This window comes from Populus alba, chromosome 12 (genome assembly GCF_005239225.2).
Source record: "Populus alba chromosome 12, ASM523922v2, whole genome shotgun sequence".
NCBI classification, from domain to species: domain Eukaryota; kingdom Viridiplantae; phylum Streptophyta; class Magnoliopsida; order Malpighiales; family Salicaceae; genus Populus; species Populus alba.
The window spans coordinates 14,266,530-14,320,186 of NC_133295.1; the positions used below are offsets into that span (position 1 = coordinate 14,266,530).

A 53,657-nucleotide genomic window follows, 5' to 3' on the forward strand; every position below is an offset into this window, starting at 1 on the left:
TCCTTTCTTTTGTTTTTTTTTATCTAACTTGTTTTTTTATTTTTTTTGATTGTTATTTATTATATATTTTTTAATCTTTTGTAGATTATTTTTTTCTTCAATTCCATCTCTCATCATTTGATTTCATTTATTTTTATATCAAATTTGTTTTTTATTTTTTTAATTGCTATTTATTGTTTTTTTATCTCTTTTCTAATTGAATTTTATTTTTAATTTCATCATTTTTTAATCATTTTTTTAATTGAGTTTTTCTTTTTAATTTCATCATTTAATTAAGATTTGATTTTAATTTATTAATATGATAAATTTGATTTTTTTTTATTGTTATTTGTTTTTATTTTTTTAATGTTTTTGTTTTAATTTCATCCCCATCAATATCCAATGATAACCCTTAATCAAAGGGGCTTCTCTCATGCATGTCTTTTGTTCTCCGAAAAATGAATTGTAAATACAAGGTGCAATTTTGTATGTGAATCTTGAATATATAATTCTATAAAACATTATTTATTCAACGAATTACAAAATCAAGAATATTTATGGAAAATAAATAGTCTAAAATTATGCATATTCTACTATTATTATCCAAACCAAATAAGATAGTTAGACTATCTAACCATACAAATTAAACCAATTAAACCGGACTTATTTAAGTATTACTATAGTTTTTTAATAAAAATATCATAATTAGTGGAAATTTAATATTTTCATCTTCTAAATTGACTTGCATACTTTTTATTTTTTATCCAGTAATATACTAAAATCTATACACAACATCCTAATGTTATTGCAATTGAGTTATTAATTGAACCAATTACTCAATAATTTGATTGAATTGGGTTTAATAGCATTCATATATAATAATGTTGTGTTTATGTTAATTTGTGAAGGATATCATCACTCCTAATTCTAAATCACAACATAATTCATAAATGCCATAACTTGCAACAAGCAATGCCTTGCATTGCAAGTAACTATAAAACGTAGTTAAGAGCATTTCACAAGTATTTATTCGATGACTTTTAGCAAAACTTTGTTCGAGATTCTAACATTTGTGTTTTTGCAATATGGCTAAAATTGCATTCCAACATCAATCGCGATCGTGTTAGGAATTTTTCCGAGTCTTTATCCATTTTCTTGTTTAGTGTGGCATTGGGATTGGATATACCATGATAATGATATCTTGTCTATTTGTTTTAAATTATATTTTAATTCATTTTAAAAGAAAATATGTTTGACTTAAAAAATATTAAATTAAAATTTTTAAATATTTTTGATACAACTAAAGAGATATTATGTTAAAGAATCAATTCAATTCAATAGTTTAAATTATTAGATAAGATCTCAAGATATAATTTATATTATTTTTTAATATACTCCCTCAAGTAAAAGTCTTTTGAGCTCGAAGTTTGCATATGCTCACATTATCTTGTGCTAAATTTTTATCAAATAAATAAAAATAATAAGATTAAAACTTGTAACGACTTGATCATTAAATAACCAATTCAATCTAATAATTTAAATTATTATATAAAATTTTAAAATATAATTTATATTATTTTATTTCCTCATTTCAAGATATGAATAAAAAAAAATGTACTGTCTGTGTACATTGTTGACTGCTGCCTTCATCTCCATGAAATGCACATGTAATGAGATTGATTGATGCCTTTAATGCCATTGTCAGATTTATCAACGACCATCTTGCTTGATTCTCACTGCTATAATTTCTTTCCGACTGAACAACAAGGTTTCAGGTCTGGTTTGAGAGTCAAATGAAGGCATGCTCTCACATCTGCAGCTTCACTTCTAATTACTTAGTAATCATATTTTGACAAAAGACATGTTCATTAGTACCAACCATATATATCTGATAGTTTGACGTAGGAACTAGATGATCCGGACCTTGACTGGATTTTAAATTATAAAAACCCAGGTTTTATAATTAATCCGGTTAAATTTATATATCCTATTGAGTCAATTTGAATTTTAAATGACTTTGTGTAATTTAGATGAAACCTGTTTTTTATATTTTTTAATAAATTTTAAAAATATAAAATTAATTTATGAATATTTAGCCTTGTATTTATATGAATTGTTTCTTAATTTTCGATGTGAAATAATTATATATAACCTATATCTATATGTATTATTTTTTTAACTTTTTAATGTTAGATAACTATAATACACTTTGCTTTTATATATATTTGATTTTTTAATGTGAGATAATTATACTATACTTAACATATTTTTTTTATAGTTTATATCTATATATATTGTTTCAAAAATTTTCTATGTGATATATTAAAACTTTAAATATAATTTTTATTTTATTTTTTCAAGTTGATATAGTTTATCTCGTATGACCCTGGACTTAACGCCCTTGTTGGGTCAATCCGTGGACTGAGTATAATAATTATAGGACTAACTAGATGGGCACGTTAATTTCTATTCGAAAAAACTTAAAAATAATGTTACGTGAACATTGTTTCTATCCTTTTTTTAATAGGATAAAAAATTATTTTATATACTTATTTTTATTTTTATCCTTTCAACTAAATATATTTCTGTTTTTTTTTTTTTTTTCTAATGTTCTCTTCCATTCAAGGAAAATTCTATGACATTAACTAAATGCAAGAGAATTTTTATTTTTTTTTAATGAAAGGGAGATTGTTCTATTTTTTTTTTATTATTATTAGAACCGAATCTTCTTATTTGAAGTTTTGTGTTCAAAAAAGCGCCTCCCATATTATTTACAATTCAGTTTAGTTGGGTTATATAGAGGAAATGTGATGAAAAGAATGGGTAAAATTGATGAAAGTTTTTTCTATAGGGTCTCATTTGTCAAATTGGAAACAACTAGGGACCAATTTGGGAATTTCCATTGGGCTTGTAAAATGTTTTCTGTTGGGTCCTCTTACTCCAGGAATTGTGCCATTTTGGTTCAACAGAGATTGGGTTCTAGGCCCAAGTTTTACAAATTAAGGCAAACTAATTTATTTAATATTTCGGGAATCGTGCAAATTTGAAAAGAAAATCATCCCAAATCACAAAAAATAAATAAATAAATTCTAGTCTATTTGATTTGTGGAACCAGCACATCACCAAAGCTTGAGGTTTTTCCTTTAATCAATTCGATAAGCCTATTCCAAGCTATTAATCTCGAATTTTATTTCCTTAAAAATCTTCAACCATGGATTAGTGGGCACCACTGATGTTTCCCATATGATCGATCGCATACGAACCATTTGATCCTCCTCAGACCAGTGAGATCTTACCTCCAGATGGATTCAACTGATTTCTCAACTGAATGACTCGGTTCAAACTCACGAGATACCAACCAGAATTGCATAGGTCTCGTCTTTCAAGGCTCTTTCTCTCTTTACGAGTAAGAGCCCATTTGCAAGGAGAAAGCTTGGAATGCCGAGAGCAGTAAACATGATGGAGTCCTCCACAACTGCTGTGCTGTGTCGTTGTGCTTGTGGCTTCCTCTTGCTTCAATCAAGATGGTGTAATTTGATTCAATGGAGTTTCAATCTTGAAAGAATTTTATGGTAATCAAGAAATACTTGAAAAATAACTAGTGGCATCTTGCAAAAATGATATATGCTATAGTATTTATCATATACATATCTTCCACGTTAAAATAACAAAGAATCTTAATAAAATCTATTCTTGATGACAATTTGGGTGGCTAAGCTGAGTTAAAGCGACCTTAAACTTTTTCTTAAGTATGCACATGAAGAATTCTATTCTTAATGCTTCCACGCGCGCAAAATCTTAATAAAATCTCAGGCAATAATAAAACACAAAGTATTCTCGAGAATAAGTGGAAATCTGATAAATATGCTAACCTTTTTCCATGCGTCATCGAGGCCTTTAATCTCATGGAACTTTTCTCTCTATGCTAATAATAAATAACCCTATTTCTCTTTCAACAATTGTAATTTCAATGAAGTCCTTAATTCAGCGATCGTTACTAGTTTTTTTGGGTAGTTACTAACCTGACCGAGTTGCATTTCACTTTAAACTATTTTGATTATTTATTAGGTTAAACTCGATCGGCTTAACAGGTTGATTCATAACTTAGTTAATGATGAGTTATAATTTCTCAAATCAATCTCATTTTAAAAGATAACGCGTGAAAATCATAATCCAAAATAGAGTTGTATCTTTTGGGGTGTTCAATCCCAAGTTGGGTTAAGGTACATACACACCAACTCTACATTGAACGTAGACACGTCTATGCTCAGTCCTATGTCGGGACCGAACACGACCACGCCCGACTCTACGTTAGGCATGGACACAACCATGCCCAACTCTATGTTGGGCATGACTGCGTGCATGTCCAGCCTAACGTGGGACTCGAAAGCGACCACGTCTGACCCCACATTGAGCATGGATACGTCCATGCCCCATTTTCTCCTGGATTTTGGGCGTGAATTGAGCCCAACATTCTTATCGGGTATGAAACTGAAGGGTCATTCTGCCCTGAGTCTCCTATACCTTAAGCTTGAATTAATAATTATGATGCCCATCATAATCCTATTAAATACGAACAAGTTGTCCGTGCTTACATTAATTGGATGTAATGGTACAATTAGTAAGATAATATTATCTTATTCATACAATATTACTTTTATACCCCTCCCACGTTGCATGAAACAAGTCAAGTTAGGTAATATAAAAAAAAGCATGAATTTACAGGAAGGGATTCCAAAAACCTTATACTCTAAGACAAAAAAAAACACATTTTCTACTTTTTCTTCCTAAATTCTACATCTTCTTTCTTCTTCTCTTCTTTATCTTCATAAAAACTCATTAATACTTCTATTAATGTCTTTTATTACATAAAAAATATTTTTGGTACTGACTTGATTTTTGGAGGATCCCTCATTAACACTCCCGGAGAACTTTATGCAAGTATTTATTCCCGAAGAGTTGATATTTCCCTTGAGAAGGATTTGTTCAAGAAAAAGCCAATGTGATCTTAAAATGAAAGTCATTGAATACACCATAAAAGATACAGGGGAATTTCCAGGAATAATTCATCTTAGAACAGTATCTATGATTTTTATAATCTTATCAGTTAACTTGATTAAACTTAAATGTCTCTCGATCAGGTTAAAAAAATATTTTTAAAAAAATATAATAATATTCTAAATTAAATTCGAAGGTGGAGACAGACCGAACTGACATGAGTTGTTTTTTTTTTACTTTTGAATATAAATAGAAACGAAGACCAATAGGCCTCCAACAAATTCATCTTCTCATTTTCAGCCCATTGGTGTTTTCTCTTTATTATTCCCACTGGCTGTGGAGCAATGAAGTCAAATGGAGAATGAGGTGGTTGCCATGGAATGTGAGCTTGATTTGATATGAATGTAGGCGTCCTATTTATTTACACTTGCTTTAAGACACTCATGAACGCAACACGTCAATTGAAGTTCATTGGCCTGTTTTTCTCGGTTTTAGATTTATAATAAGAACTTTATCTTAGCCCATCATGAGTTTTATTCTTTTACTAGGAAAATAGGTTTGCAGATTTTTTTCATGATATTTATTTTCTCAAGTTAAAAAAAAGGTGTCATGACTGGTTATAATTTTTTTAAATATATTTAAAGATCTTCTTGGAATATATACTTGTTTAATTAAGTTTATTTAATGAAAAATAATTTTTATGATTTTATATAAAAATTTATAAAATTAATGATGTTAAACTTAATTATTTTCTGGATTTAGCCAATACTAGACCTAGTTTGTCTAGAACTTAACTCATTATCAAATTCAATGAATTTTTACTGAAGTGTACTTGTTTTTTAAAAAATTTATACTCATATATTTTTATTTCTAGTGTTTTTTGGTAAAAATATAAGGATGAAAACTTGGTTTATCAGTATCCATATTTATTAAATCCATTTAAATTTAGAAAATGTGTATTAATTGACAATTATGTTAAAATTGATAAAATTCAAATTATTTATTAAAAATAGAAACAATATATATATAAACATGATATGTCATATTCATATCTTCCACGTTAAAAGAAAAAAATAAAAAGAAATAGTAAAAATAGGCATGGCTAGATGAAAATACTTGATTGCTGTAATTATAGCTTCCTTCGAATAATTTTTGTGCATAGTTGAGCTGAGCATTCACATCGAGGCCTAACTTATCGAATCAGTCGGTGAGTCGGTGGAATAGCCATTGCAACCTGTCATGAATTAGGCGGTGATTGGTAATATAATTCTTGAAGTGTTTTTTTATTTAAAAATATATTAAAATAATTTTTTTAATTTTAAAAGTAATTTTTAATATTAGTAATTAAAATATCAAAAAATATTAATTTTAAAAAAAATAAATTTTAAAAATATTTTTAAAACACAAAAATAATTGTTTTTATGTCTCATATAATACTCTTTCTTTAGTATGCAATCGAAGAATTCTATTCTTAATGCTTCAAAGCAAAATCTTAATAAAATCTCAGGCAAATATCAAACACAAAGTATTATCTCAATGAGTGGAAATCTGATAAGTATCCTAACCTCTTTCCATGCCTCATCAAGACCTTTAATCTCATGGCACTTTTCTCTCTAGTTCTTTTGCAACAATTTCAAAGAAGTCCTTAATCCAGCAATCGTCACTGGTTTTTTGCGTAGTTACTAACTTGACCGAGTTGCATTTCATTCTAAATTATTTTGAATTTTTACTAGGTTATGTTAGAGTGATTTCATAACCTAGCCTAGTTAACTCGATTAAATTTAAATATGATTTGATTTAATTAGATTAATTTTAAAAAATTTTAAAAATAAATAAATTGTAGCAATATTATTTTTGATAAAACGATTGGCCTGAACTCATCATGAATTAATCCCGTGACACACTGATCCAAGCGGGACCTCAAACCAGTCAAGATAACCATGTTTTTTTTTTTTCCACAACACAGTTTGCTCAGGAATAATAATGTCTTGTCAAAAGGACTCCACGGCTTGAATAAATTAACAGCTGGGATTTTCGAAGCATATACAAGCAGAGCGGGGGCAGAAAAGATTCCAATCATTTCATGTATATATAGCCACTATTATCATTTGCAATGGGGAACACGTAATCAAGAAGCGTGGAAATATTTTACAGTGTAATAATTGATGTTTTTTAAATAATTTTTTATATTAAAATATATGTTAATAATATTTTTTTTATTTTTAAAAAATTATTTTTAATATCAATAAAGATTCAAAACATATAAATCATATTAAATTTTAACCCAAAAAAATTAAATTTTTTAAAAATTTCTTTTTGCAATACATGGCATCAAGCCTTCGAGCTCCATTGCCCCCACTTTTCAAAGCAATTCACATCAATTTCAGCAGTGAATTATCTTGGAGAAAGCAACAAAGACATGAGATTTAAAATGCCACGACCAAAAAGCATTGCGAATAGAAATAGAAGAACAACAAATCTGCTTTTAGGAGGCCTGAGCTGCGTTACTTTTAGCTTTTCAGTAGTGAAATGCGCCTAAAGCACATCTCAGGCATAGAGAAGAATATTTTTTGAACAAGGATCTTCTATGCCTTGAATATGAAGGAAAGTTGTTAATTTGTTTTATATTCATGAGGTGCTAACCTTTTCAACTCTCCACCACATGGGATTGCTACTTGCTTGTCTTTATACAAGAACTTCAAGAGGTGAAACAAGGCTATATATAGGTGAGTGGGATTTAGTAAGATTTGAAATTGGATGAATATATAAAAATATATAGTGGTTAAGATTGTTTCAAGATAAAGATTTTGATAACATTGAACCCTAATCCTATTCGACCTTTCCAAAAAGCTTTAGAAGATGATGATGATGATGAGTTTCCAAAATAAAGCAAGAAGAAATACTTGAGATTTTTGTACTAAATGGAAGGTGAGGACATGCTACCTGTGAGTGCAGGGACCATATATATGCTCAGATCATCGCCTATAGCATACCCCAGCAGTCCAGCCCCCATGGCATTCACAGTTCCATAGTCCCACTATTTAACTCGCTGAAATCTTGATTGTCTTTTACCATTGGTCCTTTTCCCCGTCAACAAAGAACCTCGGGATGGCTTCTACTACATAGGTTTTTTCTGTGAAAAAAATCAAGGCCTGAGGGTGGTAAGGAGCTCCATCAGTACCAGTAGAACTTTTGTTTTGAGCAAGTCACATGTGAGAAATGTCCAAGACAGTCAACAGGTGATTGCAGAGCTAAAACCATTGCACCGAGCCAGACTTGAGAAAAGAAAAAAATAAAGTGTTTCACGTTGGACCATAACCAAATTAACTCCAGCCACTAGCCAAGCCTACTAACTTTCTTCAACAGGCATTCATGAAACAACCATCTGCTTTAATTACCTGCACTACAGCAGGATGGTGTAAGTGCCCTTCCTTGGTCCTTGCGATTAGGTATTTCTAGCCTCCAAACACTACCTCCCTAACACTTCTCTTTCCGCTTTGCTCTCTCCTTCACTTCGTTCTCCAAGCGAAACCCTTCTTTCTTGACCTGAAAAATGTTTGAAATTCCAGTGAAATGGCTGGTTTTCATTCTAACAATTTATTTACCTTTCAACATTGTCGTTTCTGTGAACAATCCATTGACAAGAAATACTTACATTGTCCAAATGGATAGGTCTGCAAAGCCAGAATACTTCACCAGTCACCTTGAATGGTATTCATCGAAGGTACAGTCAGTATTGTCCAAGCCTGAAATTGAAGGCAATGCAGACGAGGAGGACAGGATAATTTATAGCTACGAGACTGCTTTTCATGGGGTTGCCGCCAAGTTGAATGAAGAAGAAGCTGAAAGACTAGAGGAAGCAGATGGTGTAGTGGCTATTTTCCCAGAGACTAAATATCAACTACACACAACAAGAAGCCCCATGTTTCTTGGGCTTGAACCTGAAGACAGCGCGAGTGTCTGGTCTGAAAAACTTGCAGACCATGATGTCATAGTGGGAGTGCTGGACACAGGGATTTGGCCAGAGAGTGAGAGCTTCAATGACACAGGCATGACTCCAGTGCCTGCTCACTGGAAAGGGATGTGTGAGACAGGCAGGGGTTTTCAGAAACATCATTGTAACAAAAAAATTGTCGGTGCTAGAGTCTTCTACAGAGGATATGAAGCTGTTGCTGGCAAAATCAACGGGAAAAATGAGTATAAATCGCCAAGAGATCAAGATGGTCATGGAACTCACACAGCAGCTACAGTTGCTGGCTCTCCAGTTCGTGGAGCAAATCTGTTGGGCTATGCTCATGGAACCGCAAGAGGGATGGCACCTGGGGCTAGAATTGCAGCTTACAAGGTTTGCTGGGCTGGTGGATGTTTCAGCTCTGATATTCTGTCCGCAGTTGATAGAGCAGTAGCTGATGGAGTGAATGTCTTATCAATATCTTTGGGTGGTGGGGTGTCGTCTTACTACCGCGACAGTTTGTCCATAGCTGCCTTTGGATCAATGGAGATGGGTGTTTTTGTTTCATGCTCAGCGGGAAACGCAGGACCTGAACCTGCCAGCCTCACCAATGTCTCACCATGGATCACCACAGTTGGTGCTAGTACTATGGACAGAGATTTTCCAGCCACTGCCAGGCTAGGAACTGGCAGAACTATATCTGGAGTTTCACTCTATAAAGGCCGAAGGACTTTGTTGACACGGAAGCAATATCCTCTAGTTTACATGGGAGGCAACTCTAGCAGCCTCGACCCGAGTTCGTTGTGCTTGGAAGGAACTTTAAATCCTCGCGTTGTTGCTGGAAAGATTGTGATATGTGAACGCGGTATTAGTCCTCGAGTTCAAAAGGGTCAGGTAGCAAAACAAGCAGGAGCAGTAGGCATGATTCTAGTAAATACAGCAGCAAATGGAGAGGAGCTGGTTGCAGACTGTCACCTGCTTCCAGCAGTTGCAGTGGGAGAGAAAGAAGGGAAATTGATCAAAAGTTATGCTTTAACTAGTCGAAATGCAACTGCAACTCTAGCTTTTCGTGGTACAAGTTTGGGAATTAGGCCTTCTCCAGTAGTGGCAGGATTTTCATCCAGAGGACCAAATTTACTGACTCTTGAGATTCTGAAACCTGATATCGTTGCACCCGGTGTGAACATACTCGCTGCTTGGACCGGTGATTTAGGTCCATCAAGTTTGCCAACAGATCACAGGAGAGTGAAGTTCAACATACTCTCAGGAACTTCCATGTCATGCCCACATGTTAGTGGAATTGCTGCCTTGCTCAAGGCTAGGCATCCAGAATGGAGTCCAGCAGCAATCAAATCTGCACTGATGACAACAGCTTATGTTCATGATAACACACACCATCCACTGAAAGATGCTTCAGTAGCTACTCCTTCAACCCCTTTTGATCATGGTGCAGGGCACATAAACCCGATGAAAGCTCAAGACCCGGGTCTGATTTATGACCTTGAACCTCAGGATTACTTCAATTTTCTCTGCACACAGAAGCTCACTCCAACACAGCTGAAAGTTTTCGGCAAGTACGCAAACAGGTCTTGTCGACATTCTCTTGCAAATCCAGGGGATTTGAACTATCCATCTATCTCAGCAATTTTCCCAGATGATACTTCGATTAAAGTGTTGACCCTCCACAGAACTGTTACCAATGTTGGCCTTCCAACTTCAACATACCATGTAGTGGTCTCACCTTTCAAAGGAGCAACAGTTAAAGTCCAACCAGAAATCTTGAACTTCACTAGGAAAAATCAGAAACTATCTTACAAGATCATCTTCACCACAAAGACTAGGCAAACAATGCCTGAGTTTGGAGGTTTGGTATGGAAGGATGGAGCACACAAAGTACGGAGCCCGATTGCTATCATTTGGTTGACACCACTTAAATAAATCATGCTATTGATTTTAACATTTGAGTTTCCATGTTCTTTGCAATAATTAGAATGTTTTGTAAAGAGTCCAGAGGCTCGCTCTTTTTTATCACATGGAATGGAATGCCTGCTCTTTGTTTTTCTTGCGGTCATCAATGAGATAGTTTGGATTGACCCTTCCAATTTGTAGTCATAAACCTATAGATGCAAACTAACAAAACAGAACATGAGGAGGGAGGGCTATTTGTTATGCCAGGGGCAGCTATCTATCTTCCCTACGACTCATAGTCGGTTCATCTCATATGTATACTTCATTTTCTTAATGCACTTCAAAAGGTGTCAAATTTAACTATATTTAGGGCAGAACATCAGTTGCTCTTCAGCTTCTGTACATCATACAAACAAAAACTAGAATAATGAAAAAAATGTTGTCAAGGTTGTGGTAAAAGCTAAGGTAACTAGTAGTTGTTGTAGGAATAGACGATGTTTGGTAAGTTAAGATGACAAGTAGTTGTGGTAAAAGCAGATAGTACCTAGTAGGTGATCAGTAGTTATGGTAATAGCAGATGATGCCCCGTAAGCTAAGTGACCGGTAGCTATGGTACCTGTAAAATTGTTAGAGAATAATATAAATTGTATTTTGAGACTTCACCTAACAGCTTAAGCTATTGGGTTGAGATGATTATTTGACATTGTATCAGAGCCTTAATGACCAAGCGGTCACGAGTTCGAATCTCGCCATCCTTATTTATTTGATAAAAATTAAGCACAAGGTAATGTGAGTCTGTGCAAGTTTCAAGCCCAAAGAGCTTTTACTTGAGGGGATGTGTTAAAGAATAATATAAATCATATTTTGAAACCTCACCTAACAACTTAAACTATTAGATTGAGATGGTTCTTTGACAAAAACGTCATCTTTGATAGACATGGGGAATCTTCAATAGTAAATTTAGTAACTTTGTAGAGGGAGAATATGCAATGATATTTTAGAGAGATTGACTCTGAAAATATATGTGCTAAAAATATTAAGAATGGAGAGATTGTGAACCTTTGACTTGAAGGATTCGTAGTGTATTTATAGCTCATGAATCTTGTCCTTTTATGAAGAGAATGGACTAAATAGTAATTTCATCTTTGGGATATTTTAAATTGTATTATATTTAAAATAATATGTATCAGATCAATATAAAATACCAGGGATCCACATGAGGTCTTGGAAAAAAAATTTATGGGTTCTAGGCTTAGGCAAGGTAATCTAGCTCATCAAAGGTAAAAATGGGTTTAGGCATGCTGTCTAAACTCAACGTGTTAGGCTCGGACGTGATAGCCCAATCCCACGAAGATGTTAGGGTGCATGCCCACCACCCTTGATGTTGAGTAGTATGCCAAGTTGGGTGCCCATACACTGGGTGTATATCTTGTGTATGCACCCATGCAATGTGCATGGGCTTGGGCTCTTTGTCCGGGCCCATGGTCATGGGATGTGGGTTCAGCTCCTTGCTCGAGCCCATTCTCTTTGGGATCTAGGCTTGGGCTACCATGGCTGAGTTCATGTTTTTTAAGTATTTTTTAGGATTTTTTTCTTAGGAGGGTTTTTCAGCTTGTCATTTTTTGAATCCATCACAGCTCATAATTTATTGGTTGATTGTATATCATTGATCAACTCCATTTCTGTTCACTAATGTTACTCTCTCCAACTGCAAAAGCACATTCTAATAGAAATGAAAGTGGGCTACACTCCTCTAATCCACCAGCATATAGCATTGTTTCCATACTAATCCTTGTGAATATGGGGCAAGGCTTGTTGCTTCAGTGGGTGCGATTATTAGCTGTCTCTAGAGTACTGCTGGTAAATTTCCTATAGTGATTGCTATTGTTTTGCTAAATGACTCTTCAAATCAAGATGTTTGTAGTACTGTCCGAGTCTGAGGTTAGCAATTTTCACCTGTAACCTGTCACAAGGAACACTGAAAATGTTTGATCTAAATTTTGCACTCATGTATGATTCAGCTCTATGACATGTTATCCCATTTGACAACTGGTGTTGAGCAAACTGCTGTTAGGAACACTTCTGTAATCATCGATCGTCGGAGTCAAGAGCAGTAATGTAACTGCAGTTTTCTCTTACCTAGAAAAGATAGTTGCAATTTTGATCATGCTAAACTGTCTTAATTGATAAAACAGGTCATAAATATTATCCATTGATATTGAAAAACAATATAGAATATCATTCATTGATTCTTGCAAAGCAAAGAAAATGGTGACACATAAGATAGGACAAGTATCTTCTTCTGGTAAGTTCGGAATGCTTCTCACCATACAGAGAAGATTGTGAGCAGTCATAGAATAGAAGGCGCCAATGGAGTAACCTCTATGGACATTGTTTTCAATGCTGGATTCGATGAGCTGTTGTCTAGGTTACCTTCGAATTCCACATCATCTTCTAGGAAATTTACCACCATTGACATGGAAGGCCTGTTTGCATAATCACTTTGCAAACACCATGCAGCAACTCTCAGAATAGTCATCATTTCAGCTTTGTTGAATCGCATATCTTCATTTTGATTGTTGACTAGATCCATCAATCGATTCTCCTTTGCCTTTTTCTCAAAAAGATTTAGTGAATGCATTTGTGCCTCGGGCAGAGAGCGATCAAAATTTATCCTCCCACATAACATTTCCAAGACAACAACTCCAGAGCTATAGATGTCAGCTTTTTCTGTGATCACTGAGCTCAACCATTCTGGAGCTAGATAGCCAGGAGTGCCTCGCATGATAGTCACTATTTTACTCTGGTCTTTGTCAACCAGTTTAGACAATCCAAAATCAGAGATTTTGGCATTAAAATTATCATCTAGCAGGATGTTTTGGGGTTTGATATCCAAATGGATTATCTTCTGCCTACACTCTTCATGAAGATAGGCCAATCCCTGGCTATGTCAAGGATGATTTTCTTTTTCTGATGCCAATCGAGCACAAACTCACAGGTTTTATAGAATATCCAATTATCCAAGGACCCATTAGACATGTACTCGTAAACAAGAAGCTTATTGAATTTATCAGAACAAAAACCAAGAAGTCTTGCCAAGTTCACATGGTGAATACTACCAATTGCCTCAACCTCAGTGAGAAACGATTTCCTGACTTGGCTTGAACCATTGAGTTGCTTCACTGCAATTTTGGTGCCATCAAGTAAAATCCCTTCAAAAACTTTACCAAATCCTCCCTCACCAAGAACCTTTCTTAAGTTTCGCGTCATGGCTTTCAGATCTTCATAAATGAATTTAGTAGGCGCTCCAAGTTTTTTTTTTTTTCTGAGTAATCTTCCTCTACATCATCGACATTTCCTCTTTTTCGAGCTAGCAGCACCGAAATTCCAATTAAGAAAAGTAGACCGAAGAAGGATCCAATGCTGGATCCTAATATTTTGACCAGTTCTCCTCTCTTCATTCCCTGAGGAACTGCATGTGGAGCGTTTTGCACCTTAAGATAAACAGAGTGATAACCACTGTTATCACTGTCCTTCAATGAAAAAATATCTGGTGGCAAGTAACAATCACCTACAGCAGGATCAGAATGATACCGGAAAACAACAGCTTTGCACGAACAATTCCTTAAACACATCACCTTGCAAGTCTCCAAAGTAGCTCGTGCCTTTTACCTCTAGAAAGATTTGTGATTGTGAAGCATTGCAAGACAAGGGAGTAATTTCAAGACACCCAATTTCAGGTTGTTTTTCAATTACTTGCTTGAAATTGGTTGTTCCCTGGATAGTCGGTTCAGGACACCTACATTTCTGACCCTTAGAGCAAATACCAAATTTCCCACAAACTGTAGGGTAAGAACATTCATCAATTTCCTCCTTAAATAGATCCGCAACCTCGTTCCATCCGAACCTATCGAATTCTTCCCACTCATAAACTCCTAAATGTCCATCTGAGCCAAATCTCATGTACTAAGCAGACGAAGCCTGGTCAAAGAAAATCTGTTCATATGGTACTTCAGTTGATGGAGAAGAATTTAAGAACAAACCTAAGCTTCCATTCATGAATCTAACAAAGGTTGATTCCTTATTCATTTCCGCAGCATTTCCTACATTTTGATAATACTCAACTGAATCAAACAATCCTTTGTAAGAGACAGAAAGAGAAAACAGGCCTTGTTCGGTCGAATTGGACAAGGAAACAGTAGGAGTGAGTTTCTGCCCTGCCATCAGGTTCTGACCTGGAAGTAAGCAATCAGTTGTGTGATCGAAGGATTGCCAGACTGTTGCATTATTATCATCGAAAAGTACAAGGTTGCCCATATCAGTCAAGTTCATACCGGCAACAGATTTACCAGTAGTGTTTGTCGACCAGGCTATGCTCCCATCAACATCTTTCAAGACCAAACCCTCACCCGATGTCAGCTGCAAAGTTGCATTACCTTGAACAGGATGGTCTCTGTTGGCAGACCAAGCTACTACAGGGAATCATAGCCATTGGCAATTGAAATTCGAGTTATTGCAGGTTCCATTGCAGAGGAAACCACAAGCGAATTTTTGGTCAGAGGTTGCGCTGGCAAGAATAGTTCTCACCACTGATCCATCACGAAAAGTGTCTGCACCGACCGTTTTAGTTTTCCATGAATTCCCGACTAGCATAACTGGATCCACGTCAGGTTGGGCAGTGATTAAGTAAACAAGATGAAAACATCTATGGGATTACAGAAAAATCATGGGCTCACATTCATGAGTCTTACATTAACAGTTATTGAAAACATTTTCACGAACCCTAAATCAGGCCCAAATTATTTACTAATTTTCATCTAAACTTTTCTACTGGATAATGGTGATGCAATTAATAAAACATTAAAATCGTGTTTCATAAAAATTTAATTTTTTTTATTAAAATTTAATTATTTTTTATATATTAGATTATTTGAATATGTTGATCTCAAAAATAATTTTTTAAAAATAAAAAAAATAACATTTTAATACATTTCAACATAAAAAATATTTTAAAAAACAATTACAATCATACTCCTAAACATGTACTAATCATACTCTAAGATTATATTATCTTTATCCCAGCTTATACATTTCAAGAATATTTTTTTATAAAAAATAATTTTAAATGGTCATGTTGCTGTTTGAAGTTTGAACTAATAAAATTATTGTATAAAATATGTTATTTCACTAGTTTTTTTTGTTTTTTTATCAGAAAAAGGATGGAGTCGTCGAGGTGATAATATTTTTTATAACAAAAGAAAGGGGAGAAAGTGTTTTGACTATGAAGATCATTAACTATTAGTATCTTCTTCTCTTGCATCTGCAATATCGGTCAGAAAGCTTGATTTTGCGTATATTTTATTTTTGTGATAAAAAAGAATATATGCAAGGCGCACCTAATACTATAAAATACGTGGATCTTAGCCATCACTCGAGCTTGTAATCGTGCTAAAATACTATAATATCGTGGCAAAGTCATTGGGCGGCTATATAAAATATATATCATCTAGCCCTTTAATTTTAAATAGAAATTATTAAATTTAATTGGGACTGCAATTAATTGTTCATTTTTTATTTTTCATGTAAGAGAAACCTCAATTCAGTCTTCAATCTATCCACTAATATTCAATAGTCTCTCTGCATTACAAGATTAAAAGTCATACCAAATTAAAATATAATACAGCCATAAAACAAACTAAAATAATAATTTTAATTTTAGAGAGTTTAGTAATGGTCACGGTTTAAAATTCTTTTCACTAAAATATATTAAAAAATATTTTTTATATTAATATATTAAAAATATTAAAAAAATTAATTTTAAATAAAAAATTAAAAATTTTAAAAAACATAATTATAATTATATTTCCAAACACCGTATATAAATATTATTGTCACATGACTAGTTGCATTATTGTTTTACTCTGATTTACATCTGTCTAGTCAAATCTTTATACACAAGTTCATCAAAGTAAAAGGAAAGCATCGCACGGATACTACTAAAATACAAAAAAAAAAAAAAAAAAAAAAAAAATCACTGATCTTTGACCAAATTGGCTCCATCATCGTTATCATCCACAATTCCACTACCGCTAGGCAGATGCAATTATTTTCTTGAGGAAACTTCACAAGTAAATCCTCCACGTGTTGGCTCGAAGTTTTCTCTCAAAATCCTTGATTATGAAAAAAGATGCTAACTTCACAGGCCGTGGATTAAAGCCAGCAAGAACATTGTTTCATGTCATCATACCGTGTTTCAAAACAGAATAATTGAAATATATGTTCAAAGTTATCATTGCATAACAGTGTTTTAGGTTTTTTTAAAAAAGTCATTGACATACATATACAATGATTAAAACTTGTAAATATTTTATATGACTTTTGCTTAACTTGAATTTTATATTAAATTAAATCAGAATGGTTTAAAATGACCTTGATAACTAAACAAGTTTAAAGAAAAAAAAATATATGTCATGTTGATTCTAGTCAACCCGTCAAAACTGTAACTGTATCTATGAACTCTATTATGTTGAATTAATTTTTTTTAATTTATTATATGATAAAAAATAAAACCAATTTATAATCAATCTAATACTAAACGATAAAATTCAATAAAAATTCATATCAGATAATAAAATTAAACAAAAAAAATCAATAAAAAAAAGATCCCAGCCAGAAGTGTGGGTTTAATGAATGCTCGCGTGTCTAACCCAATTTTTATTCTTTTAATAGTTTGCGCCTCTTTTTTTGAAAAAAATATTGACAAATAACATGTTGTCTGTCACAATGTAAAAATTATTTGCATCATCACTACTTTAAAACACAATTTTAAGCTCGCCTTGCACACTTCAACCAACTGAGTTGCAACATAAATTTATTATGATATGATTCAAAAAATAAATTAGCATGCTTCATTGTTTACATAAACAAAATATTCAGGTGTTGTTAATATGGTGTTAGCAAGATAAATAAATAAATTATATGAGGATTAATTTAATGTGACTTGATTGACTTGATATATTTAAAGATAACCTTGATGATCGATAAAAATATAAATTAAATTAAAAAATTTAAACAATATTTTTTTAGATATTGAAACGATAACATATTAGATCAACTCGAGTTAATTTATTTAATTACTTCTCAGATCACGAGATCCTAATATCCCTATAAAAAGCAATATTTTTTTTTTATTAAACTCAATTATCAATCAACCTAATATTGAATAATAAAAATTTAAACAAAACTTTACTAAATAAATTAGTCAAGTCAACCCGGATTAACTTGTCAAACTTTGTTCATAATTTTGAGATAACTTTATAGAAAGTAAATCAAAATAAATTATGAAAATCAATTCTCTGTCAACTCAATGTTAATTTAAAAAAAAAACGACATAAGAAACCACCACAATTAATCGACCAAACTCTTGACCCGGGTCATAAAAGTAGGATAGTCTCATAAAATACAAATCAAAACAGATTATAAAGCCTACTTTCCAATAAACTTAATAATGAAAGATGAAAATAAAAAATAAATTGACAAAAATACCCCTAGTCAACTGGCCTAACCTATGACTTGAGTCATGAGACCATGATAACCTTAAATGAAGCAAATAAAAAAAAATTATAAATTTCAATTCCTAATCAACTAATGCTTAAGGATTAAATTAAAAAAAATAACAGACAAAAAAATTAACCAGAGTCAACCCGAATTAACATGTTAAACCTGGGTTAGAAGACTAAAATAACTCCTTAAAAAACAAATTGAAAATAAAAAATATAAAGTCTAAACCCAATTCGAAGGATGAATTTGAAAAAAAAAATTCAATTAAAAAAATGATAAAAAACTCAAGTCAACCTAGCTAACCTGCAAAACTTGTAACCTGGATCATGAGACCATAATTATAAAGCTTAATTCTTAATCAACTCAATATTAGATGATAAAGTTAAGGAAAATAATAATTTAAAAAGGAAAAAATTAATTTGAGTAAACTCGAAAAACTTACGACCTGAGGTCACAAGACCATGATACCTCATAGTAAGCAAATAAAAAAAAATATGGAGTTGATTTCATAATCAATTCAATACTGAAGGATGAAGTTGAGAAAAAAAATTCATAAAAAATGATAACAAAATAACCAATCACATGGCTAGCTTGTAAAATTTGCAACCCGAGTCATGATACCATGATAATTCCATAAAAAACAAATCAAAACATATCATGAAGTTGTATACCCAATAAATTCAATGTTGGAAAATAAAATTAAAAAAAAATCCTAAAAAATATCAAGGATCAAAATGAAAAAAGCCTTAATTTTTTACTTTTTATTGCTACATTGAAAAGCAAAGTCCTTTTAGTATATGTTAATATATTTCATATACACACATTTAATGTATCCGTTAACATTAAATTATAAGAATTATGTAGAAATATTTGAATGTGAACCCTTTTAAAATCATAATTGTTACACTTAAGTTAACTCGACAAGTTTATTTGAGAAATCTAAAACTTAGAACATGAGTTGAGTTGAGTTTTTAATTGAACCAAGCAAGTTATTGGCCTAATAAAACTTAGTTGATCTAGTTTTAATGACTTGGTTGATCCAACCAAATTCATTCCAAGTCGAAAAAGGTTCAATATCAATAATAATAAAAAACAAACGGTCATTAATAAACATGGTTTAACCCATATTTTTTTCTAGGTCAATTGAGAGCATGGGTATTGGGTGAACTTGGACAACAAGCAATTGGCAAAAGGCTGTACACTTAAAGGACTTATTTGAAACATAGAGCATATATGAAGGACTAATTTGTAGTTAACCCCAAGTTAAGGTTTTGAGTCCAAACAAGTTTCCACAGTAAACATGCGGAAAGCCATGTTTTCCACAGCTACAAACCCAAGTTATAATAAAGTGTTAATTTAAAAGTGTCATATAGCTGATTGTTTATGTTGAAATATATTAAAATAATATTTTTTTATTTTTTAAAAATATTTTTAAGATGAGTACATATAAATTATCCAAAATATATAAAAAAACTTAATTTTTAATAAAAAAAAATTAAAATTTTTTAAAATACAATTAGCCGGAGTTTCTACGGCTGAAGACTCTCTGACTCCGCTCATATTTTTTTTCTCCGACAGCACATTCCTACGTGTCATCGATGGGCCAGACACATCACTTTCGAGTGGTGGTTAGTCCAGAGCTTGACACGTGTGTTGCGGCTTCGTAATTTAAGGTTAGATGGACTGAAAAACATTTGAAAAAAGACAAATACCTTTTGTGGGCCATCCTATTTCTATCTATACGTGGAAGCCAATTATTGGTCCACTTGTAAGCAGTTTAGTTCGGGGATTCCATTTGTCAGATTCGTGTCGTCCTGTCTGTGCCCCGCAAAAGATTTCAGAAATATCGTGATATTTAGCCGATTTAGCAAAGAGAAAAGATGGAATTAAGAATTTACACCTACTTATTATTATCATCATCAAACTTGAAATTTAAAAAATTAAGAATATTTTTTTACTTGACGTAAAAAATTATTATAAAATTAAATTACATATTATTTTAATTAAAAGTTTAAAATACATTTAAGCCTTTAACTAGCTCATTAATTATATTTTATACCATCTACCTTCTTCAAGAATACTTGGCCCCGTTTGTTTGCAGGAAAGTGAATTCTTTTTGGAAAATGAATTCCGGGGAAAGTGAATTCCTGGAAAGTGAATTCGAGAAAGTATTTTCCGATGTTTGGTAGTGTTATGGAAAACACTTTCCAGTGTTTGGTTGTGTTATGAAAAATGAATTGGAATATAAAATATTTAATCACTTACAATAAAAAAAATAAAATCTAAAATGTATAATGATGAATTTTTTTTTATAATATTCTATATTCATACATAGCTTATTTTATAAAATATAACTATATATATATCATATTATATTATAAAGAAATAAGCTTGTGAAATATTTTTTACTATTCTATGAAACCATTTATAATTTCATTACGTACGAAATACATCCGACAAAAACTATAGTTTTAATGTTAAAAAAATAGCACACTTATATTTGGAACAGTGCACTAAAACTGCACTGTTCACTCTTTTTTAGTGAACAGTGTATGCAATACACTGTTCATGTTAATTGCACTGTTCAATGAACAGTGCAATTACCATGAACAGTTACAGAAAAACACGCAGCATTGGCTCAGGAAAGTGTTTTCCGAGAATTAAAAACGAAAAACACTTTCCTTATGTTAAACTTAACATTTTCCTTTGACTGGAATTAACTTTCCTTTGACTAATTTTCCGGATGGTTCCCAAACACTGGAAAATAAGGAAACTGAATTCCTGGAATTCAGTTTCCTTGAAACAAACAAGGGCCTGTTTGAAATAGTTTTTCAGTCAACATCGTTCACTGCTGATTCATATTTTATAAATAAATTATATATAAAGAAATAATTAAATACAAAGAAGGAAAGAATCAGAAGATGGAGCGTCTGGGTGGACACGTGGAAGAAGAAGAGCAAATAATGGTAAGTGAAGGGGCAATTTGGAGCTGGCCTCCCATTCGATAAATAGAGGAAACACAACACATCGCCCTTTCTTTCTTCTCCTCCACAGTCCCCACTTCTTCCAAAATAAATTAATAAAATTAGTAAAAATGAAATAAAATATAAACTCTCTCCTTTAAATCTCTCTCACAAACGCTATCTCCCTCTCTGTTTGTCAATGTCAAACGGAGATGACTGTTAACGGTAACGGATTTTAATGACGGAAGTTTACCGAAGGATGTTAAACGACGATGGAGATGATTCACCGGAGAAATGCAGGGAGCGCAGAAGAAGGAGAATCGAGATGAGGCGTCTCGCCTCTGGTGGTTCCTCTCAGCCGATTGATCCTCTGGCTTCAAAAGAGAAGAAACAGGCGGCGGCGGGGGAGAGCTCGAGTTCAACTTCCACGGAAGGAAAACGGGTTGTGGAGACGGTGTGTGAAATTCCGGTGGCGGAGCCGGTTTTTGGGAGCATGTCAGTGTCAGGAAGGTCACGTGAGATGGAGGACGCGATTTCTGTACGGATTAACCTTTTCCAGCCTGAGGTTAACCGCCGGAGACCGGTGCATTTGTTTGGGGTTTTTGACGGTCATGGCGGGGCTCACGTAATTGCAGAAAACTGTCCATCTCTGTTTTTGAAAGGGCATTATGGTCATTTAATAAATGTATTTGTATATTTTTTTCTCTATTTTGCGCAGGTGGCAGCATTATGCAGGGAAAGGATGCACGTGTTGATAGAGGAAGAACTGGCACGCGTGGACTCAACGCGCGTGAGTAGTGTGAGTGGGGGTGGTGAGGCTGAATGGGAGGAAATGTGGAGGGGAGTGATGAAGAGGAGCTATGAGAGGATGGATGAGGTGGCAATGGGCACGTGCGCATGTGGGAGTGAGTGGTTCAAATGCGGGTGCCACCCCATGCAGATGGCACTCGGTGGGTCTACAGCGGTCGTGGCTGTTTTATCCCCAGAGCATATAATCGTCGCTAATTGTGGCGACTCACGCGCCGTCCTATCGCGAGGCGGGAGGGCCATTCCCCTTAGTGTTGATCATAAGGTTAGTTTTGCAATCGGAAAACGCAGATGGTACTATCAATACACGTGTCAGGTATCGCAGTCCGTCCATTGCTAGTCATGATTTTAATCATGGTGACTCTAGATTTTTACGTTTTTTGCATGGGATTACCTGTATATGATGATGTGTACCACATGGATTTGTCCCCTTGCCAAATAGAACATGTTTTAGAGAACAGGTGGCACTTTGTTTGACAGGGTGGGGGACTCTGGACATCCTTTAAACCAGGAATCTCTGTCTTTTTTTTTTTTTCTTGTGGAAAGCTGTGCTCTTGTACTACCATGTTTGTGGTCTTGACATTTGGCATGCATAAATCATCTGGCTATGATGTCCATTCTTCATTGAAGAATCCTTTTGACTAAGGTTTCAGAACAGTTCTGATGATTTGAGAAATGGTTGGTGGTTTGTAATGTTTGGACCGACACCAGCACATGCATTTGTTCATGAATAAACAGAGTCCAAATGGTTACTTTCCATCTGTCACGCAATGGAAGTTTTCAATAGTTCAGCGAGGCAACCTCGTATTTTCATCACAGTATGAGTTTTTTTTTCCCTGATGCAGGATTCAGGATTTGTTTATCGGAGGATTGGAAATGAAAATAAAGATTCCAATCTAACATATGGGATTTACATCTTAATTTTATCTGGAGTAGGATTTACTTGTAATAGTCCAAATTTATTCCACTTTATATAGGATATCCTAATTTTTTGTTAACTATAATCTTATTATCTGCAAATTAAATCATACTAAACAAGAAAATGAGAAGTGATTTCATTTCATCGATAAGTCCACTGCCAAATTTGTTTGCACTTTTTATCAAATTTTCCAAAAGATTTCTTGTTTCTTCCTAAGATTTTAAAGGATTGAAAATTTGAGGAGCTATCTCTCTTTTTTTGGGTATGATTTGACTTGCTCACCCTTTTATCTTTTTGTTACTTGATTAATTAATAAAAAAATTTCCCAACATTTGTTGCAGCCTGATAGGTCGGATGAACTTGCAAGAATTGAAGCTGCTGGAGGCCGAGTGATCTTCCTGAATGGAGCTCGAGTTGAAGGCATTCTTGCTATGTCTCGAGCAATAGGTATTCTATTATAGGTTTAACTGAATCATCGTCCTTTTTTCTGGAGTTATAACTCATCAAACTCATGCGATGTATACACCTAAAGTTAAGTTGTTTATATTTTTTCCACTCGCACATATAAAGAACTCGCTATTGGGATTAGATGCTTTAATTTTATCACATGACAAGGAACACAGAAAAAGCATCTGTCATGTTAGTAGATTATTTTTCATTTTTACACAAACTACTCTTGGTCTTTTTGCTTACAGATTTGGATGTGCATCCATGTTGAATGTCTCACTTTATGGTTTTGAACAGCCTTGTATTGATAATTTTCAATTTCACAAATGAAAATCACCACCGAACAAAGTTCGAGTTCATTTTGAAAATTCAGTTCATTTCTTTGAGCAAATGAGTGCCCTTTATTTGCTCTAATGTTATCTAGTTTTCCATTTATAAGTTTGCTCAAGGATAAGTAAGCAATGCTCTGCTTTAACCTTTGGAGAGTCATTGATACCCTGAAGAGTAGAAAGGCGAGAAACATTAGTGTAGGAGGTTTTGGGATCTATAGATTTTCTAAACTTGTTGATAGTTTTTTTAAATTTATTCACCTGATATAGATGTATGCTTACATTAATAATTCACCAGCCTATGAATTTTTGATGAATTGATTTGGTGAAATGGGTAGTCTATACTTGTTATATCCTTGTTTATGGGCTCTAGGTTTCCTTTTCCTTTGTTTATAGTTCTATATTTGCTGGAAACCATAATACTCCTCTAATACCATCTGTTGCCTCTTATTGTATCGAAAACAGTTTTGAAAAAACAAGCAAAAGTTTGTGAAGTAATTGTCTTTTTTTTTTTGTCCAAATAGGTTCATTAATATAATTAGTAAAGGAAGCACATATAATCTAATGGTATAAATATAATCATATCCAAATGGAAAAAAAAAAATAACCATAATCCATCCTTTATTGTCTGATTTGGATTTTGAATAAAAAAATCTAAACCATCAGATTTTGGAAATTCATTCAAATATTCATCATCCATTCTCTCTCTCTCTGTCAAAAAAAAAAAAACTTCATTGAATAGATAGCTTTTTTTTTTTTTTAGAATCAATAATTTTAATAAATATAGCTAACTATATTAGAAAAAAACATTATTAACAGATAAACATACTCTAAATAATCAAATATGATAAAACAATATATATATTCTTAAAACATATCCATTCATAATATAACCAAAAAAAATTGTTCCCACGCAATACTAAGAAAAAAATAGTGTTTGTGAGGAACTTATATTTATTGGCAAAACTGTAATTGCAAAACACTTATGTAAGTATTTACAATTATAATTTGGCCATTACATATAGAATATAAATATAATATGTGTGTGTTTTGGATTGGATTAGTTCAAATAGCACAAAATCATAACTTGACCACAACCGTGAATTTTTTTTTTTTTTTTCAGATTTTATCCAAATACTAACCAAACACTTTTTTTTGTCAAGAAAACCTATCCATTTGGATTGGATGGAATACCTCATCGGAATCTGATACCATTGCCATCCCTAGAAGCACAGGGGACTTTCTTTCTTTCAGTAGTTGTTGAACATCTAGAATAAATTAATATTCATGAAATGGTAGTGCACTTGTTGCATATTGGAGGCTTGACTTCCAGTAGCAATGGACAGATGTTGGTGTGTAACAGCATTAAAAAGAAAAAAAAAATCCATCAATGTGCCATGGTTATCGAATTTAGCATATGCCATTCAAATACGGATTGCTTGCCAACCTGAGGTTCAACATAAGCATGTAATAATGTTGGGAAGTCTAGAAAGGGCAATTGGATGGGCTATAATTTTGTGATTCCCTTCCCCCGTCAGAAATGGATATTAAGGGGCCACTATAAATGCTAGGCCATTCTTCTTTCTTTTTAATTCATTCTTTTTTCAAAAGAAAGGAAAATGAGACGGAAAAATGGCTAGGAATAAGTCTGCATTACTATAGTTATGTAGTTAAGCTAGTGCACGCTTTACCTGCAATCAAGTGTCAAGGGTGCTTCACCTAAGCACATGAGCAAACTTAAGGTTGCTGATGGATTTACCAGAATCATCGGTTCATATCGGGAAAAAAACTCTGTTATCTATCGTGTTGGGCTGCACAACTGACATGTCATGCATGCCAGTAATGCACAATGCTATGGCTCCACTCTCCTTTGAGAACCTTTTTTAGAGGAGGGGAAGTAAGAAGGAACAAAGAGGGAAACTTTAATATTTTTCTTTTTATGGTTCGTGGTAGCAGTATTGAAGGAGGATCCAAATGCATAAACCTTCTATAGAAAGGTTGACCATTATGATTATTTTGGCATTTCCCCCCTTGAGTTGTTCTACATGTCTTTCCATGTTATTCATGTTTTGGTCTGTGATCTATTAAAGTTGGCATATCTTTAGGTATCATATGCAGTTTGCTGTGTTCAAGGAAGTCCATAAAGAGTAATTAGGGATCTGCAGAAGTTTGGGAAGTATGATGATTTGAAGTCACACTAGATATGGCATGCACCCTATGAGAAATTTAATGTTCCTTTTTTTTTTTTGTTGGGGTGGTGGTTTTCGTAGCATGCTGGTCTTAAGATTTTAGGTGGTAGTCTGTACCATGCTGATCATGATATTTTATTTCCTCGAGCCCTTGGAAAGGATGGATAATGGAAGGTATAAGTTCCGCATTCTACACTTCCATCCTTTACTCATGCTCTCGTATAGGTTGGATAGTGGAAGCAATGAGGTTTGCATTCTAAACTTCCAAGAGGTTCTCCAATTTGTTGGGCTGAAATGAGAAAAGAATTGATTGGCAAGCTATGACCTTGTGACATATTGCTAAAATAGAATGCTTTGGTGTCTCAACTCAAGAAATGATAGCCAAGAGTTAGGAAACTGCTATTTTAAAGATTGGATGAAAACTATAAATCCAAATTTGTGCAATAATAGTCTTACTCCGATGATGAGTGTAAAGCTTGGTTTGATTTTCTTTAATAGGCAAATTTAGTTCCTTGTCCATAATAGGCACGAAGAGAGATATTGGACAGCCTAACTATATAGGTTCATGAATGTGAAGAAAAGTAGCAAGCTAAAGTCATCAGTTAAGAGTGGCGATTATATGGGGAGTCTAGGAAAATCCACATTAACGCTCGCTTTTGCTGTAAGTTTAAGTTCGTCGTGAAGTAGCTTTCTGTTTGGATATTACAAAAGCAATGGAAAGACGATGGCATCTTGATTTTAAACAGATGCAAGAGTTGATTAAATAAGTGTAAAGATATTGTCTGATTTATTTGTCGTGACAGAGCTTTTTTGCTTGGATATTGCGAAAGCATTGGAAAGATGATGGATGTAAGAGTTGATTAAATGACTAAAGATATTGTCTGACATATATTTGGTAAAAGTAGTTTTCGGGATGTCATTTAGGTAAGGTGAATACCCAACTAAAAAAATGGAAAATGTAATAGAGAAATCATATGGTTTATATGAGTAATAGGATAAGAATGATTACCACAGCATGTGGGTTGACTCCATTCAATGAGATTTAAGGTGATTGCATGTATATATGGAGGTTTTTGAATTTTTGTATCAATGCCTCATTGCTGGAGGGATTCTGAAATTTGTGGTATGATTTTTAAATTACACTTGCTAGAATAACATACTAAAGATGCAAATATAAGTTCGTTGTACTCTGCATTTTTACACGCTGTTGAGAGAGATTCTCGGCTGTTGTATCTATGCTATATATAATGAAAGCCATGATTACATATAAGGCATTAAATCCTAAATTGAAAGCCGCAAGTGACAGAATGTACTGCAGGTATTTCAATTTCTATGTGCTTCAATTTGTAAATGTCAACATTAGCAAAGTAGCTAAAAATCTAGATAATATTTGTCCTGGTCACTTTCCATCTGAATTCTTGTGTACTGCATTTGATCTTTTTATTTTCTTTGCCATAATTTCTGTAGTTCTTTTCGTTTTCCTGGTTGACGTTAGATTATGTCGCTATGCATGACGCAACTGCATACTTTATTATTATTCAATATGAAGTTTGATTCTGCTGCTGCGGTTGATCTATTGATTATGAATCTTGTCACTTAATGACAGGCTATAAATGTTGTTCTCACAGTGAGAATCTGTTGCTACTGTGATAAACACCAAAGTTTCAATGATTATCCATCTTGGGTACTCCAACCTAATTATGAGACACCCAACATGAAAATGGGTTGCTTGTTGGTTTTCATTAGGAATTTGGCTGTTTCTGTATCAATCATCATAAACATTAGAAGATTGTTGTGCATTACATAACCATTACAATAAAGATGGGTTTTTTTTTTTTCTCCACCCTTCTAATGGTTTCGGAATTTTCCATAATGCATCTCAGGCAAGACAACGTGGCTTTGCTAGTAACCGGTGCCTGCATGGCTTCCAGGTGGTAGGATTAGGTATTAAATTCTAGACATAAACCAAAACATGCTTTTGGTTGTGAAGGCATGCGCACGCACAATTGCTCGTCTGACTTCATTAGTGAAATAATTATTAGGTTTCTGTTTTGGAAAACTATAGGTGGAAATCAAATCTTATCGTCAGTTTGGCAAAGCAGTTGAATTGATTACATTCTATTCTTAACATTCAGCCATGGACTTGTTTATTTTTTCTCCATTTTCAATTGAAAAAAATCTTCTTTAGCCTGTCAGGAAAGAAAAGAAAAATGTTCTTCCAATCCTTTGGTGGAAATTTGTTTCAAGGTGATGCATTTCTTGTTTTTCTGTAGCAGCATGTTAAACTATGATGTTTAAATATTTGAGAAGCATTTATGTGATATCGCATGAACGTTTTCCGTAACGCTTGTTTAACAGTATTATAATTTTTATCTAGTCTCTGTAGAAATGCGTGATTGCTTCAGTAGTGTGCTAAATTTTGATGTTCAATTATCCATCATTTATTTGTAGGTTAATTGCCTGACTATGGTTTCTCTCAACCCTTATCAGTTAGTTCATAACTTTTGTTTTGGTTGTGATGGTATTATGTTCATATCTAGCACCGGATGATCAATTATTCATCTCTGTATACAAGGGTTCTTAAAATGCTTGCTCAATTCTTTTTATTCTGTTATTTTTTTTGAGCAGGGGACAAATATTTAAAGCCAGTTGTAATAGCAGAGCCTGAGATTACTTTTACAAAAAGAGAACCAGAAGATGAGTGCTTAATTCTTGCTAGTGATGGCTTATGGGATGTCTTGTCAAGTGACTTGGCTTGTCAGGTAGCTCGCGAATGCTTCCGAGAAAAAAATCCTCCTGCCAAGGCTGGGCCTCAGATTGAAGAAGAAGGTGCTGGAGCATTGTACCCATCTCGAAGCATGTTGGCTGCTGCACTTCTTACTCGCCTTGCCCTGGGACGGAGAAGCGCTGATAACATCAGTGTCATTGTTGTTGATCTCAAGAGGAGCTAAGGTAAGATAGGGGAATCATCTCCTATGAATCAACATGCACAGACAAGGTTCTATTGGAGAATAACATCTTTATATAAATACAGAGAGCATCAAATGGATTATGGTTTTAGTTACTTCATGGAAGGAGATTTACTTTTGCCTAAACTATATTTGATGCTTTGTTCTTCCACAGAATGCGCCTATGCAGGGTGCCCATCTGCACAAATGACTGGATAACATTGGTCAATGTCTGTGAGTAAGGTATTTTTGATTTCTTAATGATCTGCCATGCAAACAAACATGAGTTTTCGTCATGTTGAATTAAAGTATAGGGAATCATAATAGTTTTGAGGTAGCAGAGTTGTCCATATCTGGTCCAGTCTCCTTTTCCACGCCTGAAAATTTACCAAGTGAGACCCCAGGCTAAGTCTTACAAACCATGTTACAGACTTGGAAGCTCTCCTTTTCCATGCCTGAAAATTTATGTTCGCAAATTCAAAAATCCTGACAGACATTATTAATCAATAGAGGACAGGAGGATCGAAATTCAAAAATCTCATCACTGTCATCTTCCATTCCTGGTAGGAGCTGAGGTACAGGATAGCTTATAGGTAATAGGATCCGTTTCAAGAGCCAATAAGTAGTCATTGCAGTTTCCCTAAAACGAGGTAGGCAGCCATTGTAACTCAGAGATGTGTTCCATATTAGAAATCCTAGAAATCGCAGCAAAAAGAGAAACAAAAACAAAAAAACAGGAAAGTAGAAACCTTCTGGCAGTACAGAATCTTCCAGCCAAAGTTTGTATAGTTTTTTTGGATAGCAGAAGGCCACTGGTTAGGCAACGGAGTCCACTGTCCACCAACTTATTTTAAAAAACATAAAAACTCATCAGTGTCGTAAAATTCTGGAAATCCTCTCGAACCACAAGAAATAGTATTTTAAAGAGCTCAAACAAAACAAATTTGAAAACTGATAGGTGTCTCTATAAAATAGAATTTATACCATTTCTTTTCTTTTTGGAGTGGGGACTCTTTCTCTTCTATTTTTTCCTTGTTGACAGAAGATGTATGGTGGACACAGATTTTCCCTTTAAAGAAAGTAATTAAATTGCTGGCATTGAGATCATGGAGGTGGGACAGAGGATATTTATTGTTTGTCTGGGAGCGAGAGTTTTTGGTTAAAAAGACGTGTTTAGTTTTAAAGAATACCGATAAAGATAGAAAATAAATGTGTTTTCAATATAGTTTTAGAGTTAATTTTCATTCTTTCAAAATATGAAAACAAAAGGGACATTTATTCTTTATTTCAATTATATCAATCTATGTTCGGAGATAATACTAAACTCAACCTCAATTATGCCGATACTTTTTCTTGTATGAATAAAAACAACTTTTGGAATTCTAAAGGGTATATTTTAATTGATTAGGTTATGAATTTGTTTTTCATAAGTCATCAGTAAATTTTACAAACTTCAATACTATTAAAGATTTATATGGTCATTAATTTCAAGGTTTATGAGATTAGTCGAGATGCACGCAAGTTAGGTCGAACATTCACATTAATTTAAAAAAAATTATGTTTGTTTTTTGGTCCAACCATGTTTTTTCAAAATTTTGAATTTTTTTTTAAATTCATTTTTTTAAGTTTCTATCGCTTTGATATTTTAATATTAAAAATAAATTTTAAAAATAAAAAAATATTTTTAAAAAACAATTTTATCGTAACATCAAACACAATCAAAATGTTTGAGGTTGAAGGATTTGATCACAACATAATGAGCTTGTTGTATCAACATATTTCTAATTCATTGTTATTTGGTATTCTGTAGAATAAGAGGGTAAGATAAGAACTTTTTCAAGTCTTCCCCCTCTACTGGTTTTTACACAATATAATGTGCCAGCTGGCTTAGAATGAAAAATCATATCTTATTATTATTATTTTTTAATGATATAGCTTTTTATATCTACAAGTCTATTTGAGGTTGGATTAGTATTATTTTTTTTTAATTTTTCAATAAAGAATATTTTTCAGAGAATTTTACTTATCCTATACGTACCTATATATATATATTTGATAATGACTTCAAAATTAAAATAAAGAAATCAAATCTTATCTTTTTAACAACCATGTCGTCAATTGTTTTAGTTTTTTTTTCCATTAATTTTTAATTATGCATGCTGTTCATGGCTATAATAAAAGGAATTAAAAAAAAAAGGAAGAAGATTATATTCATTATAATATTTTAGTGTGAAATGAATGTTGTGATTAATTATCATTATCCTTTTGAGAGTCGGCCAAAATTGCGATGTGGTTTATCACGTGAGCAAAGTACTTTGCATTTTGCAAGGAGTAATAATCCCAATGGTCTCCACGTGATTTACACTTCAATCGAATTGATAAGTCAACCCTTTTTTCTTCTTCTTTTTTTTTTCATTTTCGTTCTTTTGGGTAAAGTACAAAACGGCCACTGTAGTCTTACTAATATTCCAGTCCTATACTTATACTTTAAAAATATTCAATATTCTCCTATTGTTTCCGAAAACGTTTAACTATTAAAGGGATCATGCTTTCACCCTTTTCCTTAACATTTTTTTGTTATTTTTTCTTAAATTCTCATATATACGACGACCAATCAATATCTTAAGAAATACTTCTAAAAATATATAGAAACAAAAGCAGAACAAAAAAAATCCAAAAAGTGAGATCATTATTAGGATTTGTTAGCTTGTTAATAGATGGGGTAATACTGAAACTTTTTGAAAGTATAGGGTGACATTAAGAAATCTAAAACTATAGGAGCAAAGTGAAAGTTTTCCAAATTTGTAAGGATAAAAGTATAGCTATAAAAAGGATAAAAATGTGTTTTTGTTTTTGCTTGAGAGATAAAGATAATGATATAAAAATAAAAGTGTTTTTCTCATAATTTTGAAACTTTATCTGGTTTGGTAGGTCGACCCGGAACTCAGTCGATTCAGGATTGGAATTAGGTCGAGTTGAAGAAAAAATAGAAAAAGTCATGACTCGAAAAAACCCGGTTGCAACTCGTTGATTTTTTTTTATTAAATAACGTTGTTTTTATTTTTTTAAATAAGGATTGACCCAGGCAACCCGGTCAAAACCCAGAACCTAGATCTTAAAGCAGACCGGTTTTAAAACTATGATTTTTGTTTATATTTTTTATTTTAAAACAATAACAAAAAAAAAGTCCCGTTAAAGAATAGAATTTTCTTGAAATATTCTAAAAACAAATACAAGCTACCATTTATTTAAAAATCACTTCCTTTTATTTGAGTTAAAATGTATTCTCCATCTCCTTCTCTCTAATTCCCAAATGGATGGCTGCCCTCCTTTTTTTGGCTGGTATCATTGCAATTGACCAATTCCAGGTTTTTTGACCATAAAGAAAGAATAAATTGAATGTTGAAAAATCAAAACAAATTAGTCAAATCAATCCGTTTACGTTTTCTCATCTTCAAATTTGCTGGCTATTTTTTTTTTATATACAATCCTCACCCGAATTGATTTCCTCTCCATGAACCCTAATTTTCCACTCATTGTGGGTCAGCTACTGTCTAGTTAAAAAAAAAAAAAAACAAATTGTAGAGAACAACAATATTTTCTTCCTTTGAAAAACAATCTAGATTTAGATTGTTGCAACAAAAAGCTGCTAACAATGAAAGATTTCAAAACGTGCAAGGCTGGGCACCTTCCAACAAGGCTGTAGCCTGCTTTGATTTCTTGACTAATAAATAGTAACTAAAATATTAAAAAATAATTATTATAATTTTAAAACTCTAACGGAAGAATCAATCCAAAAGAAGCAATATTATTTTAACAGAAAAATTAAAAATCAATAGTTTAATAGTCGAATAGGCCAAATTAACAGGGCGGAGCTGGTAGTTTTTATAAGAAAGACCAAAATTAATATAAAAAATAATTAAAAAGTTTATTTATTTAAAATAAAAAATATTATACTATTTCACATTTAAATACTAAATAATAATAAAATTTAAAAACTTAAGAGTCCGATCACATGACAATCCTAACAGGAGAAACAAAAAGGGAATGGCTCTAGGAATTCTACTTTCGTGTGGGGCTAAACCGTGTGGAAGAAAGAAGCACAGGTGTTTGAAAATGGAACAGGCAAACAAATAAAAAACAACAAAAATCACCTACTCCACTCTCATTATTGCCTTTTTGTTTCTCGAATTGATGACCTAAACATGGCTTTTTGCACCTAAATTACCTTTAATTGTTTAGTTTTTTCACCCCCCCCTTAGTTTTGTTCTGCAAAATAGCCCCTATATCTTATTATTCTCCTCCTCTTTCAGTTTTTCAAAACAGGGGTAAGTAAAAAAAATTGAAAAACCGATTAAACTAAAAAACTAAAAAAAAATAAATAAACAAAACGTGAAAAAAACCAATTAAAATTTTAAAAAAACTGACCAGTTTGGTTTTATAACTCATAAATTAAAAAAAACCGAATCGAACCCAAACTAGAAAAACCTGGAAAACAACTGAGTCAAACCAGAAAAAACTGAGAAAACCAAGTCAAACCGGTTTTTGTCCTAAAAAACCGAACCAAACCAAAACCAGTCGGTTTTTTTTTTTATATATAAATTTTTGATATAATTATACATATTTTTTTTATAAAAACCAAACCGAATCAAAATTAATTACATCTACTTACAAATATAGTAACTTAGTTATGTATATGATTTGAAGCTCCATACACCATTGACCTAGATCTCAAGTGTTTTTTTTTTTTAAATCTTGACATTGTTCTCTAGTTTTTTTATTTTTAAAAAAGAATGTCGTATACAAAAACATAGATTTTTCTAAATATGATAATTGAAATTACAACCACACCAACCTCCAATTAATTAAACAATGTTTATATATATATATATATATCCACCCTTTTCCACCATCTAGTATTGAGTGGAGTTCGATCCCTAATCCATAATCAAACTTGACAAAACAAGCACAAAGCAAAGAGGCATCCACGTTAAGGTAAGTTTTGGTGTGTTTAACTTGAAGAAAATATTAAATTAATATTTTTTTTTATATTTTCTAAAGGTTTGATGTAAAAAATAAAAATAATTATTTTAATATATTTTTAAAGAAAAAAATATCTTATATCATAATACAAGACATAAAGTTAAACTTTATCTAACAAAAAGAAAAGGGTAGAGAATGATAGCAAACCCAACAAAAGCTCTTATAATTATTCAAAAGGTACAAATTAACACTCACACACGTTGATGGAACACCTAACCACAGCAAATGGATCGAATTCATGAACTAGAGCTCAATTCATACATCACTTCCACTCTTAACTAGGGTTGGATTCTAAGCTGAGAGATTATCTACTCCATTATGTGTTAATCCCTCTCTCTCGTATTCATTCTTACATGCCCTAGTAAGTAGACCAAACTACAAGAATTTGTCATTAGTTTCCTTTTGTTTCATATTATTATGCATTGAGAAGGAAATTGTCCGATAATATTCTATGTGCATCAAGCAACATTACAATTGAATTTTTTTTTTTAATCTCAAGATAAGATTTAATTATAAAGAGTATTTTTTCTTATAAATACATCAAAATAATATATATTTTTATTTTTTAAAATCTATTTTTTACATGAACACATTAATTCAAAAATACTAAAAAATAATTAAAAAAATAAATTAATTTTTTTAAAAACATTGTTTCTATCACAAAAACAAACAAGATTTGTCAATTTTTATAAAATAAAATTTTAATGCATCACGTAGAGAAACTATTATTTTACTAACCTTAAAATTATAGTTGAAATGTAGAGAAAACTCAAATTTAATTAATTTTAATAAATTCTAATGCAAAACATATGTAAAATCATTTAAATAGTAAGCTAAATTGATTCTAATTAAGAACAAATCTAAAAATAACAAGAAAAAAAAAAATCCAAAACAGAACTTTTATGATGAATTTTGGCATATGAAGGACCTTGGCTTGCGCTATTGATCTCACAAGGAACTAGGTTTATAAAACATGTAAAATTCCAATAAAATTTAATAATTAAATTAAAAATTAAACTCATTTTTATTAAAAAGAAAAATTGTTTGATTTATCCAACGTTAGAACCTTCGAACAGTCATGTACTGAACGTTACAAGTCAAATTTGAGTACCTTCCTCGCAAATTAAAGTCTTCGAGCGCCCACACGCTCGTGCACCCAATCTCCAAAGTGAACAGAGAAGATCAAAGAAACGAAAACAAAATCTATGGAGCAGATAGAAAGAAACCAGAAGCCAGGAAAGGCTTCCCATTATCTTCCAATGACAAAACTTTCCTTCTTCTTCGTCACCAAATCTTTCTAGTCCTTTTTCTGATCACCGCAACCATGCCATCACGCCCAGCCCCTCCTTTCCTTCCACCCCAACCTTCTCCTCTCCCCTACCACCAACGCTCTTCCAGCCGCATCCCTCCCCTAGCCGCCGCCTCCACTTCTGCCTTCTCTTTCCTCCTCCTCTTCGTCATCTGCTTCCGCAAACTCACTCGTAAGCGCACTGTCCCCACTGACTTCTCCAAACCCCCTCACCGTTTCTCCTACACCACTCTCCGCCGCGCCACCAACAAGTTCTCCCCTTCTCTTCGCTTAGGCCAAGGTGGGTTTGGCTCAGTTTATCATGGTACTCTTCCCAATGAGCTCAACGTTGCTGTTAAAGTTATGGACTCTGGCTCTCTCCAAGGGGAAAGAGAGTTCCAAAATGAGTTGCTTTTTGCTTCAAAGCTTGATTCTTGTTATATTGTTACAGCCCGTGGTTTTTCCTATGATAGGAAGCATCGTAGTTTGTTGATAGTGTATGAGCTTATGCAAAATGGGAACTTGCAGGATGCATTGCTTCATAGAAAATGTGTGGAGTTGGTTGATTGGAAGAAAAGATTTAGCATTGCCGTTGATATTGCTAAAGGGATCGAGTATCTTCATAGTTTGGATCCTCCTGTTATTCATGGAGATATTAAGCCTAGTAATATTTTGCTTGATCAGTGTTTTAATGCGAAAGTTGCTGATTTTGGATTAGCTTGGTTAAAAATTGATAATAGCAATCAGAATAACCAGAATCAGTGCAATCAGGGTCAGTGTGAGGTTAAGGTGGAAGAGAGTGATAAAATAATTGGTTTGAAAAAGGTTGAATTGGAGAGTAATAACGGGGGTGAGGATTATGGATCTGTGGTGGAGGAGACTGACAGCGTGACTACTGGGTTTGATGAGTTTAATTTGGTGGTGGATCAGTTGCCGGTTTGTATGACATCGCCTGAAACTTTGGAGGCTGTAAGCGCTTCTCCAGAGACTGGTGCTGTGGGGGTTTCGCTCGAGGGGAATTTGGATGTGGGTAGTATAGAGGGTGTGAAAGAATTGGTTAATGGGGAGAAAAATAACGGGGGAGGGATACAGAGCGAGTCTCGAAAGGATTGGTTGAAGCAAGAAAAAGGTGGCACTACGTCGGAGAATGGGGGAGTGAAGGATTATGTGATGGAATGGCTTGGAACTGAGATAAATAAGGGGAGACCGAAAAGTGATTGGATTGGAGCTTCATCGTCATCGAATAGTCAATCTGTTAGGAAGATAGTTAAGAAGAAGAATCGGAAGAGATTGGATTGGTGGGTTTCGTTAGATGATGATAAGGATGAGAAGGTTTTGAAGAAGGAGAAGAGAAGGCCGGCAAGGGAATGGTGGAAGGAGGAGTATTGCGAAGAGTTGGAGAAAAAAAATAAGAAGAAGAAGAAGAAGAGAGAAATGGGGATGACTAGTGATGATAATAATGGTGGAGAAGATTGGTGGCCAAGAGATGAGGAATTGTATGTTGAGAGAAAGAAGAAGAGAAGTAAGAGCAGAGGCAGCAGAGGCAGCATAGGCAGTATTGAATGGTTTAGTGGTGAGCTATTTAGAGGTAACCGGAATAGCCATGATTCTTTGAGTGGAGAGATACCGGAGAGTGGTGGAATCAGTAGTACACCAAGTATGAGAGGAAACGTTTGTTATGCCGCCCCTGAGTATGGTGGTGGGGGGAATTTATCAGAGAAATCTGATGTGTATAGCTTTGGGGTGTTATTGTTAGTTCTTATTGCTGGGAGGCGTCCTCTTCAGGTTACTAACCTACCAATGTCTGAGTTTCAGCGTGCTAACCTAATGCATTGGGCTCGTAATCTTGCCCGTTCTGGCAAACTTCTTGATTTGGTTGATAAGTCTGTACAGTCTTTGGATCGGGAACAAGCTACATTATGCATCACTATTGCTCTTCTTTGTTTACAAAAGTCACCTGCTCATCGTCCTTCAATGAAGGAGGTTGTGGGGATGCTCACCGGAGAGTCACAGGTGCCTCAATTACCATCTGAATTTTCTCCCTCGCCTCCCACACGGTTCCCCTTCAAGTCCAAGTCACATCAGAAGGTTCGGTAAGCTTTAATGTCCGAAACTGGTCTTAATGAGCAACAGTGTATTTCTTAGATAATTGTTTATGGATGATATCATTATAGTTGTAAAGCAAAATGTCTTCATTAAATGAAACGAGTTGAATTTTGTTTCACCTGCTCCTCTTTATACTGGTATGGCCTACCAATCCATTGCTAATATCATAATGTTCTATGGTCACTATAGATTTGCAACAACAAGATGGCGACCCCACTTCATGTTTGCTTCAACAATGAGTATTGGAAATGCCATAAGCACTTGATTAGGCTTTTTGAACATGGCCCATGTTTTCAGCAATAAGGCTATCCTAGTAACTTTCGTCAGTTTTTTTTTTTCAATTCATGTAAGCAACTTGCTTATTCTCTCTTCGGTGAATTTAAGGACCAGTAGTTGTCCCCTCTTGTCCGCCACTTTTAATAAGATGGCCAAGCAATTATATCCAGAGGAATCTGTATAACTTGTAGTTTAAGCTATCGTTGCTGGAAACCTGTATGTATTTACAAATAGAGGTACTAACAATACTAATATGCATTGTTTGGGGTTGGCAATGATGCCAGTGTACTGGTTGTTCCAGATACGGAGCACCCTATGATTGAACTTAGGCGCTTGCAAAGAAAAAAGGGAAAGGGAAAAGGAAACCTAATAGGCTAATACACATGTATGCCAAACTTTTAAGATGTGAGATTTACCTTTTTACATGGGAGCTCTGCTTGCTGGTGTTTAATTTGATGGTTTATGGCTCCTTATGATGCAGATGAGAACATTCAATCATCATTTATTGTCGATTCTTTTATTTGTGCTGTCAATATGGATTTTTGTCTCCAAATTATTAAGGCAGGCTTGAATTTTCAGCCATGGAAGTTGATATGTTTGTTTTATTGGGTTATTGGTCAAGAATTGCATTTCAATATACCTTACTCCAAAAGAAGCAGATTTTAACCACTAAGTGAATGTGAAAAATGTGAGAGCTTAGCAGATAGTTAATCCAGCAGATATCATGGGTGGAGAAACTTGCATGTTTCTCCCTGTCTTCACATTGAGGGTATTTCTTACCTTTTTCCATCAACAATCAGAAATTGAATTTGTTGATATGCTGTCGACTGTTCTTCTGAATGATGCTTTGCAGTTTTGAGAGATGGTTCTAGTTTTTTTGTATTTTATTAGGAGTGGCAGGTAAGGCAGATGCTGCTTGTTTCCGTATCTGACCCCTGTATGAAACATGAACTCGATCCTCTGCAAAGCTTCTGCAAGATTTGTGGTCATAAAATAGTCCATTGGAAATGCAATCAATGCATCTCTTCTGGAATGGAGAATTGAGACAATGATGAACTTTTCAAAACTGCACACACAAGCTTCCTATGTTATACATCAATGGGAAGACTCACAAGGGTTGCTACAATTCAACGAGGATGTCACGACATTGTGGTACTTTCTGACAAGAATCTCCAGGTTAAAGGATGCTGTTGTTGAGATTCCTGACTGTTGCATCCATGGAGCAGGTAATTTGGGTATTCTTACTTCCTGCAATATTATATTTGCTAATTTTAATCTCTTCACATGCACACCCTATAGATCCCCATCATCGACTGGTGTTTGGAAGACAAATCGATGTTTAGTGAACTCGTCTCTAAGACATTGTCAACGTTACTAAATGTAATCTATTTGATTGTTGGATGAGTTTAATATTGAAATTCTGCATAAATCTGGAGAAAACAGTTTTAACTGTGCCGAAATGCTGCCTTAATTGCAGCTACAAGTCTACCTGGAACATGCACAGGATGAAGAACTACTTGGGACCATTCCTTTTTCGTTGATTGAATGTTGTTTTTTTTTTTTAACATCAAAATTTCTTTACTTTCTTTTTCTGCACACCATTGCTTCTTCTAGTTGATGATGTGGTTTTGAAAACTCTGTTTGGTTCATCCTCATTTCCTTGTTTTTGGCTACAATCATCAAGGTCAGCAGTGTACATTTGTTTACTCTTTTCTATGCTTATTTCGGACAACCGAAACTCACGCAATCGTTGCCATGGAAAGAAGCAAAGTCGATCCTCGGATTTCTCAGTTCACGTTTGCCGTAATATCTGCCATTAGAGCAGATACTAAAACACTTGACCGTGACAAGTTCTGACAAAGACAAGCAGTTTGTAATGTAATATTGGCTCTGTTAACCTCGTTCATTAGCATTTGTCTTGAGCATGGTTCAGCTAGCAAGATTTTATGCTTTCAGTTCCAATCTAGTTGTGTTAGTGGGCTGCACGTGTCCTCTGTGGCCATGTCAATAGCGTAAGAACATGAGGTCTGCCAATTGAGATGGGCTTACTGGAATCAACCTGTGACCAAAGAGAAACTAGGCCGAACAAAGCGGCCTAGAGAGCCCATTAGATGGTTTAAGCCTGTTTTGACAAGCATGCTTGTGCTTTCGATGACAATTTAACCCGAACCCGAGCCCCGATTGACTCAATATTTGCTCTAGCTCATGAAAAAACTGATTTGTGCCCTTATATGTTTACCTTTTAATTAAATTAGTGAAAAATAGTATTATTTTTTTATTTTTTATTTTACGTATTAGTCGATTTAATCTTATTATACAAATAGTTTCTATCATACAACAAAACATTAAAAACTATTTAAAAAAAAATATTTGTCTTTTTTTATGGCTTTGTTTCCATGCATATAGGTCTTCTAGATTCCTTTGAAACGCGGCCTGCACCTCAACCATACTTTTTACACGATGCAACAGAGAGAGGACGGGCTAGAATGTGGCCAGTGCTAGGTAGCGATAACGCATTAATTTTATATATATCAATTGTTTTTATTTTGTTATACATAATAGTTTCTAGCATATAGATGTCTCTTGATTATGAATGAAAATTGAGGTATGGAGTCCATCTCCGTTTTCATGGAAGTCTCGTAACCCTTTTATCTACCTTCACTTGTATTGGTGGCAAATTTCAATCTTTTGCATTCGTTTTTATTAGAGGTAGATCTTCGTTTAACATTATATATATATGTTATGCATTTATGAAATATGCTAAAGGACCAGAAATCAAATATATTGAGTTCATAACCTGTTATATGAATCGGTTATGAACTCCATGGGAACTTGTGGAGGCAGCTTTATCCAGACCCAAAATTATTGCAGTCGGGTCTAGTAAAGGCTGAGTACAAGTAGTCATCATGGAGTTAGGCGTTGTAATTTGACCCACCCACACCATACATGGTCCTTAATCTAGGGCACAATATGACCTAATCAAAACTAAATTAATCAAAGATAATGTGAACCCTATTGATGAATAACGGGCTCTTCCATTTATTTTTTTTGACTAATCACCATTGCTTTATTATTTTTTTACTTGGATTTTTGTTTTTATCTGCATCTTCTAATGTGATTTAGTTTTGTTAAGAAACTAAACCCATGTGATTTGATAAACAATCAACTTTATTCATTTGTTTTATTGGTACTAGTACACTTTATTCAAGTTTCCGATGAGTGAATGATAATTTATTGTGGTAGTCATTATTTTAAGCTAATCTTAATTTAATCCCTAACTTATATATACATTCTTAATCAAATCTCCATCTATAGATTTTATCAGCCAGTCTCAGATGTTTCCTGTATTTCTTGATATAAGCCTTGCACGGGTTTGTGTTAATATATTTCTCATATAATATGCATATATACAACATTATTTTGAAGGAGATTCATCAGAAAAGCTAATTAACATAAGTAGAAGGACTTGATTGAGAATTGTCTAAGACATTTGGGACCACATTGTTGAAGTTTAATTATAAGCTCAGTGCTCGATTTAGGGACTAAATCGAGGTTTTCCCATTAATTTAATATGATAAATAGAGGATTAATTGATTATCTACTAGAAATAGCAAGCTTTCTTTTTTTCTTAAAGCATGTATAGGCGGCAGCAGCAGCGCCTCATCAACTAAGCTAGGAGCATATTGCAGGATTATTTAAGAGAAAGGTTAGGGTTCTCAATGGTCCCAAAAAGCTTCATAATCCTAGGACTTTACACACAACATTTCCATAATAATTCACATTAACAATAGTCACTACAAGGGATATAATAATGCATTCTAATTTTTTTAATCTCCATATAATATTGTATTAAAACGCACATGTAACACCTCCTCAATTAACCCTAAGGAAGGGGGAAAAGAAAAGAAAAGAGAAGCTCCTTCTCCAACGCACAGCTGCTAGCGATAAGATCAAAGAAGGCTTATTCTATATGTCCTGGAGATCTTCCCCTTGATGCTGTTACACATGTTTTTGCCACTTTTCTCTGGTACATGAACTGCAGAGGCTTGCGATCTTAGTGCTCAAATTATTTAGTGCTAATACCTTGAGGAACATTATTGCCTTTTGCACTTTGCTCAAGTGCCAAGCATTTTAAAAATGTGGCTAATGGAATGCTGTGGTTTATAAGAGGAAGGACATGATTTATTGTGATGGAGTGAGCCTCAAATTTTGTTTTTGCAAGTTCAAGTTTAAACTAGGGGGTTGCTAACTCCAAGGTTGGTTGCTTCCCAATATGTTACTTTATTAATGGATGATTTATTTTAAGGACATTTATTTTCTCATGAACGCCTTTGCTCGATTTAAATAATTTATTTTAAGTTGACTTGATTAGAAAAATAGATTGTTTGAGGGTGCTGCAAGTTAACCTGACATTTTATTTTACCTAAAGATCAAAAATCAAGAAGGTGTGGGTTACTCAAGCACAATATATACCACTCTGATGAATAATAAATTAATAGTATTGAAAATTAATTCACTTCACAGTACTACTGGACTTGAAGGGAGGTTGATTGGGCGAACCCAAATATATTTAAAAAAAAAAAAAACTCTTGAAATTGAAATGATATTATTTTAATAAAAAACTTAGGTTATTTCACTTATTTTGATTCAAATTAGATTTCAACTCTACAAGTAATTATCAAGTTAACTACCAAGCCAAATCATATCTTATACCTATAATTTATATTGCAATTTAATAAATCACACTAAAATCCTCGTATGATCTCAATTACACCAAAATAAACCAATTTGGATTTATTATACGAAAATTTAAAATAATCATTTTTAATTATTCTTTTTATCACATAACTTGTCTTTTATTCAGTTTTTTCCCTTTTCTTTTTTTAACTTTATTCATACGAAATGCTACTGCTGGATCCACCAATGCTACTTTCGTTTTCTATAAGGTACATGCATTAGTGGGATGACCAGAGCAAGCAATGCTTCGTCTTTCTTAGAAAGATATACAACTTTTGAAAAGCATAGGTACTAATTGGGTAAAAGAAATGTAATGGTGATTGTTTTTTAAAGTATTTTTTTATTTAAAAATATATATTTTTTAAAAATTATTTTTAATACACTACAAGATTTAACAGTTTTACCGACGGCCTTTTTTCGTCGGCGTAAGACACATATTCCATCGGTAATTAATTTACCAACTAAATCACCGACGGAGAATTTTCATCGGTGAATCTTTTGTCGGTAATTTTTTGTCCGTCGGTAATAATATTACCGACGGATTTACCAGCGGAACAGACACATCGGTAGATTTTTTTTATTACCGATGGATTTACCAACGGATTTACCGACGGAAATTTCTGTCGGTAAATCCGTCGGTAATTATTTAAAAACATTTTAAAAAAAATTCATTTTAAAAAATGAAAAAATAATTAAATTAACATAAATCAACATTGTATAATATATACTCAAAATGCTTGGAAAAAAGAATAAGAAAATCAACTCAAACAAATTTGTAACAAATAAATAAAACAAAAAAATTAATTCAACTAAAAAATTCATATGAAAAAAATGAAGTTGCAATTGCTAAAAATTTAAAAATCCTATAAATAAATCAACTAAAAATTGATCTCATATGAAAAAAAAAAAAAAAACTCACAACAACATTTATACAATTATTAAGAACAAAATCAATTAAAATTAAATAAAAAAACAAATATAGTAAAAAATCATGAAAAAATAAGAAAAAAGAAAGATCTTACATTAATATACTTGCAAGTGAAGCATATTAATTAAAAAAAAAACTAAGAGGATAAAAGAAGAAAGAAGAAGAAGGAAGAAGAAGACATACCCGAGCATGGAGAAAAAGAGAAGGAGATGAGGAGAGAAAAGAAGAGAAAGAAATAGATATTGATGTTTTTTACATATAGTGAAGAAGTAGAAGAAGAAGAAGAAGAAGAAGAAGAAATGAGTCTGTCTCTTGTGAACTAAGCGGATTCAGGTTTTTTATTGGGGCGCGTTACCGACGGATTTACCGACGGATAATTGAATATTAATATTTTTTAATTATTCCGTCGGTAATATTTAATTTAAATTTTCAATTTCGTAAAAAGTTTTTAGAAACCGCCAAAAATTACCGATGATTTTTCAATCCGTTGGTGATTCCGTCTGTAATATTTTAATGAAAATTTTAAATCAATTGAATTTTTTCAGAAAACCGCCAAAACACGTCGATGAATTTTCAATCCGTCGGTGATTTTGTCCGTAAAGTAAAACAATTAACAGTGCAATTGGAAGATGAACAGTTCTGGAGCTCTCTGTAAAATACCGACGGAAAAATTCCGTCGGTAATTCCCTTTGTAATTGACATGATGAACAATATTCACAGTTTACCAACAGATTTCCCGACGGATTTATTGACGGAATTACCGACGGAAAAATTCCGTCGGTAATTCCATCAGTAAAAAATGACACGTCATCTTTTTTTTTTTTTTTGCTTTTTTTTTTTCCCCATGGTAATTCCCTCGGTATATATTTTTCCGTCGGTAATTCTGTTGGTAAAAAATGACACGTCATTTTTTTTTTTTGCTTTGCTTTTTTTTTTCCCCACGGTAATTCCCTCGGTATATACCGAGGGAATCTTTTCGTCGGTAAAATCCCTCGGAAATATTTCCGTCGGTAAAATCCCTCGGAAATTTACCGACGGAAATATTCCCTCGGTATTTCTGTTTGTATTTATTGATTTTCTGGTAGTGATATCAGAATATCAAAATAATCTAAAAATATTAATTTAAATAAAATATTTAATTTTTTAAAAAATATTTTTAAAATACAAAAAACAAGTAAAATATGATAGAATTTATGGGCAAGCGATGTTTCGTCTTTCTTAGAAAGATATACAAGTTCTGAAAAGCAAATTTAAGTACTTACTTCGCTTGCCTCTCTCTTTTTTTTTTTTTTTTTCCTCATCTAGGTGGTATGTCAGGGACCACTTTATTTGGGTCAACTTGAATATTTATGCCTGGATATTAAGTTGCATGAAAACTTCTTTCAAGAAATTAAAAGTTGTTGAATCTTTATCTAACAATACAAGTGGTAGAATGAATTTTCCTTTATTTAGATGATAAAAGTTTGAGATGATTTTTCCTTTATTTAGATGCTAAAAGTTTGAGAAAAACTATTAATAACCCTAATTTCATTAATTACTTCTTAATTTAAGTACTATATACTTCCATTTCACCAAAAAATGGGCATCTGTCTTAATTAGTGTTTATGTATACTATTATTTTAGCATTAAGGCAAAAGATAGTTGTCTAATCACATTGTTTAATGATGTAGACAAGCGTGTTTACTTTCCTACCCAAAACTCATAGACAACAAAATTATAGCTTTGATCAGACGGATATATACTGGCTGAGTCTCAAAATCAATAAAACCATGCCAAAATGGACGCTAATGTAAATGGAGATAGCCATTTATAAAAATATTATTGATTTAGCACATGATTTTAGATAATAAACTAAATTCAATTACTAATTTCTTAAGAATAAAATATTGGAGATCAATATTGAATATTCCAGTTATTTTTAGTGTTATTAAACCTAACCTAACTTAACGAGCTGACTTGAAATATAATGAACATCTTTTTTTCTGAATGTAAAAAAAGTTAATTTTCAATTAATTAATTTAAGAATTAATTAAAATTTATTGATTTTTTTAGTAATAATATTTCAAGGTTTTTTTTTTTTTTTTTTTAAAACTAGGATGAATCCAAGTTAAATACCTGACCACGACTCTGGCCTTATAATCGAGTCATGTAATAATCATAATTAATTTAGTTCACAAGTGTGAATGCAAAGGAGTGGACATAGCTACAGTTCCACAAGCAAGGAAAGCTTAAACATTGAGAGAGTGCGGTCACCAACCATATCTCTTCTTGTTGAAAAAAATAATTTTTTTTTCAGGGAATCTTTAGCTTACCAGGGCCATAGAAGATCACATACCCTAACAAGCGTATCTTCTTCTTTAACTTGCATTCTCACCTTACATAAAGAAAGCTTCAAGCCTTATTGCTCAATGTTCCCTTTACACCAAGGTGATGAGCTGTGCTTCAATATTTCCTCCGATCCCCACCAACAACACGACATCCCACAAGATCTGATTCTTGCTCGGTATGCTGCACTCCAAGGATGTGATACAACCAACAAAATGGAAAATGGTCGGCGGCGATTTTTAATTTCCATGGATGGTAATGAGGTTGCTAGCGATCATAGTAAAAATAATAATAAGAAGATGATGCATAGAAATATTGAAAGACAAAGAAGGCAAGAAATGACAACCCTTCATGCATCCCTTCGAGCTCTGCTCCCTCTTGAGTTTATCAAGGTGAGACAAGTTTCTTCTATTCTTTTCTTTGATAGGCCTTGCCTATCGGTTTTTTTTTTTTTTTTTTTTAATGTTCTTGTAGTGCTATAATTACTAGGGTTTGTTTGGGATTTCAGGGAAAGCGTTCAATATCGGATCACATGAACGAGTCTGTGAATTATATAAAGTATCTCCAAAAGAAGATCAAAGAACTTAGTGCCAAGAGAGATGGGTTAAAGAAATTCTCCAATTTAAGCTTTGATTCCCCAAGTGGAAGTTCTAACATATACTCTCCAATTAGTCCAGTAACCCTCCAGCCATATCCAGGTGGTATTGAGGTTGTGTTTGATAGTGATTTTAGGGGGCAAGATTTCCCCCTATCAAGAGTGTTGCAAGTGTTGCTTGAAGAAGGGATCTCTGTTGTTAACTGTGTTTCCACCAAAGTAAATGAAAGATTATTTCACACCGTCCAAACTGAGGTAAAATCAATTGTTGTCAATTACCAGGTTTAGGGTTTCATGTTTATGCTCTAAATCCAGGATCAACTTGGCTTCAATATTTATAATGTTTTCTTTTCCACAGATCAATGATCCTGCATGCTTAAATCTATCCGAGCTGCGGCAGAAATTAACCCTACGAGCTGTTTCTTGAACAAGTGATTTGTCCAAGTAAAAATGCTTTATGCTTCTTGGATCATTGACATCTTGCACTGTAACAATCTGACTTCCGATTGAAACACTTCTCTCAACTTGGTTTCGTTTTTGAGAAACTTAATTTGATGAAAATGCCTTCGAGCATTTTTGAGAAATATAAGAGGTATTTTGTAAATAATTGCTCTCGAAGACTTTTTGGGTGGCATTATATCTGTGCATGCTTATATATGCACAGGAGCTAAATTCACTACTGGGTTGCTGTGCTGTACTTGCTATTTCCTCATGCAGGAGTACACAATAAATTCTGTTGAAAACACTAAGTATTTTACCTCCTAAACTTTTTTTTTTATTATTGATATTCAACACTCATAATTCTGAAAACTTTTATATTTGTAGAGAGATTATACGATAAAGATAAGCTCCAACTATTATATTCTAATAATGATTAAAATACTAGTTCAATAAGGATTCTAAATACAAATTGTTTTAGACTAGGAACTCTTTTTAGAATCATACATTTAAACATGGATGTTTTGCTATTTTCTTAAGCTGAGGTTTTATTTGGCAAGAAAATTGAAGGATTGATTCCACTTGTATGGGCTGATCATTGCATTTATATGAATTATATTCTTCTTATTAATTATTATTATATTGACTGTGTGAAAATCTTGTAATTCGTAGGACTAGATTATTGGTGAAAGGAATTTAGGAAAAAACTGAGAAGATTTGTTTCTTTATAGAAGTAACCATCAAGTTGTAAGTAAATTTCTAGAGCAGCTTCTACAATATGGGAATTGCTTATTTTGTTGCTTAACCAGAACAAATTTATTTTTGGGTCATAGACTTGATTTGCTTCCATGGAATCATGTGGATTCCTTTTGCTTAGTTAAATCTTACGATAACATCTGTGTCTTCTTTCCTATATATTTTGCTTTGTGTTCTACTATAGATATATATGACCATGTACTCGTTCTTGCAGTGGCGATTAAGAGTCTTGCAAGTTCTATTGAATTATAAATTAACTGTAGTCAAGCAAATTGGCTAGAGGCTGGAATAGTCTCAAAATTCTTGGTTTCAGGAATCCATACTTCATTGAACAGGACATGCTTTGTTGTTGTTTAGATAACACACATATATAGCATCCAAGGCTACTTACTGCCTTGAAATAGGAATGGTGATCTCTTCAATTGTAATAATTGTTGCTGGGTTAGTTGTAAAGATGCATAATGGCAAATCAAGTTGGGGTGCCACCAACCGCAGCCTGAGGTATGGACCAAGGTTTATATGTTGCATGGGGTCTTCCAGCTATGTCTCTGAGTTCTAAAATGCCGGCTCAAAAGATCTAAATCTGCTAGGATTTATGCCAGCTCAAAAAGATCTACGTACCTGTTCAAATCTACATAATGTATTCTTAGAAGACCCCATTGCTGAGGTTCTATGGTTAGTACCTAACATACAGTCTCGATGCGTGGAGCTGCTCCACCTATGAACATTTGAGATGGTGATGATGATGTGTAACCACGTGCTGCATGTTAGCACCATTTTGCATTATTGACATAGCCAATAGGAGTCTTATGCTCTACAGATTAAATGGCTTGATCTGTAAATATCATCATTTGGGAACTCCTTTATGTTCTGAATTAACTGCAGAATATCTTGTGGACATAAGCATGCTTGCACTTTCTTTCTCATGTACGGTTCGTCTCCTTGCATTCCTCTATCTTTGCCTTCGAAGGTTCATATTTCATTGACTATAATGAATTAAGTTCCCACGTGTCCCATGTTCACGCTATAGTTTATGAGTCCTCTTTCTCAGGCCACTTTTAATCTATCTTCTTGTGGGTCTTGGTATCACAGTTCATTTATTTTTATTTTTAGTCTTTTTCTCTTGAACTAATTTCTGGTTTTATTATTTTTATATTTTTTATTCTGAAATAATAACTAAATGTTTAATGACGGATAAGAATGAGTTGCTATTATAGAAGTCATGTGACGCTGGGGTTATGTGGGACAAACTTGTCCAGGCCCTTTCAGCAATTCTGCCTTTTATCTTGGAAAAAAAGGGGGCTCCCATTCCACTCAGGTGAGTCTAGAATACGGTAAAATGCCGAGGCTAGTTCCACTGTTGAATTTATCCAAGCCCAATAGTGTAATTGACATCGACATTATACCGATGCTAGCATCTTAGCAACTTCCTCTACTTGACACTGGTGTATACTGTATACTGATACAATATATATTCTCATAAATTGGGTCATTAGTGACTTTACTTAATTTCTCAGTTGTAGCAAAATCCACATAGGACTGATTGTTCAAGATCATCAATCCAATTTATGATACCTTGAAGCTAACAAAAGCACACAAAACTAGCAGCCTCGTGATTTCATCCCTTCAGCCATATATATAGAGGAATGATGTGAGGATTGATCATGTATGTCGCACCCCAAAAAAAAAATAATCAGGCGCGCGGCATCGGCTGGCGATTTTTCTCGTTGTTGCGTTTGCTTTGAATTCGTTCGTGGGAGTCGCCACCTAGTAATTTATTGAGGGCTACTAGGAAACCTGATGTACTGGTCTTGTCAGAGATCATGGGTAAGGGACTGGTTGTGGTTAGGGAAGGTATTAGCACCCCTAACACACCCTACCTGAGATAAGCTGCTTCGTGTTCTGATGTGATTTGAAAATTTAAAATATTAATTAAATTCTTAGGCTTGAATAAATCAGTTATTAAATCCCCGAATATATGTAGAAACTTGTCCTCATATTTTCATGGAAAATACAACTTGATTTTATTTGTCCTTGAGATATTTAACCATATTTAAATTAACAAATAATTCTTTTTGTCCCTTTTTTATTTTTAATTCAATAACATAAATAAATAAAAAAATAAACATGCAAGCACACACAAACATTTCTTTTTTTTTTTTTATTATCACTTTCTCTTTTTCTTTTCTTTTCTTTTTTACATCACATTTATCCAATAAAACAAATAACAAAAATTCAAAACAAATCAAATACAATAATATCTAAATACACACAGCATCTAGAAATTACAAAAAGGAAACAGGAAACCCTCGGGAACAGTGCTGCACAGCCTTGGTGCCATCTGAACAGTGGCGGCGCGTGGGCTTCCTGCACCGCCGCCGCTGGCGGCGCGTGGGTTCACGCGCCGTCTCGGAAACTGGGCAAAACAGAGGTGCATGGAGTGGATTCCTCCCCGGTGACCTGCAAAGAAAAAAAATCAAAGCACAAAAAGCCAGTTGATTTTAGTTATTTTCTCATCACTGTTTCGGATCAGCTTCTCCTCTTTTTCTTCAAATCTGCCGAATCTGAAGCTGGGCTTTACACGCGCCGCCGATGACAGATCAGGCATGTGGATGGCAGGATCGGCAACTTCCCTCTTCCTCCTTCATTTCTACGCCGGCGGTGAAGATCACCGCCACCTGCAACAACAACAAAAAAAAACTCACAAACAGCAATCGGTTTTTTATTTTTTTCTTTCCGTTACAGATCTGCTTCTCTTTGATCTGCAGAAGCAGATCGGTTCTTTTCCTTCTTCCGATCGATCTCGCCTCTGTTTTCGTTCCTCTGCTGGTTGCTGGATCTTCGGACGGCGGAGGGCTGGAGGCTGGAGCTGCTGCGGACAGAACTGAGATCGGTGGCTGTCGATCTGTGGACGGCGCTGCTGGGGTTGCTGCTGTGGTCGCTGCTGTTGTCGGAGGCTGGACGGAGAAGAGAGGTCGGGGAAGATGGTGAGGCAAACCGGCAAGATGCTCGCTCTGGCTTCTGTCCGGCGTGTGGCTTGTTGGAAGTTTCCGACCGGGGGGTGCTGCTGTTTGCCGGTTGATGGTGGGTGGCTGGGAGATGAGGGGCTGCTGTGTTTGGCCGGTTGGGGAAGAAACGGCTGAGAGGGGAAGATTTGTGGGATTTGAAAGTAAAAGGGGGGGGGGGGCGGCCGGCCTTTGTGATCAGGGAAAGGGAGGCTGCGGCCGCCCCTGTTTTCTCTTTAATTTTTTTTGACCGGGGCTATGAGCGGCTGAGGCTGGAGAGAAAAAGGGAAAAAAATTTGGTGAGAGGCTGCTGGCCTTGGTGATCGGCTGGGGAGAGGTTGAAGAAGAAAAAAATCAAAACAGGGATGTGTGGGGGAGCTGACGGCTGGAAAAATCAAAACCAAGGAGGGGCTAGCGGCTGGTCCCTTGTGAGGGAGAAGAAGCTGTTAGTTTTTTAGGGTTTTCCCTTTTGTGTTGCCTTTCCCCAAAATTACCAAATGAACCCCCCCTATTGTAAGTGTTGGAAACCAGTATTTATAGGCAAAAAATATTGCCAAGTTTTCAAAATTGGTCCCTTAACTTTCTTTTTTTGTAAAATTTGATTTTTCTTGTTTTTTTTGTATTTTTTGAAAACGAGCCATATCAACGTCGACTCGATGAGGAAAATCAATGATTTTAAAAACGACGCGTGAAAAGTCGAACGCGTTTGAAAATCCTTTGAAAAATTAAATTCTTTTTAGACGACGTTGAAAATGCTAAAATGACGAAAATATATTAAAAAACATATTTTTTGGATTTTCTTTGTTTTTCTCTATTTTTGGATTTTTTGAAAATATATAAAAAACATGGGTCAAAAATTGGGTAGCAACAGATGCCCCCTCTTTACAATGCTTACGAAGCGAAAATCCTCAAAATTTTGCATAGTAAGCTTTGTAAAGAAAACAAAAGGAAAATGATTTCATTATCTTGGGCGACCTGCCCACACATACTCACCCTAATCTATTTTCACGGGCGACCGACCCACACTCTCCCAATAGTCTATTTTCACGGGCGACCTGCCCACACATTGGGTTTACCTGAGATCCCATCTGGCGACCTCATTCAATTGGAACGAAAATATTGCGTAACTCGGTTAACCTGAAATCCCGTCTGGCGATTCCCTTTAACCAAAGCTACATGAGATCCCATCTGGCGACCTCATTCAACTGGAACTAAACTGTGTAACTCGGTTAACCTGAAATCCCATCTGGCGATTCCCTTTAACCAAAGCTACATGAGATCCCATCTGGCGACCTCATTCTGGTGGAACTAAACTGTGTAACTCGGTTAACCTGAAATCCCATCTGGCGATTCCCTTTAACCAAAGCTACATGAGATCCCATCTGGCGACCTCATTTAACCAAAACAAGTAAAAAATGGTCTCATTGTACGGGTGACTAACCCTAGAAAAAAGCCGGTCTCATTGTACGGGTGACGAACCCTAGAAATAAGCTGGTCTCATTGTACGGGTGACGAACCCTGGTGCTGGTCTCATTGTACGGGTGACGAACCCTGGAAAAATGGTGTGAAGTGCGGTCTCATTGTAATGGGTGACCTACCCACGTGGAAAAAATATGAAGTGTGGTCTCATTGTAATGGGTGACCTACCCAGATAGAAAGAATGTGAAGTGTGGTCTCATTGTAATGGGCGACCTACCCAAAAAAATGGAAAAAATATGAAGTGTGGTCTCATTGTAATGGGTGACCTACCCAGATGGAAAAAATATGAAATGCGATCTCATTGTAATGGGTGACCTACCCAGATGGAAAAAATGTGGAAAACTGCGGTCTCATTGTCATGGGTGACCTACCCGGATGGAAAAAATATGATGAACGGTCTTATTATGATGGGCGACCTACCCAGATGGAAAAAATGTGATATGACAAGTGTGAAAAATAGGACTTACCTGGCGAAGTCCTGAGGGGATGACAGAAGAAGGGCTGGAAAACTTGGTGCTTCCTGATAAGTCCCGATCATAGGATTTGAAAACTCGGTGTTTCCTGACTGCAAGGGTTGAAAACTCGAGGCTTCCCGATTGCAAGGTTGATCTTTTCATTTCTTTGGGATTTTCCTAATAGTAGGGTTCATCCCATCGTCCTTTTATTCCATGATCAAAACCGATTCTTTATTATCATCACCACCATGCTTCTTTCTTTTTCCACCATCTTGCTGGACCTCCTTAAGGATTTTCCTGTAACAATTCAAAAATATGTGCAAAATTTTTTTTTTTTTTTTTTTTTTTTTTTTTTTTTTAGGTTAGATGATATGCATGCATCCTTACCTGATTTGAAATATAGGTCCCCCCCTCTTTGATGCTCCATCGTCATAGGGTGCCTTTGTTTTCATTCCAAAGCTTTCCTTGCTCTTTCGATGCATTGGCTCATTCATGTGCAAGCCATCCACTCAGCTGTAAATGTAGTGCCCAACCCGGGCTGTCTTCGACAATTACTGCTTGCATCGTTCATCAAGCTTGACCCTTGCCCCCAAGTGTGGTACTGCTTGATTCATCATGAAGGATTTTCTCTCCTGGCTTCTTCTGAGAATTATCCTCTGACTGATTGTGTGCCTCATGCCAATACCCAATCAAGATTGATAATCAGTCATGAACTTGCCTCTATTTGAAACAGTACTCTTTAAGTACATGCTATCATCAGCCTTCTTGGAACTCATTCAGTCATCCAATCATGCATCTCATAGCTTGCAGTACAAAGGCTCATGGTTGTATGCTCAGTGCTCTTCTCATAGACTCCTTTCAACTCTTCTAATCAGATTGTGAAAAGAAATGCCTCGGCCTCATCAATGATGCTACTTCTATCACCCATACTCATGCGGTGAAGTGCTCATCTGGCTTCAAAACAAATTGTCCCACACAGTCAGTCTTCGGGGTGGGTGCCTTTCTGACATTCATTCAATGCAGTTGCGTGGTAACGTATGTCGATAACCATGTTTCAAAGGATGACAATATGAGATTGTCCTTCAAGTGCATCATTGTTCCACAGTCAGTCTTGGTGGTGTGCATATGTTCGATGTTCATTCAAATGCACTCACCCGATAACATCTGTCAGGAGTCATAGCCATGTTTCAGAGGGTGACCCAAGATGGAGATATGAAAATATCCTTC

The 53,657-nt window shown here is 34.2% G+C and overlaps 4 protein-coding genes and 1 pseudogene across 9 annotated transcripts; 4 read left to right on the top strand and 1 right to left on the bottom strand.

Moving 5' to 3' along the window:
- Positions 1 to 7,921: 7,921 nt before the first annotated feature.
- Positions 7,922 to 11,000, top strand: LOC118060678 (subtilisin-like protease SBT1.3). Its single transcript, XM_035073938.2, has one exon. The coding sequence runs from the start codon at positions 8,531 to 8,533 to the stop codon at positions 10,865 to 10,867; it is 2,337 nt and encodes a 778-aa protein (XP_034929829.1). The 5' UTR covers positions 7,922 to 8,530; the 3' UTR covers positions 10,868 to 11,000.
- Positions 11,001 to 12,667: 1,667 nt separating this feature from the next.
- Positions 12,668 to 15,319, bottom strand: LOC118060580 (G-type lectin S-receptor-like serine/threonine-protein kinase SD2-5; annotated as a pseudogene).
- A 6,088-nt stretch (positions 15,320 to 21,407) lies between these two features.
- On the top strand, positions 21,408 to 29,336 carry LOC118060677 (probable protein phosphatase 2C 75). 3 transcript variants are annotated; one of them, XM_073403704.1, is made up of 5 exons: positions 21,408 to 21,985; positions 22,079 to 22,483; positions 23,428 to 23,533; positions 28,680 to 29,003; positions 29,175 to 29,336. In XM_073403704.1, exons 1-4 carry the CDS (start codon positions 21,599 to 21,601, stop codon positions 29,000 to 29,002), a joined length of 1,221 nt encoding a protein of 406 aa, XP_073259805.1. In that variant the 5' UTR covers positions 21,408 to 21,598; the 3' UTR covers position 29,003; positions 29,175 to 29,336. The 3 variants fall into 3 exon arrangements, with proteins under 3 accessions (XP_073259805.1, XP_034929826.1, XP_034929828.1); XM_035073935.2 differs by lacking the exon at positions 29,175 to 29,336 and having other exon boundaries at positions 21,409 to 21,985; positions 28,680 to 29,146; XM_035073937.2 differs by lacking the exon at positions 29,175 to 29,336 and having other exon boundaries at positions 21,412 to 21,985; positions 22,079 to 22,432; positions 28,680 to 29,146.
- A 5,822-nt stretch (positions 29,337 to 35,158) lies between these two features.
- LOC118060676 (receptor-like serine/threonine-protein kinase At4g25390) lies at positions 35,159 to 39,327 on the top strand. 4 transcript variants are annotated; one of them, XM_073403722.1, is made up of 2 exons: positions 35,159 to 37,418; positions 38,604 to 39,327. In XM_073403722.1, exons 1-2 carry the CDS (start codon positions 35,367 to 35,369, stop codon positions 38,754 to 38,756), a joined length of 2,205 nt encoding a protein of 734 aa, XP_073259823.1. In that variant the 5' UTR covers positions 35,159 to 35,366; the 3' UTR covers positions 38,757 to 39,327. The 4 variants fall into 4 exon arrangements, with proteins under 4 accessions (XP_073259823.1, XP_073259825.1, XP_034929825.2 ...); XM_073403724.1 differs by having other exon boundaries at positions 35,159 to 37,423; positions 38,604 to 38,715; XM_035073934.2 differs by lacking the exon at positions 38,604 to 39,327 and adding an exon at positions 37,626 to 38,577 and having other exon boundaries at positions 35,159 to 37,423.
- Positions 39,328 to 45,633: 6,306 nt separating this feature from the next.
- On the top strand, positions 45,634 to 47,081 carry LOC118060675 (transcription factor bHLH118). The gene is made up of 3 exons (XM_035073933.2): positions 45,634 to 46,094; positions 46,211 to 46,552; positions 46,656 to 47,081. Exons 1-3 carry the CDS (start codon positions 45,786 to 45,788, stop codon positions 46,722 to 46,724), a joined length of 720 nt encoding a protein of 239 aa, XP_034929824.1. The 5' UTR covers positions 45,634 to 45,785; the 3' UTR covers positions 46,725 to 47,081.
- The last annotated feature ends 6,576 nt before the right edge of the window (positions 47,082 to 53,657 follow it).

What these genes read in the sequence shown, in the direction of transcription:
- LOC118060678 (XM_035073938.2), top strand. Translation starts at nt 8,531, where the DNA reads ATGTTTGAAATTCCAGTGAAATGGCTGGTTTTCATTCTAACAATTTAT.
- LOC118060677 (XM_073403704.1), top strand. Translation starts at nt 21,599, where the DNA reads ATGACGGAAGTTTACCGAAGGATGTTAAACGACGATGGAGATGATTCA. An exon ending in ACGGTCATGGCGGGGCTCAC is followed by an intron (nt 21,986 to 22,078) that starts GTAATTGCAGAA and finishes TATTTTGCGCAG; the next exon opens with GTGGCAGCATTATGCAGGGA. An exon ending in ACTATCAATACACGTGTCAG is followed by an intron (nt 22,484 to 23,427) that starts GTATCGCAGTCC and finishes CATTTGTTGCAG; the next exon opens with CCTGATAGGTCGGATGAACT.
- LOC118060676 (XM_073403722.1), top strand. Translation starts at nt 35,367, where the DNA reads ATGCCATCACGCCCAGCCCCTCCTTTCCTTCCACCCCAACCTTCTCCT. An exon ending in AGTCCAAGTCACATCAGAAG is followed by an intron (nt 37,419 to 38,603) that starts GTTCGGTAAGCT and finishes GTATTTTATTAG; the next exon opens with GAGTGGCAGGTAAGGCAGAT.
- LOC118060675 (XM_035073933.2), top strand. Translation starts at nt 45,786, where the DNA reads ATGTTCCCTTTACACCAAGGTGATGAGCTGTGCTTCAATATTTCCTCC. An exon ending in TCCCTCTTGAGTTTATCAAG is followed by an intron (nt 46,095 to 46,210) that starts GTGAGACAAGTT and finishes TTGGGATTTCAG; the next exon opens with GGAAAGCGTTCAATATCGGA. An exon ending in TTCACACCGTCCAAACTGAG is followed by an intron (nt 46,553 to 46,655) that starts GTAAAATCAATT and finishes TCTTTTCCACAG; the next exon opens with ATCAATGATCCTGCATGCTT.